The 72,089-nt window shown below is 41.3% G+C and overlaps 1 protein-coding gene and 1 pseudogene across 1 annotated transcript; one reads left to right on the forward strand and one right to left on the reverse strand.

The window, feature by feature from the left end:
• Nucleotides 1-19,702: 19,702 nt before the first annotated feature.
• Nucleotides 19,703-21,624, forward strand: LOC133653089 (protein snail homolog Sna-like). Its single transcript, XM_062052094.1, has 3 exons — nt 19,703-20,072; nt 20,171-20,707; nt 20,782-21,624. Exons 1-3 carry the CDS (start codon nt 19,988-19,990, stop codon nt 20,961-20,963), a joined length of 804 nt encoding a protein of 267 aa, XP_061908078.1. The 5' UTR covers nt 19,703-19,987; the 3' UTR covers nt 20,964-21,624.
• Nucleotides 21,625-26,440: 4,816 nt separating this feature from the next.
• Nucleotides 26,441-29,233, reverse strand: LOC133654377 (uncharacterized protein K02A2.6-like; annotated as a pseudogene).
• Nucleotides 29,234-72,089: the final 42,856 nt, after the last annotated feature.

Consider the following 72,089-nt stretch of genomic DNA (forward strand, 5'->3'; position numbering starts at 1 on the left):
CTGCGATCCCCTCCAAGGTTTCTCATTATATCCCATTGGGTTGGGTTTTTTCTTGCCCTGATGTGGGATCTGAGCCGAGGATGTCGTTGTGGCTTGTGCAGCCCTTTGAGACACTTGTGATTAAAGGCCTACTGAAATGAATTTTTTTTATTCAAACGGGGATAGCAGATCCATTCTATGTGTCATACTTGATCATTTCGCGATATTGCCATATTTTTGCTGAAAGGATTTAGTAGAGAACAACGACGATAAAGATTGCAACTTTTGGTATCTGATAAAAAAAAAGCCTTGCCCCTACCGGAAGTAGCGTGACGTAGTCAGTTTATAGCCTCTTCATATTTTCCTATTGTTTTCAATGCAGCTAGAGCGATTCGGACCGAGAAAGCGACGATTACCCCATTTATTTGAGCGAAGATGAAAGATTTGTGGATGAGGAACGTTAGAGTTAAGAACTAGAATGCAGTGCAAGACATATCTTTTTTCGCTCTGACCGTAACTTAGGTACAAGCTGGCTCATTGGATTCCACACTCTCTCCTTTTTCTATTGTGGATCACGGATTTGTATTTTAAACCACCTCGGATACTATATCCTCTTGAAAATGAGAGTCGAGAACGTGAAATGGACATTCACAGTGACTTTTATCTCCAGGACAATACATTGACGAAACACTTTAGCTTTGATTGATTGATTGATTGAGACTTTTATTAGTAGGTTGCACAGTGAAGTACATATTCCGTACAATTGACCACTAAATGGTAACACCCGAATAAGTTTTTCAACATGTTTAAATCGGGGTCCACTTAAATTGATTCATGATACAGATATATACTATCATATATACTATCATCATAATACAGTCATCACATAAGATAATCACATTGAATTATTTACATTATTTACAATCAGGGGTGTGGAGGGAGGGGGGGAATATGGACATCAAGTAGTGGACATAGAGACAGAGAGAGACAGAGAGAGAGAGAGGGAGAGAGAGAGAGAGAGAGAGGGAGAGAGAGAGAGATCAGAAGGCATAAGAAAAAGAAAAAGTATCTGCATTTGATTGTTTACATTTGATTATTAGCAATCCGGGGAGGGTGTTAGTTTAGGGTTGTAGCTGTCTGGAGGTGAACTTTTATTGCGGCTTTGAAGGAGGATAGAGATGCCCTTTCTTTTATACCTGTTGGGAGCGCATTCCACATTGATGTGACATAGAAAGAGAATGAGTTAAGACCTTTGTTAGTTCGGAATCTGGGTTTAACGTGGTTAGTAGAGCACCCCCTGGTGTTGTGGTTATGGCGGTCATTTACGTTAAGGAAGTAGTTTGACATGTACTTCGGTATCAGGGAGGTGTAGCGGATTTTATAGACTAGGCTCAGTGCAGGTTGTTTAACTCTGTCCTCCACCTTGAGCCAGCCCACTTTAGAAAAGTGGGTAGGAGTGAGGTGGGATCTGGGGTGGAGGTCTAGAAGTAACCTGACTAGCTTGTTCTGAGATGTTTGGAGTTTAGATTTGAGGGTTTTGGAGGTGCTAGGGTACCAGGAGGTGCATGCGTAATCGAAAAAGGGTTGAACGAGAGTTCCCGCCTGAATCCTCAAGGTGCTTTTGTTGACCAGAGAGGAAATTCTGTAGAGAAATCTCATTCGTTGGTTAACCTTTTTGATTACCTTGGTTGCCATTTTATCACAGGAAAGGTTAGCCTCTAGAATGGAACCTAGGTAGGTGACCTCATCTTTCCTGGTGATAACAATGTCACCTACTTTTATGGTGAAGTCATTGACTTTCTTAAGTTTGATGTGGGACCCAAAAAGGATGGATTCTGTTTTACCCAAGTGGATGGATAGCTTGTTGTCAGCGAGCCAGGTGCAAGTTCTACAGAGCTCAGCACTGAGGATTTTCTCCACCTGTGACTTGTCCTTGCCGGATACCAGCAAGGCAGAGTCATCCGCAAACAAAAACAATTCACAGTCGCATGCCGGAGCTAACGTGAAAGCATCATGCTTAACTGCATATAGAAACAAAATAAATAAATCCCTGACTGGAAGGATAGACAGAAGATCAACAATACTATTAAACCAGGGACATGTAAATACATGGTTAATGCTTTCCAGCCTGGCGAAGCTTAAAAATGCTGTTGCTAACGACGCCATTGAAGCTAACTTAGCTACGGAGCTAACGTGATAGCATCGTGCTTAACTGCATATAGAAACAAAATAAATAAATCCCTGACTGGAAGGATAGACAGAAGATCAACAATACTATTAAACCAGGGACATGTAAATACACGGTTAATGCTTTCCAGCTTGGCGAAGCTTAAAAATGCTGTTGCTAACGACGCTGTGGAGAGTCGGGGCCGGCGAGCGAGCAGCGAGGCAGGGAGCGCCGGAGCCTGGCCCAAGATGGCGGCGGGGAGGCGTGGCCGGCGAGCGAGCGGCAAAGCAGGGCACGCCGGAGCCCGGCCCAAGATGGCGACGAGGAGGTGGGGACGGCGAACGAGCGGCGAGGCGGGGCGCGCCGGGAGCGACGCCGCAATCGTGCCCAGGTGCGCGATCCGCACACCTGGGCACAATCATCCAATCTCCTCTCGCTGAAGAAAAGGGGCGCAGCAGAGAGAGACAGGGAGGAGACTGGAAGGAGCAAAAGGAAAGCTGACGCGGAGCGAGAGAGGAGAAGAGCCGGAGACCAACAACGACGAGCGAGCGAAGAAGAGACGCTGAAAAGCGACTGAGACTGAGAGGTTTTATTTGCAAAAATAAACAAACGTCAACTCTGCTCGAAATGTCTCCATTTGATGGTCCAGGGAACCCACAAGACGGCTTGAGTCTGTCACATTTGGCGCCCAACGTGGCTGGACCATCGGAAGCGGGGGAGGACGATTTCCTGTGGGTCCATGTGGGGGCGTTCACGGAACTGGCGGCAGGCAGCTGCCAGCGTCTCGAAGAGTCCCGCAAACAATTGCAGCTCCTGCAGGTGCTAGCGGTCCAGGCGGGGTGTGGCGGCGAGTGGCCCCCAAGGAAGTGGTGGAAGAAGAAGAAGCACAGGAGGGAAACCACTCATGTGCTCAACAAGAAGAACAAGAAGAAGAACAAGACAAAGGAAAGGACGAAGAAGAAGAAGGAAAGAGACAAAGGAAAGGACGAAGAAGAAGATGTTGAAGAAAAAGAAGATGTTGAAGAAAAAGAAGATGTTGAAGAAAAAGAAGAAGTTGAAGAAAAAGATGTTGAAGAAGAAGTTTGTGTTGCAGAAGAAGAAGTTTGTGTTGCAGAAGAAGAAGTTTGTGTTGCAGAAGAAGTTTATGTTGCAGAAGAAGAACTTTATGTTCAAGAAGAAGGTTATGTTCAAGAAAAAGACCAAGAAGACAGAAAAAGACCAAGAAGTTTATGTTCAAGGAAAAGACCAAGAAGACAAAAAAGGAGAAGACCGGGGCCACAGGAGGACCTGGCCGTCCTCACTTCCCTCTCCCTCAGGAAAAGGGGGGGAGGGGGGTACGCGCAGCCGGTCGGAATCCCGGCTTGCGTTTGGCGATGGAGGACTGTGGAGAGGCGGGGCCGGCGAGTGAGCAGCGAGGCAGGGAGCGCCGGAGCCTGGCCCAAGATGGCGGCGGGGAGGCGTGGTCGGCGAGCGAGCGGCAAAGCAGGGCACGCCAGAGCCCGGCCCAAGATGGCGACGAGGAGGCGGGGAAGGCGAGTGAGCGGCGAGGCGGGGCGCGCCGGGAGTGACGCCGCAATCATGCCCAGGTGCGCGATCCACACACCTGGGCACGATCATCCAATCTCCTCTCGCTGAAGAAAAGGGGCGCAGCAGAGAGAGACAGGGAGGAGACTGGAAGGAGCAAAAAGAAAGCTGACGCGGAGCGAGAGAGGAGAAGAGCCGGAGACAAACAACGACGAGCGACCGAAGAAGAGACGCTGAAAAGCGACTGAGACTGAGAGGTTTTATTTGCAAAAATAAACAAACGTCAACTCTGCTCGAAGTGTCTCCATTTGATGGTCCAGGGAACCCACAAGACGGCTTGAGTCTGTCACAGACGCCATTGAAGCTAACTTAGTATAACGGGACCTCACAGAGCTATGATAAAAACATTAGCGCTCCACCTACGCCAGCCAGCCCTCATCTGCTCATCAACACCCGTGCTCACCTGCGTTCCAGCGATCAATGGAAGGACGAAGGACTTCACCACGATCATCCGTGCGGTCGGTGGCTAGCGTCGGCTAGCGCGTCTGCTATCCGAGTCAAAGTCTTCCTGGTTGTGTTGATGTAGTCCGCCGCTAATACACCGATCCCACCTACAACTTTCTTCTTTGCAGTCTTCATTGTTCATTAAACAAATTGCAAAAGATTCACCAACACAGAAGTCCATAATACTGTGGAATTATGAGATGAAAACAGAGCTATTTTGTATTGTATTCAATGGGGTACCGATACTTCTGTTTCACTGGTTACGTCACGCGCATCAGTCATCATCCAAAGACGTTTTCAACCGGAAGTTTAGCGGGAAATTTAAAATTGCACTTTATAAGTTAACCCGGCCGTATTGGCATGTGTTGCAATGTTAAGATTTCATCATTGATATATAAACTATCAGACTGCGTGGTCGGTAGTAGTGGGTTTCAGTAGGCCTTTAAGGGCTATATAAATCAATTAATCAATCAATCAAAGTTTATTTATATAGCCCTAAATCACGAGTGTCTCAAAGGGCTGCACAAGCAGATGTGGAAACCCCCCCCTCCGCCTTCTTCTCCCCCTCCCGGGCATCGGATGCAATGGACTTCGAGTGGATTTAGTTAATAGTGTGAGACTCCAGTCCATAGTGGGGCCAGCAGGTGATCATCTTGGGTGGAGACAGGTCAGCAGCGCAGAGACGTCCCCAACTGATGCACAGATGAGTGGTCCACCCCAGGTCTCGACAGATCAACTGGTCTAAAAGCAGTGTCTCTTTAAAGGCTAGAGTATACAAATGAGTTTTAAGATGGGACTTAAATGCTTCTACTGAGGTAGCATCTCTAACTGTTACCGGGAGGGCATTCCAGAGTACTGGAGCCCGAATAGAAAACGCTCTATAGCCCGCAGACTTTTTTTGGGCTCTGGGAATCACTAATAAGCCAGAGTTCTTTGAACGCAGATTTCTTGCCGGGACATATGGTACAATACAATCAGCAAGATTGGATGGAGCTAGATGTTTAGTATTTTATACGTAAGTAGTAAAACCTTAGAGTCGCATCTTAAGTGCATATATATATATATATATATATATATATATATATATATATATATATATATATATATATATATATATATATATATATATATACACAGTATATTTATATATATATATATATACACAGTATATTTATATATAAATATATATAAACATGTAGATGTATTTGAATGTCATCTACAGCAAAAATATATGTTAGCATGTTCTACGAATATTTTCATCTGAGGCACACTGATGATAATGATAACTATTGATATACATTTAGTAATATTAAAAACCTTTTGTGTTCAGGGAAGACCACATAGCAGCAGAACACTGACCAGAAAGCAGATGTTACCTTATGTCATTTATGAGCTGTTAGTGATGGAGGCAGTGAAAATAAATATGTTCATTGATTAACATGCATTACACTTAGCTGAAGATGTTTGCTTGTCTGTTTTCAGTCATGAATAGCGGCTCAAATTAATATTGGCACTATTTTTTGTGCAAATTGAGTGTGATGTAATTTTTCATCTTAGAATGCATCTGTTATTTTTATTCTTGCTGCTGCATGTTGCAGTTTAACATGGTCTTTTAAATGGAAGTCATACAAAAAAGTTAAGCACTTTTGCTCTTGAACTTCTCTTTTCAAGCAAAAGTTGTTATTTAACCCTTAGAGCAGGGGTCACCAACCTTTTTGAAACCAAGGGCTACTTCTTGGGTACTGATTAATGCGAAGGGCTACCAGTTAGATACACACTTAAATAAATTGCCAGAAGTAGTCAATTTGCTCAATTTACCTTTAACTCTGTTATTATTAATAATTAATGATATTTATCTTTGTGGAAACACTGATCATCTTAATGATTTCTCACAATAAATATATATAGAAACAGATAAATATCAATATGCAACACTTTATTTTTATATTTTCTCTAAGTGCACATTTTTCAAATTGAACATTTTCAAATGATCACTTCTAAGACAGTCTTGTGAAATCACAATATCCCATTTTAACTAGCTAGCCACTAACATTTTTTAACAAATCATGAATTATTGCACCATGTTTGTACAAATAATAACTCATGTAAAATACAAAAGTAAACTCTCAAATTTTTAAATCATGTCACACTTTGAACTGGACACCAAATCTGTTATCTGTTTCTTTGTCAGTTAGTGGGAAGCCTGGCATTGCATGCTGTTAACTAGTGTGTTGTACTCTGGTGTGTAACTTGACACTGCAACTCTGAGTGAGTCTTGCAGATGTGCATCAGCGAGGCGTGTTCTGTGTTTGTTCTTGATGAAGTTCATGTCAGAAAAGGCTGATTCACAAAGTCAAGATTTTTCCTCATTGTTTGCGGAACCTTCTTAATCTTTTGGACATATTTTCACAGCAATCTGGCCTTAACCTTAATTATGATAAATGTAAAATGTTAAGGATCGGAAATCTAAAGGGAACGTCCTTTCGAATGGAATGCAAAGTGCCTGTTTTGTGGACAGATGGTCCAGTTAACATACTTGGTGTAGTTGTCCCAGAAAATCTGGAAGATCTAGGCTCAGTAAATTATGATAATCGACTAAGAAAGCTGGACAAAATTATGCAATTATGGAAAGGGAAATCCCTAACCTTGTATGGTAAAATGTCTATTGCCAACTCGTTAATTATTCCTCAATTTATTTATTAGTTTTTGTCATTACCAGCTCCATCACAAAACTTTTTTAAGATTTATGAGCGGAGGGTCTTCGACTTTGTCTGGAACGGCAAACCAGAAAAGATTAAAAGAAAGGTTTTGTACAAAGAGTATGAATATGGGGGCCTGAAACTTCTCAACCTTGAAGCTATGTGTCTGTCTTTAAAAGCATCAATTGTTCCAAAGATGTATTTAAACATTGAGTGGTACACAAATGTCCTGTTGGACAAAAAACATGTACTGTATCAAAAGAAATTGTATCCTTTTTTACAAGTGATCCCCTCCCAGAGAGTCTGCTGGGAAACATGGCGGGGTTCATAAAGGAAACAATCCACTCATAGTGGTGTTTTCAATTTTATGTGCCAGAAAAAAAGAGACGATATTTTGCAGCAGTTAATATGGATGAACTCTAATATTGTAATAGATGGAAAGCCTTTCTTTTGGAAAAATATGTTTGAAAGAGGAATCATTTTCGTCAATGATATTATCAATGAGAATGGTAAAATTATGAAGTATGATGAATTTAGAGCTATGTATGGTGATGCTTGCTCAAGCTTTTCATTTAATCAACTAACTGGAGTAATTGGGAAAAGATGGAAACAAATAATTAATTATGGAACTACCAAATTATTAGTTTGTAAACCTCTAATAAGAAATTCTAGTTGGCAAAAAGGAACTAAAATAAATAGAAAAATATATAATTTTTATTTAATAAAGAAATCTTTGAAGGCTGCCTCATACAACACAAATGGAAAATGGGAGGACTTTTTTGACTGCCCGTTGCCATGGGATGCCATATTCAAATTAATCTACAAAACCACTATCGATGTGCAAAATCGTTATTTTCAAATTAAAATTATTTATAACTTCTTACCCACAGGGAAAATGTTAAAATTATGGAATATGACAGAGTCAGATGATTGCCGATTTTGTTGTCAGGAGCCTGAATCCACCCTGCATTTGTTTTGGTATTGTCATATTGTGTCTTTGTTTTGGGTGGAAGTTGAAAAAATGTGTTCAAGGATTGGTTTGTTTATGAAGCTTAATGTGGTTTCTGTTATTTTAGGAGAGTTCATTGACAGTCATGATTTAGTCAATTTAATTAAAGTACTCGGTAAAATGTTTATTTTTAAGGCCAAAAACAGATATTCACTTAGTATTACTTTCTTTAAAACATTTATTCAGTATTTTCTAATTTTAGAAAGTTACATGGTTGAAAACGATAATGATGCCAAAAAACATTAAAAAAAAAAGATGAGAAGTCCTCAAAGGCTTATTTTGAAAGTATAATTATGTTTATAGATTATATGATATCTGTTGTTGTGTTCCCTAATTTGAGTGACCTGGACATAATCTGGACTGTACATAAATGCTTATTTTGAAAATGTAATTTTGTTTATAAATTATATGCAATCTGTTGTGTTCCCTAATTTTTTTCTGTGTACATGAATGAAGGTGTGTGTTGCTGAGTCCGACTTAGACATTATCTGGACTGGGCCTGGTTTAAAAAACCCTTTAAACAAATCTAATTTCATTGACAACCTGGTCTGTTGAAGATAAGGCCCTTTTTAAAAAAATAAAATAAAATAAGATAAATAAATAAAAAACATTTTCTAGGAAAAAAAAGAAAGTAAAACAATGTAAAAATAATTACATAAAAAATAGTAATTAATGAAAATGTTAGTGGACCAGCAAACTATACAATCATGTGTGCTTCAGGGACTGTGTCCCTTGCAGATGTGTTGTCTATGTTGTGGGAACCAGAATATTGGTAGCAGAAAGAAATAACCCCTTTTGTGTGAGTGGGTGTGGATGAGTGTGCATGGGGGAGGTTGTTTGGGTTGATGCACTGATTGAAAGTGTATCTTGTGTTTTTTCTATGTAGATTTAATTTAAAAAAAAAAATAAAAAATTTTTTTTTTAAAAAACATTTTTTTTAATTATTTTTTTTAGAACAGGCCCGCGGGCGACTCATCTGGTCCTTACGGGCGACCTGGTGCCCGCGGGCACCACGTTGGTGACCCCTGATCTGGACTGTACATAAATGCTTATTTTGAAAATGTAATTTTGTTTATAAATTATATGCAATCTGTTGTGTTCCCTAATTTTTTTCTGTGTACATGAATGAAGGTGTGTGTTGCTGAGTCCGACTTGGACATTATCTGGACTGGGCCTGGTTTAAAAAACCCTTTAAACAAATCTAATTTCATTGACAACCTGGTCTGTTGAAGATAAGGCCCTTTTTTAAAAAATAAAATAAAATAAGATAAATAAATAAAAAACATTTTCTTGGAAAAAAAAGAAAGTAAAACAATATAAAAATAATTACATAAAAAATAGTAATTAATGAAAATGTTAGTGGACCAGCAGCCTATACAATCATGTGTGCTTCAGGGACTGTGTCCCTTGCAGATGTGTTGTCTATGTTGTGGGAACCAGAATATTGGTAGCAGAAAGAAATAACCCCTTTTGTGTGAGTGGGTGTGGATGAGTGTGCATGGGGGAGGTTGTTTGGGTTGATGCACTGATTGAAAGTGTATCTTGTGTTTTTTCTATGTAGATTTAATTTAAAAAAAATAAAAAAATTAAAATTAAAAAAAATAAAAATAAAATTTAAATTATTTTTTTTAGAACAGGCCCGCGGGGGACTCATCTGGTCCTTACGGGCGACCTGGTGCCCGCGGGCACCGCATTGGTGACCCCTGCCTTAGAGTATAGATTGGCACTGCAGTAATGCACTTGTCATTTTCCATTTTAGAGACTCAAAGTATTATTAAAACAATTGTTTTCGTGAAGCACTAAAATACATTATGCCCATTGCAAAACATTGTTGTACAAAATCAAACAAAATTGTGGTAAGAGGCTCTGTAGCTTTGTTACAAATAGCCGACTGTACTTGTGTCAAGGAAATAAATCATGATAATACATGTTTAGAAAGACCAAATTCAAAATACTAGTCCAGTGGTATCTCAACTTAAGAATGCCCTGGCTTAAGAGTGTCTATGTATGTTCTCTTATGGGTGTTTTGAGTTAAGAGCTGTCTCTCACTAATTGTTATGCTTTAAGTTACAAGCAAAAATTAAAGTTACAGGCATCCCCCATTAGCTGATGTAACAAAAATATTTACCCCGTAAGATCCAACCAGAACATCTGTTTTTATATTTGCTAGTATTAGCTTATAGCTAGAGATCGACATACTGTAACTTTGTTTACCAACCATTGGGAAAGAAAGTGAGGGTGACGGACTGTGGTGAGAAGGAGAATTAGATGATAGCCATTGAATTAAAGAAAAAGTAAGGCGACACAAAAAACACAATTTAGAGTAGTTTAAGTATTGTACCATATATTTTACATATAATGTATTTTCTGACTATATTAATTTGAAAGGCAACTAGATGGTGACAATATAGAACAACTGCATACTGTCAAGACCAGATTGTTGTGGGAATACTGCAATAGTGTGTCAGTGTCAATTCAGAGGACACGTTGACTGCAGACAGGAGTGTGCATCCCTTGAGCAAGCCCTACATTCCTCAGGGATAACCTTATCATTCTCCTGCTGGATTGAGAGACTTCTGAACTGCAGACTGTCACTCACTGATGTAAAAAACATATGTGTTGGACAAACATATACTCAAATACAACATTCACAGTGACTTTTATCTTCACAACAATACATCGGTGAAGCACTTTAGCTACGGAGCTAACGTGATAGCATCGGGCTTAACTGCAGATAGAAACAAAAGAAATAAACCCCTGACTGGAAGGATAGACAGAAAATCAACAATACTATTAAACCATGGAGATGTAACTACACGGTTAATGCTTTCCAGCCTGGCGAAGCTTAACAATGCTGTTGCTAACGACGCCATTGAAGCTAACTTAGCTACGGGACCTCGACAGAGCTATGCTAAAAACACTAGGGCTCCACCTACGCCAGCCAGCCCTCATCTGCTCATCAACACCCGTGCTCACCTGCGTTCCAGGGATCGACAGCGCAACGAAGGACTTCACCCGATCATAGATGCGGTCGGCGGCCCGGAGACGGAGGAAGTCAAGGTGAGGTCGGCGGCTAGCGCGTCTGCTATCCATCTCAAATTCCTCCTGGTTGTGTTGCTGTAGTCCGCCGCTAATACACCGATCCCACCTACAGCTTTCTTCTTTGCAGTCTTCATTGTTCATTAAACAAATTGCAAAAGATTCACCAACACAGATGTCCAGAATACTGTGGAATTTTTCGATGAAAACAGAGCTGTTTGTATTGGGACACAATGGTGTGCCAATACTTCCGTTCACTCCGTGACGTCACGCGTCATCATACATAGACGTTTCCAACCAGAAGTTTCGCGGGAAATTTAAAATTGCACTTTATAAGTTAACCCGGCCGTATTGGCATGTGTTGCAATGTTAAGATTTCATCATTGATATATAAACTATCAGACTGTGTGGTCGGTAGTAGTGGGTTTCAGTAGGCCTTTAAACTGTTCAACAATTTGATCACGCATTTGCTGACAAAGTGGTGACCCTCGCCCAATCCTTGTTTGTGAATGACTGAGCATTTCATGGAATCTACTTTTATACCCAATCATGGCACCCACCTGTTCCCAATTTGCCTGTTCACCTGTGAAAAAAAAAAGTTTATCAGTTTGAACATCAAATATGTTGTCTTTGTAGCATATTCAACTGAATATGGGTTGAAAATGATTTGCAAATCATTGTATTCCGTTTATATTTACATCTAACACAATTTCCCAACTCATATGGAAACGGGGTTTGTATATACACATATACTGTATATACATACATACATACATACATACATACATACATACATACATACATACATACATACATACATACATACATACATACATACATACATACATACATACATACATATATATATATATATATATATATATATATATATATATATATATATATATATATATATATATATATATATATATATATATACTGTATATGTATACATTGCTGGGTATTATGGCCAAACAGCTACATTTTTGTTTCATCTGACATCACATGAACAAAGAAAAGACCTTCTGGAGGAAAGTTCTGTGGTCAGATGAAACAAAAATTGAGCTGTTTGGCCACAATACCCAGCAATATGTTTGGAGGAGAAAAGGTGAGGTCTTTAATCCCAGGAACACCATGACTACCGTCAAGCATGGTGGTGGTAGTATTATGCACTGGGCCTGTTTTGCTGCCAATGGAACTGGTGCTTTAAATGGGGCAATGAAAAAGAAGGATTACCTCCAAATTCTTCAGGACAACCTAAAATCATCAGCCCGGAGGTTGGGTCTTCGGCGCAGTTGGGTGTTCCAACAGGACAATGACCCCAAACACACGTCAAAAGTGGTAAAGGAATGGCTAAATCAGGCTAGAATTAAGGTTTTAGAATGGCCTTCCCTAAGTCCTGACTTTAACGTGTGGACAATGCTGAAGAAACAAGTCCATGTCAGAAAACCAAGTCCATGTCAGAAAACCAACATGCTAGAATGGCCTTCCCTAAGTCCTGACTTTAACGTGTGGACAATGCTGAAGAAACAAGTCCATGTCAGAAAACCAACATATTAAGCTGAACTGCACCAATTTTGTCAAGAGGAGTGGTCAAAAATTCAACCAGAAGCTTGTGGATGGCTACCAAAAGCGCCTTATTGCAGTGAAACTTGTCAAGGGACATGTAACCAAATATTAACATTGCTGTATGTATACTTTTGACACAGCAGATTTGGTCACATTTTCAGTAGATCCATAATAAATTCATAAAAGAACCAAACTTCATGAATGTTTTTTGTGACCAACAAGTACAGTATGTGCTCCAATCACTCTATCACAAAAAAATAACAGTTGTAGAAATTTTTGGAAACTCAAGACAGCGATGACATTATGTTCTTTACAAGTGTTTGTAAACTTTTGATCACAACTGTATATATATATATATATATATATATATATATATATATATATATATATATATATATATATATATATATATATATATATATACATACAGTATATACATAATATATATATATATAAATACATATAAATATATATATATATATAAAATTAAAAAAAATATATATGTATATTATAATATATATATATATATATAATATAATATATATATATTTAATGTAATATAAATATATATATATATATATATATATTTATATATATATATATATATTTAATGTAATATAAATATATATATATATATATATATATATAAATATATATATATATATAATTTTCAGTGCATCACTTGTCAATAGTGCGCAAATAATAGGTTATATGTCATACAGTATATTACTTTCATTTACTTTCACGTAAAAAACACAAATTTTAAGGTTCTGCGACTTTTATTTTATTTTGTAGGAGTAGAGACTTCCTCCCGGTCAACTTCCTTTGTTTTCACATGATCGAAGTTGCGCATGCAAGTGACGTAGATGCCACATTGGGGCCACATTGGGGCCTGTGCGCGTTTACACTGGAGTCTGATAAAAATCACATTTTACTTGCAGTCAGCCGGAAAAAATCTGATCTAAAAAAAATCTGGTTTGGGCCACTTGGGCCTGCAGTGTAAACAAATAGTCATAGTGGAGGCAGTGTTATGGCATTAACATGTATAGCTGCTAATCGAACAATGTTGTTTAATGATAGAAGTAACAACATTTAGACAAATGCTACACAACTGATAGAACTTAACAGTTTTGATGGATTAGGACCCTAAATATTCTGCGAAAAACAACATTGGATGTTTTGACAGCCATGTCAGCGGCCTGATCTCCACCCAAAAGTGCAGGGGAAACCCAAACTGCATTAAAATCAGATGAATGTGTCCAAATTGTTTATACTCTTTATCTTTTAGTTTATAAAACACACAAAAATCAATCCAAAGAAGTTAAATATACTTCAAAAAGTTAAATAACAAGCCAACATTTTAGCTTTATGTTTTTGCATTTGTATGACAGCTTCTAATAACACTGAATATTTCAGTATTTGTTCATGTATTTTTTGTTTGGTCCTACTATCTAATATTTTAAATTAATCAAATTATTTATTTCGGACAGAACAAAACAACAATATTTTCATCTTTAATACAATATTGTCATGTGTAAAAAAACACAACCAAACAATACAAAACAAAACAATAGTAACACTAAAATAAATAAAAAAATAAAAAAACATTTTGTGTGTCCAAAAAGAAGTAGCAAAAGCAAAGATTGTAATGTCTTCCTTCATCACTCAGATAATAAACAGATTCTTGATCAACAATACAATACATAATCACCCGATGTATAACAATATTCAGTTAATTTATTACTTTTACATATACTCACAAAAATAAACCCACTCATCATTTCATCAAATTTAATTTAGATATTTTTGTTGTACCTATCAAAACATTTTTTTTACATTTCTTTTTAAATTAAGTGATGTTCTTGCTTTGTTTGATTTCCTCATCCAACTGATTCCACTAAGTCACCCCACAAACTGACATGCACATATACTTTTAAGAGTCAGGTTAATACAAGACTGCTACAAATTAAATTTGTCCCTCGAATTATATTTTTTATTGCTGAACATTTTTTTAAATATTTGGTGGCAGTAGATTATTTCGATTTTTTTGAATAAACCGTGAGCCAATAACAATTGAGCTGTCGGCCATAAACAGTCACTGGGTGGGGTTGTGTAAACCCCTGCAATAGAGCACATACTGAAAAATTACTTACACACTTACTGAAAACAAAAATGAAGGCAGCAAAACACAACATGAAAGTGATTGGCAAAGTGTCATTGACAGTTATTGACTGTAAAGGATATCATCCAAGTATTATTCTATTTAAAATTTTAACAAATTTCACTTTGTCTAAGTACTATTTAGGGATGGGCAATATGACCTGCAATCTATATTGCGATATATATTGCAGCCTCCTGTGATAACTATGTATATCACATTATATTCTTTGGCAAATATACTGTATATGGGAAAATAACCATTTCAAAGTAGGTTACCAAGTATCTAATTTAGCTGCTGATGTATGCAGTAACATATTACTTTATATCCAGTTGTATTATTTTATCAATTCAAAACTAATAATAGTTTTATCTACATGTTAATTTACTGTTAATATCAGGTTATGATATAAAGTATTTTGTGATAATAAAAAATATTGATATAATTATCATAATATCCACCACATATTGATACTATTCTTAATACTGTTACTGTCGATATTTGTATCATTTTGCCCACCTGTGTTTGCATTCAAAAGCTCTAGCTCAGCGTTTAGCATGGCTTCTTATATCTTCCTATGGTTTGTGGTACAGCATGTTCAGCAATTCCTTGTCCTCTATTCCTCCAATTATAATGGTTTTTGTAAGAAACATGTTTTTTCCGCCATGGAGGCAAGGATTAGTTAGCCGCTAGCTCAATATTTAAGAAGTGTCGGTTTGCTTGTCACTGTCAAATTTGTGTGACACACCTAGAATAGAATGTGTCATGAACATGCATTACCACAATATGATGATAGTATTAAAAGCTCTATCATTGGCCAATTGTATATTATTTATATCGTCTATATTGCACAACCCTACCATAGCATTAATAAACTCCTGAAAACGGAGGAACTCTGTAACTCAATATTTCCTGAATGATAAATACCTTGCTTGTTGTATGATTGCGCAGTAGATACAATTCTTAGTCGACATATGTCAGGTGGCATCCAACTGAACTGAAGCTGGAGAAGACACCACAAACAGGAACATTTCAGACTCAAAAGTGAAAAGTCTGCAGATTAAAAACAGTTCAATTTAAGCAGCCACTTCCGTATTGTTTGTTTTCTTTCACATTCAATGAAGCAATCACTTGGCATTATGTGTGAGTACACGGCACAAAGTCCTTTCACAAGCTTAGAAACAAGATGTGAAATGTAAATGACGCGGAGTGACCGTTACCTATCTCTGAATGGTAACAATGCACTTGATTATTCATCAACCATCTTTGTTTTTACATGTAAAACATCATCTATTTGAACTGACCTGCGACTTTGCAAGCGGGACACAAACATTTGTCCCTCGGCTTAGAGGAATGACATTAAATGCATATTTGTAATGGCATGTAAATGTAAGGGTTTGATGGCACAGTCATCTACTCCTTTAACACACATTTATTTTACTTGAATAAGCACCACCCGTGACCCCGAAAGGGACAAGCGGTAATAAAATGGGTTGGATCTGAAGCTTGGCAGTTTTCCGTATTTACCATCAAGGTGTTTGCAAAGTGCAAACATGAAACACTTCAATTAACATTTGAGGGAAAACTAGTGATGTCCGATAATGGCTTTTTTGCTGATATCCGATATTGTCCAACTCTTAATTACCAATACCAATTTTAACCGATACCGATATATACAGTCGTGGAATTAACACATTATTATGCTTAATTTGGACAACCAGGTATTTAAATTTTTTTATAAAATAAGATAAATACATTAAAAACATTTTCTTGAATAAAAAAAGAAAGTAAAACAATATAAAAACAGTTACATAGAAACTAGTCCATCCATCCATCCATCTTCTTCCGCTTATCCGAGGTCGTTTCGCGGGGGCAGCAGCTTAACACTAGAAGTCCCAGCATTTTTCTGTCTACCTAGAAGACCCAGAGAGGGGTCATTTGGCCCGACGCTTTTCCCGAATACACTAATCACTCATTTTGTTATGGTAATGAGGCTGTTAGGGGCAGTTTGTCTAGGTAGACAGAAAAATTATACATGTGGGAAATGCCGAAAGGAGCAATGGCAGTGCCAGGATTGTGAGTGACTGCTCAAATGTATGTCAGTCACGTTTACATGGACATGGTTTTTCATTCTTTGTAAATATGCTTTTTTCTTTGTAAATTTTTTTTTTTAAACTATTTTTGGCACACAAAAATAACAATTGCTTCTGCAACAACCCTCCACACCAAAACTGGGAAAACAGTTGCTTTTTCATTCTTTGTAAATATGTTTTGTTTTGTATTTTTTTTAACAATAAATGTCAGAGTGTTGATCCCTTCATTCTGTTGATCCTTGCAAAAACACACACAACCTACCTCAGAACTAAAGCTTGAGCTGTAAGGTCCCCTCCCCCACACAGGCTCAAGTGGCCCCCTGCCGTGTGCCACTAACAGCCACATTTTCATAACAAAAGGAGTGTCCACAGGGGGGACTAGGGGTCAAATGACCCTCTTGTGTGTTTTCTAGGTAAAAGTGTCAATTGACCCTTCTCTGGGACTTCGCGTGTTAAGCAGGGAAGCCCAGACTTCCCTCTCCCCAGCCACTTCGTCCAGCTCCTCCCGGGGGATCCCGAGGCGTTCCCAGGCCAGCCGGGAGACATAGTCTTCCCAACGGGTCCTGGGTCTTCCCCGTGGCCTCCTACCGGTCGGACGTGCCCTAAACACCTCCCTAGGGAGGCATCCTGACTAGATGCCCGAACCACCTCATCTGGCTCCTCTCGATGTGGAGGAGCAGCGGCTTTACTTTGAGCTCCCCCCGGATGGCAGAGCTTCTCACCCTATCTCTAAGGGAGAGCCCCGCCACCCGGCAGAGGAAACTCATTTCGTCCGCTTGTACCCGTGATCTTGTCCTTTCGGTCATAACCCAAAGCTCATGACCATAGGTGAGGATGGGAACGTAGATCGACCGGTAAATTGAGAGCTTTGCCTTCCGGCTCAGCTCCTTCTTCACCACAACGGATCGATACAGCGTCCGCATTACTGAAGACTAGTTGACTAGAAACTAGACTTGAAACTAGTAACTCCTTAAAGACTAGAAACTAGTAACTAATGAAAATGAGTCAAATTAACTGTTAAAGGTTAGTACTATTAGTGGACCAGCAGCACGCACAGTCATGTATCCCTTGCAGACTGTATTGATATATATTGATATATAATGTAGGAACCAGAATATTAATAACAGAAAGAAACAACCCTTTTGTGTGATTGAGTGTGAATGAGTGTAAATGGGGGAGGGAGGTTTTTTGGGTTGGCGCACTAATTGTAAGTGTATCTTGTGTTTTTTATGTTGACTTAATAAAAAAATAAAATAAAATTAAAAAAAACATACCGATAATCAAAAAACAGATACCGATAATTTCCGATATTACATTTTAAAGCATTTATCGGACATCTCTAGGGAAAACACATCCCATTCATGGTTTATAAGTCAGAGTGAAATGACCTACCATTTTAGCACATCGTGCAAGAACGCTGTCAGGTTTAATCCTCGGGGCTAAGGCTTCAAACATCTGTTCTGAGTTGAAAACTTAAAGTCTTCATGTCTTCCGAGGTTCAGGAGGTCACTTTGACATGATTGCAACACAAATTGTCTGCCCTGCAGCCATACTGCTCTCCTCAAAGTGTGTCATCAGCTGTTTTCCCTGCACATGCTAGTCAGGTGGATGTTCTATTGTGTCCTTTTTTCTATTTTTGATCACACATTTTACGTTTTTTTCACGAAAACACACACTATTGGCTGGTTTCCATTACTTTAAAGACCATTTGTCTGAAGTTCCTAACAACTGGGATTACTTTCACGTGTGCCTTTCTTATTTGCTTTTTGTTTTTATTACCGTGCTGCCCTCTGACCCCCAGTCTATGTGGCGTCGGCGTCAACAAGCGTCTAACGACGTGTGAACTTTTGGGCATGCCGTGACAATGGCGCCCATAGACAGGTGCATGCACCCCCTCCTCACTCGGCCAAGCTGCCACTGCTGCATGGCTCTCTTTCCCTTTGCAATGGTAAACAGGCCCACTGACGATGGGGCACCTGATTTGAATGGCGATACCTCTACGCACAATTACGCACGGCAAAATACGCATGAATGTGCCCTGTGGGAAGTGTATTAAACGCCTTCATATTGGGAAAAACAACGCATCATCTTCCTCACCACTGGGAAATGCGCCAGGATGTTAGAAGTTTGACTGCTGGTTGTTGTATTGTCTTCCACGCCTTCTTCGCTAAAATCTTCTCATTAAAAGAGCCCCAAGCAACAAGCACACACATTATTAATCAAACACGCGTTTAGAAACAACGTCGACGCCGACAGAGGGCGCGCTAACTGCTATGTATTATACTATGTGTTGTCTAGCCATCCTCTTATCTAGCAAAAATACTGGTTTATTTTGTCAAGTCACTTACTACGGTGGCCGACGCGTTGCAACGTCCAAAACACATGAAATGCGGAAGTACGGCTAAAACCCCAACATTAATTACGGAATGTCAAACGGGACGCAATTAAATAACTGAGTACATATTTAAATAATTACTTAAATGTGTCATTATAACATATTATCATTGGAATTGAATAGACACGTGTTATCAAATGTGTCAATAACATATATGATGTGAAATTACATTTAATTATTTAATGAATTACTCATTTCAAAATGTAATAATCATTGTTTCACGATTTAATGTTTAATATAGTGATGACACTTTCAAATAACATTTTTTAAAAATATATAATTAATTGTATCCCATTTGGCCCTCCGTAGTTAGCGTACTATTAGGATGTTGCGCCAGGTTGAAAGAAATACAAATACATGAACGGCATGCCCAGAAGAAAATTGATGGAGTGAAAAACGTCCTTTTTATTTATTTAATAAACTGTTTTAAACCAATATTAGAGAGCTGCTAATTTATTGAGCTGTGCTTCACCGGTGTTTTTGCGTGTTTTGTTCGTTTGCCCCTTTCGGCCACCGTAACTAATACTTTTTAGATGCAATTGCTCAATTGAATCCCCGAGGGAGACTTAAAAAGGGGTGACATGCATTAAAAAGATTTGCGACTCACGCACCGACATTGCACGGGCACCTGTGGCGAATGTCGCCGGTGGCGCCACCTACGACACGCTGGGTGTGTCTCTGGGCGGGGAAGTAGTGCCCACCCACCCCGCTGCGTCTCCTTCCTACAGACTATATGAGGAGGTGTCCGTGCAAGCACACTTTTGAGCCTCATCTGTGCATGCTGCGTTGCCTTTCCGTCTCAACAAGAAGAAACAACTCGCACCTGTGGGAATTACCTTTTAGACCTCAAGATGCCTAGGTCGTTCCTTGTCAAGAAGTATTTTTCCAGCAAGAAGCCGCCATGCTACAGGGATAGCCACCTGGAGAGCCAAACTGGTATGTTGATGTGTGAACTTTTGCAGTGCAAAAAGTGTCAGAAGATTATGCTTTTACATTGAAAATCCCTCCTAATTTGCTTCCTTGTGTTTTGGCAGCTTTGGTCCCAGAAAGTTTCCCACGGGCTGATCTTCCGACCCAGAACTCTGCCCTGACCTGCTACCCCTCAGACCTTTTCAGCAGCATGGACACACTGCCTGCACCACTCTCTCCAATCGCCTCAGCGTCCCTCCCGCCGTCACCACTTGGACCTCTGGACCTCAGCAGTTCTCCCTTCAGCAGCAGCGGTGAGGAAGAGGAAGACGGGGGCCGTTCTTCGGACCCCCCCAGCCCGGATGTCATCCAGCCCGACTACCACTGCGGGTACTGCAGTAAGAGCTACGCCAGCCTCTCCGCACTGTCCCACCACCAGACATCCCACCACCATCAGCTCCCGGTCAGCTCTCCGTCACCGCCCACTGATGTGTCGGCGTCACGGCCGGCCTTCCATTGCAAACATTGTCCCAAGGAGTACACCAGCCTGGGCGCCCTGAAGATGCACATCCGCTCCCACACGTTGCCATGTGTGTGTCCCACTTGCGGAAAGGCCTTCTCCAGACCGTGGTTGCTAAGGGGACACATTCGCACACACACAGGTTGGTCTTTTTATTCTCTACTTGAGTTTGTGATTTCAACATGCATGAAGCTCACACTTCCCTTCTTCTTTCAGGTGAACGTCCGTTCGCTTGTCAACATTGTAACCGGGCCTTTGCAGACCGCTCCAACCTCCGTGCACACCTGCAGACACACTCCGAAGTGAAGAAGTACCAATGTGGCTCCTGCTCGCGGACCTTCAGTCGCATGTCTCTGCTGCACAAACACAACGCTTCCGGATGCAGCCCTGCCTCGTAGCTCCATTGGTGCCACACCCACCTTGGGGACTTTGCCTCGAGTGCCTTTTTTTTAAATTGCTGGACGGTCTGTTTTCCATTTAAAATTGGTGTCTGCAGCAGCCTATAGACTTATGTATGACACAACAGCAGCTGGACATGCAGTTAAATCCCAGGAAACCCCAATTGGTGCCGGCCGGTCCGGGACTCTGGCCATGTTGCAGCTGCTTGGGTGTGTTTTTTGTGTGTATGTGGGGATGCCATTCCTTATTATACATGCATGATGTGTGCGTGTTGAGACAGCTGCCTGAGAAGGTGGGTAACAGGTGACCCTCCACTCACCCATTCAGGAGCCCCACGGGGTGTCCCCGCATATGAACAGACCACTTAAGCTTGACCAAATGACCCAGTTTGCTTTCACCACTATTTCTCTAGTGTCTTAATGGTGTGTGTGTCTTTTTTAAAGTTGTTTATGAACTATTTTGATCATCACATGCCTTGTTTGTGCATTTTTTTCCCTGCCACACGTAAATAAAAGCTTTGTTGTAGAAAAAATATCCTTCCTACGGTTGTTTTCATCCACACTTTTTTTTTTACACCACTTGTCGTCATTAGAGTCATGGGAAAGCTGCATTCTATCCCAATTGACCTGAAATGTATAAGAAAAATAGGCATGCACACTCACCATTTTGACAATTAAGAGCTGGGGTGTCAAACCTGGTTTTACTTAGGGCCATGTCGTAGTATTGGCTGCCCTCAAAGGGCTGTTTGTTACACTGAATAATATAGACATTTATAAGGATTAATTCACCCCATGATGCTATTATACAATTGCCTGCATTTGAGTACATACTGTAAACATATTTTACAGCCTATTACTGTAATTAGATAAACGGTAACAGTTTTTTTAATAGTAAAATTCTGGCGACTGAACTGCCAGTGTTTTACTGTAAATTAATTTGTAATTTTTAGAGTGTACAATTTGATGTGTAACTGTCAAGACTTAAGTTTTTTTTTTTTTTTTACCGTGAAATCTATTGTGTATTTATGTATATGGAAAAACAGTACTACAGTTTTTTTATGTTAAAATTCTGGTGACTTAGTTGCCAGTTTTTTACAATAAAATATATTATAATTTTTACAGTGTACAAATTGATGGATAACTTGCTTTAAAATCCTAACTGTCGAAGAGGATATTAAACCATTTTTTTTTTTAACAAAAAAGTGTTTGGAATGTATGATAATATATTTGTGCATTATTACATACTGTTATAGTTTAATAGACATGCAGTACATGCAGTTTTTTCTGTGAAAACAGAAATAACTAATCCATTTAGTAAGAAAAGACAAAGTACTTTATTGATGCATACTATTACCAGGCCATATAAGCAAAGCAAATGTATTTATAGAGCACAATTCGTACACAAGGCAATTCAAAGTGCTTTACAGAAAATAACAGGAAAGCAATCATCTATCCTTCCATTTTCTACCGCTTGTCCCTCTCGAGGTCACAGGGGTGGCTGGAACCTATCCCAGCTGCACTTGGGCGGAAGGCGGGGTACATCCAGGACAAGCCGCCACCTCATAGCAGGGCCTACACAGATAGACAGGCAACATTCACACTCACATTCACACTATAGGGCCAATTTAATGTTGCCAATCAACCTATCCCCAGGAGCATGTCTTTGGAGGTGGGAGGAAGCCGGAGTACCTGGAGGGAATCATGAGGAGAACATGCAAACTCCACACAGAAAGACCCCGGGGATCAAACCCAGGACCTTTTTATTGTGAGGCACACACACTAAGCCATGGGTCACCGTGCTGCCCAAGAGATCAAACATAATCGTACAACTAATCATAATTCAAATTAAGATTATAAAATGAGATCGCAATTAAAATAATCATAACTCGGATTAGATTTAAAAGGCATACATTAAATACTTTCAGTTGTCATATCCACAATTTTATGAAAGTGTTTTCAACCTAAACATTGCTAACCTTGAGGCCTGTCTACCATCTTCTGGGAGACTTTTCCAGATTTTAGGAGCATATAACTGAAATGCAGCCTCACCATGTTTGGTCCTGACTCTAGGCACCAGCAGGAGATCACTCCCTGAGGTTCTCAGAGCCCGAGATGGTTCATATGGTTCTAACATGTCAGAGATGTACTTTGGCACAAGACCATGAAAAGACTTGTACACAAGCCGAGATGTTTTAAAGTCTATTCTCTGAGCAACAGGAAGCCAGTGCATTGACCTAATCACTGGACTAATATGGTCATATTTCCTGGTTCTAGTCAGTACTCCAGCAGTAGCATTTTGGATGTACAGCAGTTGCTTTACAGGTCATTTAGTCATCCAGTGAGAAAGCCATCACAGTAGTCTAACCTGCTGGAGATAAAAGTTATTAGTCTTTCTAAGTCTGCTTTAGACATTATTCCTCTGATTTTGGCAATTATTTTCAAGTGTTAAAAAGCTTTTGATACTATTGACTTAATGTAGTTGTTAAAGTTAAAGTCTGAGTCCATTATTACACCTAGATTTTTTTACCTGACTATTAGGTTTCCGGGAGAGGGTCTCCATGTGACTAATAATAGTTTATTTTTGCTTTTGTGGGCCACAGACAATGATTTTAGTTGTGTCTGAGTTTAACTAAAAAAAAAAGTTTTGCACCCACACACTGATCTGTTCGATGCAGCAACAAAGTGAATCAACAGGCTGATGTTCACCTGCCGTCAGTGACACGTAGATCTGAATGTCATCTGCGTAGTTGTGGTAGGACACATTAAAACGTCGTTTTAGCTAGCCTACTGGCAGGACGTGCAAGATGAACAAAGGATGTGGCTGGCCAGATCTGGCCCCTTGGCATCGAGTTTGACACCTGTGATGTAGAGTCTCCAATTAGCCTAGCATGCACATATTTGGGATGTTGGAAGAAGCTGGAGTCTGTGTACAAAACCAATGCAAGCACAAGAGAACACACAAACTCCACATATTGCATGCAGGTTTGAACCCAGTGCGGCCAACATGCTAAACACTAGTCCACCCTGCCGCCCCTTGTGGTTGTTTCAACATGCTCCAATATTAAACCTTTCAACAGGCATTGTATTCACCTACAAGACCAAATGAGTTCATCAGGACAGATGTGACATGCTGTGAATGAGAAGATGGAGTTGTGTGCGTTAGAGGGGTTTGTGTGATGCTGAGTGATTGGGGGAACACCTGCACACACCTGCCGTGCTGTCAGCCTGCACTTTAGATGCGCACATTGACAACTCAAACTCAAGACAGGAGTAAAGGAGAAGTTGAATTTGTGAGAAAACATGCATGAAAAGTACTTTTTTGCATACAGTGTAGGAATGTTACTGATCCAGTTGCTAAAAGATGGCCTTGTTGGAGAGGTTGCCTCTTTATGGGAGCAAGGCTGGCACAGGTCCAGTCAGTCTGTGCAGACATCTGCCACACAAACTCCTGTGTTACCTCAGAGGAACCTTCGTAGGAAGTGTGTGCTTACTGCTGAGAGTGAACATGCAGGGCACACATATGGCAGCAATGTGTCTACAATACCCCCCCTGCTGCCCTCCTGACCCACACACACTGACGCCAGCGTGTCTTGGTGAGGTAACAGCGTGTTTCCTGCAATAGCTCCCTGTGTTGAGAGGTGGATACACATGTGTGTGTGTATGTGTGTGAGAGAGGGGAGGGGGAGATTGGCACTTACAGAGTCGCATCTCAGATTGCGTGACTTGGCTTGCCCAACGTAAACAGCCCCAGAGAGACGACACACATGCAGACAGGCGCATGCACACACTCGCAGCTGCATGCGAGGAGCCCGTGAATAAAGTGGGCTTGTGGCTATTTTTCTTTCATCTTACTTTATCAAAGCCTTCTCTTTTACAAAAGAATACCTAGCTATTTTTTTCGGCTGTTTTGAAATACAACTCTCACATCTTGATGCATTGCGCTGTGTAGGCGGCAGTCTATCACTTTGTGGCTTAGGGGCAATGAGATCACTGGACTTGCCACCTCTTCCCTGTGTGGATGTGCAATATGTGTGCGTGCGTGTATGCACGTTTGTAATATCATATTGGTTGCCTCAAAGTGCTTTCGTGTTGGCAGTGTCATACATGCAACCCCTGACTAATGTGACATTCCTAAGCCATTAGTGACAGACACACAATACTGCTGTGTCACAGGGAGGCTGCGACTCCTTTTGCTGCTCTTAAGTCAAAGCAATAATGTGCTTTTCCTCAAATATGAAATCATATCATACTAAAAAAATGGGATTGCAATTCTTTTGTGTTATTTCCAAGGGAAAAATGCAATATCACCATAAGTTATTCATTTTCGATCACTTATACACTTTGGATTGGTAACCTGTCAATCCCATCCATCCATCCATTTCCTACCGCTTGTCCCTTTTGGGGTTGCGGGGGGTGCTGGAGCCTATCTCAGCTGCATTCGGGCGGAAGGCGGGGTACACCCTGGACAAGTCGCCATAATTAGATTGGGGAAAATGACGCTAATTGGCCAAAATGTGCGAGGAAGTTGCGGGCTGCGCATATTTTGCAAGGATTGATTTAAACTCCGACTTTCTCCTACCTCCAAAAACATGCACCTGGGGATAGGTTGATTGGCAACACTAAATTGGCCCTAGTGTGTGAATGTGAGTGTAAATGTTGTCTGTCTATCAATCCCAGCGTTCATATAAACCATCCACACTCGCCTTTTTATTTATACATAATTTAGATCTTCAACTGAAGAATCACACGTAGAGCCACTGTGCTGAAAGTGTGACCATCATAGCTGTAAAAGTGTAATAGCCTCATCCATATTTTTATCATGTGCAGCCGTATAGGTTCCTACATTGGAGCCTATACTGGCTGAATGGGTGGGTGAGAAGGGATCACTTGTCAGTCAAATAATTTACATAAAATTATCCTAAAACATTTGTATTGTATACTGACTGTTAGTATGTAACACTAACAGTCATCCTCCTATTTCACCTTATCTATGTAATCACGAGAGCCGAGTCGGGAGCTGGTGTAGACGTTAGACAGCTTTATTGCCACACCCCGAACGGAAGTTCAACCCAACATATATGAACCCACCTGGCACTCCCCCTGGTGGTCACTGGGTGTAACCATGCAGACAAAACATACAGCTCAATACACAACATCCCTCCCCACTTATTCAGATTCGCACCCACCTAAAACCACCCCTATTAACCCCAGCCTATAAAAACAGACTAGGCCATAAGCACTTAGAACGTGTGTTATGTGCAAAATGATGCTTTGTGCGAATCGGCGGTGTAACCATAAAATACATTGAAATACCCACTTAGGGGGCTATTGTAAATAGGGAACTCAAACTTAAACACATACATGCTTACTGAGGCCGGGGGGTAGACTACCCCCGAACCTCGGAGTCAGTCAACGGGGATTATTCTGCCCCAAAACGTGACATGACTCTCTAACAACCCACGCCCCCAGTTCAGAGATTAAGGCGGTCTGGAGCTCTGGTAACCCGGAGTGGATACCTCCGGCCTGGCGCGCCAACATCCGCTCTCCGTCTGGGTGACCCTCCTGGCTCGGGGGCGACTGTCCCGGTTCCCAGAGCATCCCCTCTTGCCGGAGAAGGGGGGGGGAGCAACCGGCTGGGCCCCAATTGTCAGTTCACTCGGCACAGCTAGTTGCTCTGGACCAGTGGGAACCAAAAGCGCACGGTCACCGGCTCTCATCTGCTCTGTGTGACGTCTCCAGAGTGCGCCTGCCCCCACATCCACGGAGTAGGATACTGGTCCCTCTTGTGATGCCACCAGTCCAGGCATCCACTTCTCCTCCCCCCGTCGATAATCACGCACCAGCACGGCCTCCCCCACTGCAAACCGTCTGTCCTTAGCCACCAGATCTCTGCGTTCTCGTTGGCCCTCCTGCGCCAGCTCCACCGTAGCCGACACGTTCGGCTTCACAAGGTCCAAGCGAGAGCGGAGCCGACGGCGCAGGAAGAGCATAGCCGGAGACTCACTCGTCGTCATGTGAGGCGCATTCCTGTAGCTGAGTAAAAATGCCTCCACTCGATGTTGCAGCGTAAATGTTCCCCTAGACGCTTTCAATGAACGCTTCAGCGTCTGCACAAAACGCTCTGCTTGACCGTTCGTGGCGGGGTGAAACGGCGCTGACCTTTTGTGCTTCACTCCGTTTGCCCGGAGAAATGCCCCGAACTCTGCCGCTGTGAATTGTGGCCCATTGTCACTAACCAGTGTCTCTGGTACTCCGTTGCGGGCAAACATACTCCTCAGGGCCTGTACAGTCTTCTCCGTCGTCGTCGTTTTCATCACCTGTACTTCCGGCCACTTAGAGTACGCATCTACCACCACCAAGAACATGTGTCCTTCGAACGGCCCCGCAAAGTCCACATGGATCCGTTGCCATGGAGATCCCGGCCACGGCCAGGTGTGTAGTGGGGAGAGCGCCGGGTTCTTTTGGTTCCGTTGACACGTAGAGCATGTCCTGGCCTGCTGTTCAATCTGGGCGTCTAACCCCGGCCACCAGACATGGCTCCGTGCAATGGCCTTCATCTTGACCATGCCTGGGTGCCCGGCATGTAGTTCCTTCAGAAGCTGCGGTCTCAACGCTGGAGGCACCACCACTCTACTGCCCCATAGCAAACACCCCTGGATCACCGTCAGTTCGTCTCGTCGCATGTAGAAGGGTGCCAACGCGTCATTCTGCCCAACTGTTCCAACAAACTGGCCTGAAACTACCATATCTACTACCCTAGAGAGCACTGGGTCATATTTAGTTCCCTTCCTAATATCTTCACTGTCCACTGGGAGTGTCTCAAGGTGATGTACTGTCACCCTATCTACTGCGTCTGGCTTTTCCCCATGCGCTACCTGCAGTGGCAACCGTGAGAGACCATCTGCATTCCCATGATCTGCTGCTTTCCTGTATTGGATTGTGTAGTTGTGTGCCGCTAACACTAACGCCCACCGCTGCAGTCGTGCGGCCGCCATAGGTGGCGTCGCCTTACTGGGACTCAATATACTTGTCAGCGGTCTGTGATCTGTGAGTAGTGTAAAATGGCACCCGTACAAATAGGCGTGGAATTTACGTACCCCAAAAATAATTCCCAGCGCCTCCCTTTCAATCTGAGCATAATTTTGCTCTGCCTTGCTCAGTGTCCTAGAGGCAAAGGCTATGGGTCTCTCCTCACCACCGGGCATCACGTGCGAAAGTACCGCGCCCACCCCATACGGCGACGCGTCACACGCTATCCGCAGGGGCAACCTGGGGTCATAATGCGTTAGCACCTGTTCTGATTGCAAATGGTCTTTTGCTGCCTTAAAGGCTTTCTCGCACTCTGGTGACCACTTCCATGCCACTCCGGTGTGCAACAGCTCATGTAACGGGCTGAGCATGGTTGCCATGTTTTTAACAAAACGCCCATAATAGTTTATCAGGCCCAAAAAAGAACGGAGCTGACTCACATTAATGGGGGCTGGGGCCTCCGCTATGGCCTTAAGCTTCTCTGGGGACTTATGTAGCCCTTTTTTATCAATGACATGCCCCAAATATTCTAATGAACTCTTGAAGAATTCACATTTCTCCTTCTGTACTCGCAAACCGAATTTTCCCAATCGGCCCAACACTGCATCTAAGTTTTTTAGGTGATCTGCATCGTTCTCCCCAGTCACCAAAATGTCGTCCAGGAAACAATGGACGTTGGGGAGGCCCTGCAACACTTGGTCCATGACTCGCTGAAAGATTGACGGCGCAGAGGTGATCCCGAAGGGAAGACGGTTATAGCAAAACATTCCCTTCTGCGTGGTAATGGTCAGATATTTACGGGAGCTTTCCTGAACCGGCACCTGTAAATATGCGTTCGCCAGATCTAATTTGCTGAAACGCTGCCCCCCTGCTAGCGATGCGAAAAGATCTTCTATCCTCGGAATGGGGTAGTGTTCAGCACAAAGCGCGGGATTCAAGGTCACTTTAAAATCTCCGCATATACGTACTTTCCCATTTTTTTTTAAAAATGGGTACAATTGGAGTAGCCCATTCACTAAACTGTACTGGAGACAGTACGCCCCCCTGTTCCAAACGCTCTAATTCCTCCTCCACCTTCGGCCGAAGTGCATACGGCACCGCCCGTGCTTGGAAGAACTTCGGTTGATGCACCGGCTTGAGGGTTAACGCCACCTCAAAGCCCTTTAGTGTACCTAGACCTTCTTGGAACACCCTGGCATGGCTGTCTAGTACTGTCGCCATTGTGCGGTCTTCCTGTATGGGATGTGTAGCTCGAACAGTTTTAATCATTGTCCAATCTAACTTTACTTTTCGCAACCATTCTCGTCCAAAAAGAGAGAGAGCGTCACCCTTAACCACATACAGGGGGAGACGTGCCCGTTGTTTGTTGAGACGCACGTCTACTTTTATTACCCCCAAGGGTGTCATAACCTGCCCTGTATACGATCTCAACAGTAGGTTGGTGGTACGGAGGCGTAACTGGCTAAATTTAGCATTGTATACTTTTTCTGAAATGATCGACACTGCCGCACCTGTGTCTAACTCCATTTCTATAGTTTGTCCCTCCACCTTGGGTCTAACCCAGATAATCGCTGACGCAGCGCTATCATGTTTAACGCTTTTTTCTACCTCCACTACATGTAAGCCTCCCACCCCATCTGAATCTGTTGTCTCTGGGTCGCTGGGCTTAGTCTCCGCCTCTACCTGATCGGCCCTCTTTTTGAATTTTCCTTTCATTTTCTGTCCCTTTTTAACCCCAAAAAAATGTGTTGTCTTCGGTCCCCCTTTATCCTCCCTGCACATACGAGCTATGTGCCCCCTTTTTCCACAATTGTGGCAGGACTGGTCCTTGTAAAAACATTCCTCCATTTTGTGATTTACTCTACCACAACGAGTGCATTTACGGCCCGGTGGCAAGGAGAGAGAGACAGCGTTCACCTTCTGTGAGCTACTGAGCTGTTGAGATTCACGTGCCACTGTTTCTATTGAAACTGCTAGTTCAACTGCTCTTTGGTATGTTAAATCCTTCTCTGTTAACAGCCTCTTTTTAATCGACTCACTGTTCAACCCACACACTAACCTGTCTCTTAGTGCATCCTGCAGGTAAGCTCCAAATTCACAGTGCTCTGATAATTTTTTTAGATCTGTTACATACTGTGTAATAGTTTCCCCCTCCCCCTGATCTCTCTTATGAAATCTATATCTCTCCGCTATCACTATGGGCTTTGGGGAGAAATGTGCTTGCAACAATGTCACTACCTCATCATACGTTTTCGTGCCCGGCTTCTCTGGGGCGATGAGGCTGCGCAGTAGACCGTACGTCGCCGGTCCCATCACGCTGAAAAACACCGGCAGCTTCCTCCCCTCATTCAGTCCATTTGCTGCCACGAAGTGCTCAAACCTCTCCACGTATGTCGACCACTGCTCCGTCGACTCATCAAAGGCGTCCATCTGTCCCAGGATGCCCGCCATGCTCGCAGGTCGTCCCGACGTGAGTCGTACCCCCGCTGCTATGCGGAGCTAATGCTAACAAAGCTAAGCTAACGCTAGCCGTCGATGAACTCCGCGGATTCGCCGCCACCCGCCTCTTAATCCGTCGGCAGGCGCATCCGTGCTCGTCGCCAATTGTTGTATACTGACTGTTAGTATGTAACACTAACAGTCATCCTCCTATTTCACCTTATCTATGTAATCACGAGAGCCGAGTCGGGAGCTGGTGTAGACGTTAGACAGCTTTATTGCCACACCCCGAACGGAAGTTCAACCCAACATATATGAACCCACCTGGCACTCCCCCTGGTGGTCACTGGGTGTAACCATGCAGACAAAACATACAGCTCAATACACAACAATTTGAGTATTGTGCCAAAGTGAATTTGTTTCAGGAGTACCATTCAGATTCAAGTCCAAACATTTTTTTGTCTGTTTCTTTTGTAAAAGTAACTCATTTGAGAAACAAAACAGCTTTGAATGTCCACTGTCAAAGCTCAGGAACAGTTAATGGGCTGTTTGCAACGTTTATGCTGATGCGTCGAGAGTGCTAATTTTCCAATGTGCTCTAAAGAGGACCTATGATGATTTTCCTCTTTTCTGACTTATAAATGTTACAATGTTGGATACTGGTGTTAAACAATGCCAAAGCATCAAATCATAAGGTGCATGCATTTGGGCATCAGCTTGCATGCAGTTTTGCAAGCCTCTGAACGCTGTGTTGTGGAGTATTTTATTAATAGGGGCAACAGAGTGACATCACAGTCTGGTGGACGTATTTATTGAGGCCATGTCTACACTAAGGCGTTTAACCCCTTAAACGAATAATTATTTAGCCTAAGCCCCATTTCAGCCACACTAAACCAGCGTTTAAGGTCCCCCTCCTCGGACACATTTTTACACGGGTAAGTCAACCCTGTATTTCTTGAATCTCCGGCACTTAGCTTCGTATGGACTCATCGATCGTTTACAAACTGAGTTCGGAAAGTAAGTGACGCCAGAAAGACCGCGCCCACACAGGAAGTGACGCTAGAAAGTCCGCGCCCCCACACATCAGAAAGAATGTGCCAAAGCCAGCCTCATAACAAGGATGGAGGCGGATCATGCAGACATGCCCGTGTTTCTCCTTCTTGTACATGTACAGGCGCTTTTGGAAATCACAAATCAATACCTTAAGAGAAGGCAACGGGCGATTGCAGCTATTTCGGATACTACACATCTCGACGGCAAGAGAACTTTCAAACTTTCGAACAGTCAGCTGTGATTCTACTTACCGGAAAACTTGGTTCCTTCCTCCCATGGATGTGATCGTGATAGGCAGTGTGTGACTACAAATATTGCTTTTTGGATGTGACTGTGAAATGGCCAGGCAGTGTGCATGATCTTCGCTAACTCCGCCATTAGCGCGCAGCTGAAAGATGGAATCATCCCCTCGTGCCCCCAAACTATTTCTATTGTCTACTTTCTCATGTCGATTAAAGATTTGATTAATTTATGATGGCTCAGGTGTGATTCACTACAGTAGGGCCCCACAGCACACTGGATTCTAGTTAATTGAAATACCACAACACTGGATATTGTTCAAAGGAGGTACATTTTAATTTAAAAACTTGCACACAAAACACAGCAAACAAATGTAAAATGCACAGCAAACGATTTACAATATAGCTCTTTTAAAAAACTTCACATTGAAGTAAAGTTATCTACTGGAGAGCTTGGAGCAGATGGACGCTCTTTTTCCTTTTTTTCCCGCGCATGCGTATTATGTCGCGTTGCGCCGGCGGACGGAGGGGGTGGGGGTCTTAAACGGTGGCATTGTTGTGTGTGGACACGGATCAGGTTAGGTGTGATTTACCCTGGATAACCTTATCCGGCTTAGTGTAAACGGGGCCTTAGACATTTAGTATCTGCTGTCGGCCAGCCTTATCCTCTGCTTCAGGATGTTAGAATGTTAAGGCTGCTGCCTGGAGCCATGGTGTTAGTCCTTCTCTCCTCATGCCCTCCTGCCTGCTCTGATGTCTATGAAATAAATACTTCCTAGTTTATTTGTCCACAACTTTTTACACGGGACGGTTTTGTCATGATGGCACACAATGAAATTGGATTAGCAGGAAAAGATTGTGCAATTGCGACATTGCTACTTGGTTTGAGGGACCAGTGAAAAAGGTAGGAAAAGTATTATTTTCATCCAATCTCGGCATGTGCACAATAACACCGACATGCGACATGAAGGTACATAAATGCTGGTAAAAGCATCATTTTGATGGAGCTCTGTATCAATCTAAGATTGGGGAGGCGTACTGAATGCTTTGACCAGTAAATCTATATGTTTATGAATTTTTTTTTTTGAATGTGTCTGATGAAAAAATGTGATGATCTTTATCTTCAAGATACATATTCATCAGTGCACATTTTCAAAAGATTAATTATGATACTTTTTGGAGATGGTGGGGCGTGATTTCATTCGCTTCAAAAGAGAACAACTCCACAAACGAACCGTTTGCAGAAAGACTCATACAACGGGTTGTAAATGTGACTGTGGAGCAAGATTTACGCAGAATTTACACCAAAGCATATCCAATATGTATTATCTTGCTGCATTCATCTTTCCCTCTATCCTGACTAGTCTTCGAGTTCCTGCCGCTGAAAACCATCCCCACAGCATGATGCTGCCACTACCATGCTTCACTATAGGGATTGTATTGTCCTGGTGATGAGCGGTGCCTGGTTTCCTCCAAACATGACGCCTGGCATTCACGCCAAAGAGTTCAATCTTTATCTCATCAGACCAGAGAATTTTGTTTCTCATGGTCTGAGTCTTTCAGATGCATTTTGGCAAACATTGGTTGTCCTTCTGGAAAGTTCTCCTTTCTCCACAGAGGAATGCTGTAGCTCTAACAGAGTGATCGGGTTCTTGGACACCTCCCTCATGAGACTATGATGAATACAGCAATGCACAGAGACATCCTGGATGAAAACAAATGCTTTCATCCAATCCGATGGAGCCTGGGAGGTGCCAGTCTGCTATGTTTTAATGTTGGCGTTGTTGGTTTAGACCCCAGGATACAGAGCAAGGAAGGCAAAGTACAGGCAAGAAGTCCATTTAATTGGAAAACACAAGTAGTGCAAAATATACAGTGCAGCATAGAAGTGCACATAAGAAAAACACAAGGTACAAAGCAAGAAGCAAACTGATCCAGCACCAGCAAGGACCAACAGGTAAAACTAAATAGGCGAAAGTAACTAATGAAACACATGTCTACTGTCAGGAAACAGAGTAGAAAGTGAAGGTACAGCAAAACAAGGAATTCAACATGAAGTGAACCAAATTAAGAGCACTTGGATAAAACACAGGAAAATAGCAAACAAAGTTAAAACTGTCATGTGGGATCATGACGTAGGTGATTTTCTTGTTATATGTGTTATTTAAAAAAATTTAACCATGAGCCAGCAACCAGTTTAATTTGTTAATTAGAGTGTAGCACAAGCAGTTTGTTTACGTTGTAATATTCACCTTTTTTCTGAATTTGCTGAGATACTGAATTGTATTTTTTAAATTAGCTGTAGGCTATAATCTTCAAAATCATAGATGCTATTTTCACTTTGTGTAGTGAATCTACATAACGTATGAATTTTACTTTTTGATTTGAACTACTGAAATAAATAAACTTTTGCACAATATTCAGATGAATTGAGATGCAGACAGACAAGACAAAAATCCAGTCACACCAAATCAGCCTTCAATGAACTTCCACAGGCAAACTCACACAAACATGCAACTTAAACCCAGAAGGATTCAAGAAGGAATTTGATAACGCTTTTTTCCCGACTTTGTTTAGTCGTGGTGTTGCGTCATATAAATATGTGCCTTGTCCCAGCTGTAGTACTTAAACAAGCTTCTCATGTGCACCACATCAACTCCAATGAAACAAACTTGCTGAGTATTCATACTTGGTCGCAATGTTTTGGACACAGGAAGTGGCCTGTCAGTGCTGTTTAAATGCAACACTTCCCCCCCAAAAACTGCTGATGTGAAGCATATGGGTGCGGATACACCGCTGTATACTGGGTTAGGTACTTTTTTCAGGTTTATCCTGTTGAGAATTCAGCATATTTATCACATAGGCATATGCTATTTGCTCTTCTCTTGGGAATAACTGACGAGACGACAATAGCTGGAAAAAGTGAGGCAATTGATCTAGGTTAGACTCAGCGGGAAGATGAGGATGGTCTGATAAAGAATGAGCAGTTATGTTGAGTTGTGTTGAGTTGAGTTTGAGTTTATCTCGAACACGCATGCATACAACATGATACATCACAATTTCCAGTTTCTCCATTCAAAATGTTTGAAAAAGAGTAGGAAGAAGCAGAGTTTATTTAATCCTGCCCCTTTTCCTTTACATAGCAGTTGCTAAAACTTTTGTTCACTTTCTGTTCTCAATTTATTCACGATATACTCCATAAGTAATAACAATAAAACTAAATAAATAAATAATAATTGGTAAAGTAAGTTATATTTCATATGGTGAGATGAGTAAGATTATCTTGAAAATGAATGGATGGATGAGATAAATTCAGAATGTTTATCATGGTTCTTCTTCTTTGTACTTTGTAAACACTTTAAGTTTGAATAGTTTCTTGAAGTGGATCATATTAGTACATTGTTTGATTTCTTTGCTAAATCCATTCCATAATTTCATTCCACATACTGATACACTGAAGGTCTTAAGTGTTGTACGTGTGTACGAAGGTTTTAAATAATTTTTTTCTCTAAGATTATATTTCTCCTCTTTTGTTGAGAAGAATTGTTGTATATTCTTGGGTAGCAGATTATAGTTTGCTTTGTGTATAATTTTAGCTGTTTGCAAATTCACTATGTCGTGGAATTTCAGTATTTTTGATTCAATAAATAAAGGTTTTGTATGTTCTCTATATCTAACATTATGTATTATTCTAACTGATCTTTTTTGTAACACCGTTAATGAATGAAGTGTACTTTTATAGTTATTTCCCCATATTTCTGCACAATAACTCAGATATGGTAACACTAGCGAGCAGTAGAAGTTTGTGAAGTAAGGAGTAGAATTGGCTGAGAAAAGCCGCACGGTGCAGTGTGCACGTGATCAATGACATGTGCTGCGAGGACTCACTGTGCTTGTGACAGTGCGGCGCAATTCTAGACTTGATAAATTGTCAAAATTGATGACGATGCTGACATGTGTTCAACTGTGTGAACTGGAATCTCGGACCAGTTCTGCCCAAGCACAGGATACAGCCTCCTGGAGGGGGTACATGCCATTTCCTGTCCACCTCTGCACTCCTGCTGTCCCCTTCAATGGGCTGTGTGTGTGTTTCCCTCTCAATAAAGACCTTTTCTGTCCCACAGGGTCAGAGGGTAGAGGATGAGCCATAAAGGGACACGATGGTAAACAGATGATATGTGTGAAAAGGGGGAGTCCTGTGTCACTGCAACCAACAACCAAAGCCACACTACACTGCAACAATACATGGACAAAAGTATTGAGACACAGCTCGAAATAATGGTATGGTATTATTATTTGTTTCAGACACTAGCTTAACGTTTACAGTTGCACAATTGAAAAAGTTGTTTAAAAGTCAAAAAAATAAATAAATACAAAATTGGAGTTGAAAACCTGGCAGAATATAGCTTGTGCAGTGATGAAGGAAAGGCAAATGCTAATAAACGGTGATAAAAAATTAATTCATAAAATAAATGAACAATTATAATTATTCTCATTTGCTTTGACGGAATTCCTGGAACAATTAACCATTTTCTCAAATGTTTAAACATAATTCTAAAAACTTACACCCAACAGTACAATGTAAAAAGTTCATTGTAAATTCACAGCAAATTTCTGGTAAATAATTGCATTACTTGCAGTAACATTATTAGTAATTTACTGTAACTGCAGAGCTTTAAATTTTTTGTTTAGTTAAAATAGTTACAACTAAATGCTTCAACATAATAATTGTAATTTTATGATTCAGAAAATTAAATTACAATTATGCTGTAACTTCACAATTGTATTTACATTTTGTATATAGTTAATTACCATCTCGTTTTAACAGCATACTGCCATTTACTGTGCAAGAGTGTGCAACGTAGTCTATGGATCCCCTTAAGAGACAAATCAGTTTGAATTTACAGCAATTTGTTGTAATATTACAGTACATTTTGATTACAGTGTATTACTGTAAAACTATACTGTAAAATGCTGTGAAATCCTGGTAATTTATTATAGTGTACAAACATCTAACCTCTGAGTCCCAATCAGTTTTTACCCTCAGACTATACACACTGCCAAAGCACAGTTTGTTACACACTAGAGAGGTTAATTTAACACATTTCCACCAAAAAGTCCAGGATAGGATCAGGTGTCCATATATATATATATATATATATATATATATATATACACACAAAACCAGTGAAGTTGGCACGTTGTGTAAATTGTAAATAAAAACAGAATACAATGACTTGCAAATCCTTTTCAACCTATATTCGATTGAATAGACTGCAAAGACAAGATATTTAAAGTCCTACTGAAACCCACTACTACCGACCACGCAGTCAATGATGAAATCTTAACATTGCAACACATGCCATTACGGCCGGGTTAACTTATAAATTGCAATTTTAAATTTCCCGCCACACTTCCGGTTGAAAACGTCTAGATATGATGACGTATGCGCGTGACGGAATCAGTTGATGCGAAAGTATTGGTATCCCATTGAATACAATACAACAATTCCACAGTATTCTGGACATCTGTGTTGGTGAATCTTTTGCAATTTGTTTAATGAACAATGGAGACTGCAAAGAAGAAAGTTGTAGGTGGGATCGGTGTATTAGTGGCGGACTACAGCAACACAACCAGGAAGGCAGAGATGGATAGCAGACGCGTTAGCCGCCGAACTCACCTTAACTTCCTCCGTCTCGCCGACCGCATCTGCGAACGGGTAAAGTCCTTCGTCACACCGTCGATCGCTGGAACGCAGGTGAGCACGGGTGTTGATGAGCAGATGAGGGCTGGCTGGCGCAGGTGGATAGCTAATGTTTTTAGCATAGCTCTGTGAGGTCCGGTTGCTAAGTTAGCTTCAATGGCGTCGTTAGCAACAGCATTGTTAACCTTCGCCAGGCTGGAAAGCATTAACCGTGTATTTACATGTCCCTGGTTTATTAGTATTGTTGATCTTCTGTCTATCCTTCCAGTCAGGGATTTATTTACTTTGTTTCTATATGCAGTTAAGCACGATGCTATCATGTTAGCTCCGTAGCTAAGTTAGCTTCAATGGCGTCGTTAGCAACAGCATTTTTAAGCTTCGCCAGGCTGGAAAGCATTAACCGTGTATTCACATGTCCCTGGTTTAATAGTATTGTTGATCTTCTGTCTATCCTTCCAGTCCGGGATTTATTTATTTTGTTTCTATATGCAGTTAAGCACGATGCTATCACGTTAGCTCCGTAGCTAAAGTGTTTCGTCGATGTATTGTCGTGGAGATAAAAGTCACTGTGAATGTCCATTTCGCCTTCTCGACTTTCATTTTCAAGAGGATATAGTATCCGAGGTGGTTTAAAATACAAATCCGTGATCCACAATAGAAAAAGGAGAGGGTGTGGAATCCAATGAGCCAGCTTGTACCTAAGTTACGGTCAGAGCTAAAAAAGATATGTCTTGCAGTGCATTCTAGTCATTCACTCTAACGTTCCTCATCCACAAATCTTTCATCCTCGCTCAAATTAATGGGGTAATCGCCGCTTTCTCTGTCCGAATCGCTCTAGCTGCATTGAAAACAATAGGAAAATGTGAGGAGCCTTTCAATTGACTATGTCACGCTACTTCCGGTAGGGGCGCGGCTTTTTTTTTATCAAATACCAAAAGTTGCGATCTTTATCGTCGTTGTTCTCTACTAAATCCTTTCAGCAAAAATATGGCAATATTGCGAAATGATCAAGTACGACGCATAGAATGGATCTGCTATCCCCGTTTAAATAAAAAAAATTCATTTCTGTAGGCCTTTAATGTTCGAACTGAGAAACTTTGTTTTTTTTTGCAAATATTAGCTAATTTGGAATTTGATGCCTGCAACATGATTAAAAAAAGCTGGCACAAGTGGCAAAAAAGCCTGACAAAGTTGAGGAATACTCATCAAACACTGATTTGGAACATCCCACAGGTGAACAGGCTAATTGGGAACAGGTGGGTGCCATGATTGGGTATAAAAACATGTAGCTTCCATAAAATGCTCAGTCATTCACAAACAAGGATGGGGCGAGGGTCACCACTTTGTGAACAAATGCATAAGCAAATTGTCCAACAGTTTAAGAACAACATTTCTCAACAAGTTGTTGCAAGGAATTAAGGGATTTCACTATGTATGGTCCGTAATATCATCAAAAGGTTCAGAGAATCTAGAGAAATCACTACATGTAAGCGGCAAGCCTGTGACTTTCGATCCCTCAGGCGGTACTGCATCAAAAAGTCAGTGTGTAAAGGATATCACCACATGGGCTAAGGGACACTGTCAGTAGCTACAGTTTGTTGCTACATCTGTAAGTGTAAGTTAAAACTCTACTATGCAAAGCAAAAGCCATTTATCAACATCCCCCAGAAATGCCGCCGGCTTCGCTGGGCCCGAGCTCATTCAAGATGGACTGATGCAAAGTGGAAAAGTGTTCTGTGGTCTGACGAGTCCACATTTCAAATTGTTTCGTGTCCTCCGGACCAAAGAGGAAGAGAACCACCTGGACTGTTATAGGCGCAAAGTCCAAAAGCCAGCATCTGTGATGGTATGGGGGGGGTATTAGTGCCCAAGACATGGGTAACTTACACATCTGTGAAGGCACCATTAATGCTGAAAGGTACATACAGGTTTTGGAGCAACATATGTTGCCATCCAAGCAACGTCTTTTTCATGGACGCCCCTGCTTATTTCAGCAAGACAATGCCAAGCCACATTCTGCATGTGTCACAACAGCGTGGCTTCGTAATAAAAGAGTGCGGGTACTAGACTGGCCTGTCTGTAGTCCAGACCTGTCTCCCATTGAAAATGTGTGGCGCATTATGAAGCGTAAAATACGACAACGGAGAACCCGGGCTGTTGAACAACTTAAGCTGTACATCAAGCAAGAATGGGAAATAATTCCACTTGAAAAGCTTCAAAAATTGGTCTCCTCAGTCCCCAAACGTTTACTGAGTGTTGTTAAAAGGAAAGGCCATGTAACACAATGGTAAAAATGCCCATGTCAACTTTTTTGCAATGTGTTGCTGCCATTAAATTCTACGTTAATGATTATTTGCAAAAAAAAATATGTTTCTCAGTTCAAACATTAAATATCATGTCTTTGCAGTCTATTCAATTGAATATAGGTTGAAAAGGATTTGCAAATCATTGTATTCCGTTTTTATTTACGATTTACACAATGTGCCAACTTCACTGGTTTTGGGTTTTGTATGTATAACACATATCATCAGCATTAATAATCAAATCAAGTCAAACCTTATTTGTATAGCACTTTTCATACACAGGCAAGTGGCAAACACAAAGTGCTGTACAAATAAAAGAGTAAAGAAAACACACACACACCTAGAACACTAATGACAATAGCAAAAAAAAAAAAGGCATGGCACTGAGGATTTATGGAAAAATGCCACCTTTGAGACCTCCGTAATAATAATAAAAGTAATACATTTAACTCATAAAAACCTTTTATAAAAAAACAAGGATACTTAACAGTGTATAGATGAAATAATTATAGATAAGGATTTTGTAATTATTTTTTGCCTATGAAAGTGACATTTTTGCAGGCTGGGCAATGGGTCCCATTTTTATAGTCTTTGGTATGACTCGGCCGGCGTTTGAACTCTCGACCTTCCAGTCTCAGGGCAGACACTGTAACCACAAGGCCACTGAGCAGGTAAAATAATAATAATAATGTACGGCATTTACCTTATATGGTATCTCCTTTGAGCTGGTTCTCTGTCAAACACACCATAAGCAGCTTTTCAATATTTTCATGGATAAGTGTCCGTCCTTATTATAACACGCTCAAACTGCTACACCAAGATAGCGATGCGCTCGGTAATGTTTGATGATTTATTTTTTTAATTCAATTAGTATTATCCACTTCTTCTCCTCAGCACTGTCCTTCACTCTCACTTTCTTCCTTCCAATGGTTGGAAAACAAAGTTATGTCAATCTCTAGCTATAAGCTAATGCTCGCGAGTAAGACCAGATGTTTTGGGCGGGTCTTACAGGGTTCACTGTGACATTTGCTACGCCAGCTAATGGCGGGGATGCTTGTAACTCAGCTTAACTGTCAACTTAAAGCATAACAATTAGCTGATAGACAGCTCTTATCACATATTAAAATCATACACTTAAGTTGAATTATCACTCAATCTCCATCACGCTAAATAAAGTGGCTCAGGTGGTAGAGTGGGTATTTCCCAACTTGATGGTAGCTGGTTTGACCCTCAGTATTCTTGTGCAAGATACTGAAGCACCAGTTGCTCCTGATATTGCGTCATCAGTAGAATGAGCTAACAATATCAAGTACCTTGAAGGTAAAAATATGTTATACAAGTGAAAGCCTATATTGATCATTTGCAATTCACCATTACCGATACCTTAAATGTGTTTCTTTCGCAGGCGTTATACTTCAAATGAACATCCGTCACCACCCACTTTCAACCTATGTGTCCTTGTCAACTATTAACGCTATTTATAAAATCGATGCTGTGTCAAAACATTTTCAATACACGCACACGCACGCATTTAAGACTTGCATGTCAGGACACGAGAGAGTTCAAACTGTGTGTGTTGTGTTAAAAAGGGATAAGTGAAAAAAAGTGGATTCCACTCTGCAAAAAAAGAGGACAGAGAGTTGTGTCCAGTTTGGACATTAAAGGAATTTATCAACTATATTAGCATGCTAATGTCAAATATAAATAGTATAATGCAGTTGTGCCTATATAAATAGGAGTGCAAGTGAATGTATACTGTATATACACTTCTGTGTTTATACATGTATGTATACATATATATTATGATGATGTGTATTGTGCATGTATGTAGTATTACTAGATATAAATGATAGGAATAATATCAATTTATAAGTGTTCACCTCAGAGCTCTCATCAGTTCCATTTCTTTGTGTCAGAGTCATTCCCTGAAATGAAACTAGCCTCATGGTAACCTTTGGGTCACAGTCACAGCAATAACAGTGCAATGCATTTTAAAGGTGCAATATACACATCACATCTTTCATATAATCGACAGTATTACTGTTTTTCAACATTTTTGAAATCTTCATAACATGGTTACTACTGCCTAGTTTCTCTTGTTATATTTTTATTGTTACTTTTTATTTTTATTTTCTATTTTATTAACATTTATACCTCCATTATTTACTTTTTAAATTCTATCTCAATTCTGTACACTTCTGCTGAAATTTTAATTTTCTTGAGGGAACTCTCCTGAATAATTCAATGAAGTACTATCTATCTATCTATCTATCTATCTATCTATCTATCTATCTATCTATCTATCTATCTATCTATCTATCTATCTATCTATCTATCTATCTATCTATCTATCTATCTATCTATCTATCTATCTATCTATCCATCTATCTATCTATCTATCTATCTATCTATCTATCTATCTATCTATCTATCTATCTATCTATCTATCTATCTATCTATCTATCTATCTATCTATCTATCTATCTATCTATCTATCTATCTATCTATCTATCTATCTATCTATCTATCTATCTATCTATCTATCTATCTATCAACTCACAGCTCACAGGAAGTTTGAGTCTATGCCATCAGTGGATCAGAAGATCAAGAAATGCTGGAATTAACAAGATCGTGTGAGGACGATCTACAAGGCAGATACATCACCACCACAAGACAGGGCCAGATGACGAGAAACAAGCGGATGTTGGGAGATGCCAGAGGACCCCTGTGGATAAAAGCTGGCTCTGGACTACATGTGCTGGGCAGAAAAGGAGCAAAGCACATACTTTCTTAGGGACAGACTCTGAGGGAGGTCCTCTTGGGAGACCCTTTTGAAAAGACACTCTGGAGCAGACCAAACTGCTCGGCTGAGATGCTCACTGATCCGGGGATGTTCGCTCTTTCTATTGTTCGGTCAAACACGCTGTAAAATAAATCTAAGACGGTGAATCTGAAAATTGACAACGACTTGGCGAGCTTTATTAGAGATTAAACAGTTCTCCTCCCTTCAACATGAGGATGAGTCTGTTGTGTTTTGCAGAACACAGCTGAAAATGTTTGTCATTTTCAATCATCCACTGCTGCTTTTCCCCTCATGTTGTGTCATTTTGCCATTCTTTCTCTCCCTCCTATTTACCGCAGGTATTCAGGTATTTGACCCTGAGGTGCTACTGGTGGTGCTGAGAGGTGCAAGGTGCACTTTTGTCCTCCTGTCAGGGCCTGTATGGTCCCGGGGGGGCTGACCAAAAGACCGGGACAGTTCTATTGTCTTGACACATTCCAGTCATCCAAGAATATGGTTGGGAGTGAAGGAGGGGTTGTTGAATAGAGGGGGGCCGGGATGGGTGGAGATCAAGCTTTCAATCTGGAGTTATGTGTGTGTGTGTGCACAGAAAGCATAGATTTGTCCTCCCTCCTGGCCTCCTGTCTCGTCCCGTTCCATCCTGTTCCTTGAGGAGCTGTGGGGTGGAAAAATGCACCTGCTTGAAATCCACACCCGAGGGCCAGACGCCTGTCTCCCTTATCTCTGACGTTTTACACAAACACAGCATGTGCCACACACACTGGTGTCTGCTTACACTCTTTAATATACACTTCTCAAATATACTTGACTGAAAACATTTCAAATGTAAATAGAAATTGTTGTACTGTTGCAAAAAAAACCATGCATTTTTGCCACTCTATGTGTATTGGGACAGTTCTTACTGTCCCACAAATATTTTATTTTTAAACATATTTACACAATTTATTGCCAAAAAGCTCAGGGGAAATAATGCATGGGGGAAAAGGACACATTTAATGTTTCTTGTCCTGCTCCATCATATTAGCCTCATGTTGCAGGACATATGCATGCTTGTCTGTGCACGGGTGTAACTGGACCCTCCTCCTACAAGTAGGGACAGGTGTGCCACCACCTGACCACACCCCCAGGCCACACGGCACCTTCTGTCCCCAACACCTGTCTCCTTCGTCTGCGCATAGACCTGCAAAGTCGCCTCCACTCCCCCTGCCCACTTACCGCTGCGCCAGAAAAGGCAGGTTGCTGAGCTGTGACGGAGCGAGGGGGGATCGGTATCGGCACAGCTGTCCCCTCTGAAACTAAAACTCCTATGAATGTCAAAATCCCTGCTTGACCCTCTAAGCGTTGTCATCTCGGTCCCCTTCATGTCCCTGTGAAAACAGATGGGAGCAGATCGTAACAGTTTATTTTTTTCCTATACTCACTGTGTCACAGTTGAGAGTACTTCCAGTTACAATGGAGTTATTCTAAAACAATCTGCTATATGACATTTTTGTTTTTATTTAGTATAATTTTTCCTCAAAGGATACAATGGTAAGTTTTTGTATTTTATTAATTTACAAATCCATCATTAAAGGCCTACTGAAACCCACTACTACCGACCACGCAGTCTGATAGTTTATATATCAATGATGAAATCTTAACATTGCAACACATGCCAATACGGCTGGGTTAACTTATAAAGTGCAATTTTAAATTTCCCGCGAAACTTCCGGTTGAAAACGTCTATGTATGATGACGTATGCGCGTGACGTCAATGGTTGAAACGGAAGTATTCGGACCCCATTGGATCCAATACAAAAAGCTCTGTTTTCATCGCAAAATTCCACAGTATTCTGGACATCTGTGTTGGTGAATCTTTTGCAATTTGTTTAATGAACATTGAAGACAGCAAAGAAGAAAGCTGTAGGTGTGATCGGTGTATTAGCGGCGGACTACAGCAACACAACCAGGAGGACTTTGAGATGGATAGCAGACGCGCTATCCGCCGACCTCACCTTGACTTTCTCCGTCTCCGGGCCGCCGACCGCATCTGTGATCGGGTGAAGTCCTTCGTTGCTCCGTCGATCGCTGGAACGCAGGTGAGCACGGGTGTTGATGAGCAGATGAGGGCTGGCTGGCGTAGGTGGATAGCTAATGTTTTTATCATAGCTCTGTCGAGGTCCCGTAGCTAAGTTAGCTTCAATATCGTCGTTAGCAACAGCATTGTTAAGCTTCGCCAGGCTGGAAAGCATTAACCGTGTACTTGCAGGTCCATGGTTTAATAGTATTGTTGATTTTCTGTCTATCCTTCCAGTCAGGGGTTTATTTATTTTGTTTCTATCTGCAGTTAAGCCCGATGCTATCACGTTAGCTCCGTAGCTAAAGAGCTTTGCCGATGTATTGTTGTGGAGATAAAAGTCACTGTGAATGTCCATTTCGCGTTCTCGACTCTCATTTTAAAGAGGATATAGTATCCAAGGTGGTTTAAAATACAAATCCGTGATCCACAATAGAAAAAGGAGAAAGTGTGGAATCCAATGAACCGTTGTACCTAAGTTACGGTCAGAGCGAAAAAAGATACGTCCTGCACTGCACTCTAGTCCTTCACTCTCACATTCCTCATCCACGAATCTTTCATCCTCGCTCAAATTAATGGGGTAATCGTCGCTTTCTCGGTCTGAATCGCTCTAGCTGCTGGTGTAAACAATGGGGAAATGGGAGGAGCCTTTCAACCTGTGACGTCACGCTACTTCCGGTACAGGCAAAGCTTTTTTTATCAGCGACCAAAAGTTGCGAACCTTATCGTCGATGTTCTCTACTAAATCCTTTCAGCAAAAATACGGCAATATCGCGAAATGATCAAGTATTACACATAGAATGGATCTGCTATCCCCGTTTAAATAAAAAAAAATCATTTCAGTAGGTCTTTAACATAATGCTTTATTAATTTTTAGCTGTCAGTCGAGTGTAAACAAAGTAAAAACGTGTATATAAGAGGCCAGCCAGTGTGGCTAAACCATGTATATGTTGGTAAACCTTACTTCCTGACAACCTTTTGCGCAGTGCTGGGGACCAGGTTGATAGCTTGGGCTTTTAGCTCGGTAGCTAGCCCAAGAGTAACTCCCTTCTTTAAAAAAGGAAGCAAATTGGAACCTGGCAACTACCGACCTGTTTCTATTCTCAGTTCCATTTTGAAAGTAATGGAAAAAATAGTTTATGAACAGGTCGATAGTTACCTTGCCACTAATAAACTCATGTACAAATTCCAATCCGGCTTCAGAACTAACCACTCCACTGACACATGCCTTCTCTATCTGACCGACCACATCAAACATGAGGTGGACGCGGGCAAATACTGCGGCATGGTCATGCTGGACCTTCAGAAGGCCTTTGACACCGTTAACCACGCTATACTGTTGGATAAGCTCAGAGCAATCGGATTTAAGAAAACCTCATCGAGCTGGATGCAATCTTACTTGGAGGGGAGGGAACAGGTGGAAAGCTTGGTCCCCCAAGGCAGTATATTGGGGCCTTTACTGTTCCTAATATACGTAAACGACTTGTCATCAGCATGCGACTGTGAATTGTTCTTGTTTGCGGATGACTCGGCCTTGCTGGTATAAGACAGGGACAAGTCGCAGGTGGAGAAAATCCTCACTGCTGAACTCTGTAGAACTTGCACCTGGTCGCTGACAACAAGCTATCCATACACTTGGGTAAAACAGAATCCATCCTGTTTGGGTCCCACATCAACCTTAAGAAAGTCAATGACTTCACCATAAAAGTGGGTGACATTGTTATCACCAGGAAAGATGAGGTCACCTACCTAGGTTCCATTCTAGAGGCTAATCTTTCCTGTGATAAAATGGCAACCAAGGTAATCAAAAAGGTCAACCAACAAAGAGAGTTCTCTATAGAATCTCCTCTCTGGTCAACAAAAGCACCATGAGGATTCTGGCGGGAACTCTCGTTCTACCCTTTTTCGATTACGCATGTACCTCCTGGTACCCTAGCACCTCCAAAACCCTCAAATCTAAACTCCAAACATCCCAGAACAAGCTAGTCAGATTACTTCTAGACCTCCACCCCAGATCCCCCCTCACTCCTACCCACTTCTCCAAAGTGGGCTGGCTCAGGGTAGATTACAGAATAAAACAACTTGCACTGAGCCTAGTCTATAAAATCCGCTACACCTCCCTGATACCGAAGTACATGTCAAACTACTTCCTTAACGTAAATGACCGCCAAAACCACAACACCAGAGGGAGCTCCACTAACCACGTTAAACCCAGATTCCGAACTAACAAAGGTCTTAACTCATTCTCTTTCTATGCCACATCAATGTCGAATGCGCTCCCAACAGGTGTAAAAGAAAGGGCATCTCTATCCTCCTTCAAAACCGCAATAAAAGTACACCTCCAGGCAGCTACAACCCTAAACTAACACCCTCCCCGGATTGTTAATAATCAAATGTAAACAATCAAATGCAGATACTTTTTCTTATGCCTTCTGATCTCACTCTCTCTCTCTCTCTCTCTCTCTCTCTCTCTCTCTCTCTCTCTCTCTCTCTCTCTCTCTCTCTCTCTCTCTCTCTCTCTCTCTCTCTCTATGTCCACTACTTGCTGTACATATCCTACCAAGTCAGACCTACACTGTTCCAATATCCATTTCTCCGTTCTCAATTGTTGATGACTGATGATAACAACCAAACCTAACCCCCACGCCCCCCCCCCCTCCACACTGTAAATAATGTAAATAATTCAATGTGATTATCTTGTGTGATCACTGTATTATGATGATAGTATATATCTGATAGTATATATCTGTATCATGAATCAATTTAAGTGGACCCCGACTTAAACAAGTTGAAAACTTATTCGGGTGTTACCATTTAGTGGTCAATTGTACGGAATATGTACTTCACTGTGCAACCTACTAATAAAAGTCTTAAAAAAAGTCCGCTAATCTCGCTCATGCCGGACAACCCAGGTTCGAGTGTCGGGCGGAACAGAAAAGTAGGGACTAGAACCCACCTGTTTCAGTCCCTACTGAAACAGGTGGGTTCTAGTGGTGCCGTGACCTGAATGAGAGTGAGGTTTAGGAGGGTGAGTGTAACGGGCCATGTGTACATTAATAAACATCACTCCCCGACGACCTCAAGAGCAGGGCCGTAACCAGGATTTGACAAATGTGTGCTAACGATAGCATGATAACAGTCAGCATGTTTCATATACCAGGTTATATGACTCAAAGGTGTAAGGCTGGGGAAATTGAAAAAAAAGTGTAAAACTAGATGAAAAAGTTAGCATGCTTAAGTTAGCTTGCTAGCATGCTAGCGTTTGCATGCCAACAGTTAACAAGTGTCACATACCAAGTTATTAAGACTCTGGGGTAAACGGTTGCAAAACCAGCTCAAAAATTTTGCAAGCTAATGTTAGCATGTTAGCAAGCAAACGTTACCATGCTAACAGTTACCTTGTGTCACATACCAAGTTATATGACTCAAAAGGTGTAAGGCTGGGGAATTAGAGTAAAACATTTAAAATTAGCAAAAAAGTTAGCACTTTAATTTTAGCATGCTAATGTTAGTATGCTAACAGACTAACATGTGTCCCATACCAGGTTAAATGACTGTAGGGTAAACAGTTTCAAAATTAGCTGAAAAATCTTACACTTTAATGGTAGCATGCTCGCATGCTAACGTTAACATTCTAATAGTTAGCTTGTATCACATACCAAGTTATATTTTCCCTATTAAATTAACCCATTTTTGTTTTTTAATCGTGAATAGCGTCGCCATGGTAAAACTAAATGTTCCCAACTTAAATTACGCCCATCGGCGCGAACAAGACCTTTCCGACGGTATAACATATGTGGGGGTTCGTTGGCCCGTTCGTCTCGTATTAGACAAAAGGTGTGTACCGATTCAATTGGCCCATTTTTCTTTTTGTTTGTGAATAGCGTTGCCAAGGTAATACAAACTGTTCCCAATTTAGATTTCCGCCATCGCCGCAAACGAGACCTTTCCGACGGTAAAGCATATGTGGGGGTTCATTGGCAGGTTCGTCTCGTAGTAGACGTAAGAGAAATGTGCGGAACAAGAATAATACAAACCCCGTTTCCATATGAGTTGGGAAATTGTGTTAGACGTAAATACAAACGGAATACAATGATTTGCAAATCATTTTCAACCCATATTCAGTTGAATGCACTACAAAGACAAGATATTTGATGTTCAAACTCATAAACTTTTTTTTTTTTTTTTGCAAATAATAATTAACTTAGAATTTCATGGCTGCAACACGTGCCAAAGTAATTGGGAAAGGTCATGTTCACCACTGTGTTACGTGGCCTTTCCTTTTAACAACACTCAGTAAACGTTTGGGAACTGAGGAGACACATTTTTTAAGCTTCTCAGGTGGAATTCTTTTCCATTCTTGCTTGATGTACAGCTTAAGTTGTTCAACAGTCCGGGGGTCTCCGTTGTGGTATTTTAGGCTTCATAATGCGCCACACATTTTCAATGGGAGACAGGTCTGGACTACAGGCAGGCCAGTCTAGTACCCGCACTCTTTTACTATGAAGCCACGTTGATGTAACACGTGGCTTGGCATTGTCTTGCTGAAATAAACAGGGGCGTCCATGGTAACGTTGCTTGGATGGCCACATATGTTGCTCCGAAACCTGTATGTACCTTTCAGCATTAATGGCGCCTTCGCAGATGTGTAAGATACCCATGTCTTGGGCACTAATACACCCCCATACCATCACAGATGCTCGCTTTTCAACTTTGTGCCTATAACAATCAGGATGGTTCTTTTCCTCTTTGGTCCGGAGGACACGACGTCCACAGTTTCCAAAAACAATTTGGGAAATGTGGACTCGTCAGACCACAGAACACTTTTCCACTTTGTATCAGTCCATCTTAGATGAGCTCAGGCCCAGCAAAGCCGACAGCGTTTCTGGGTGTTGTTGATCAACGGTTTTTGCCTTGCATAGGAGAGTTTTAACTTGCACTTACAGATGTAGCGACCAACTGTAGTTACTGACAGTGGGTTTCTGAAGTGTTCCTGAGCCCATGTGGTGATATCCTTTACACACTGATGTCTCCTGTTGATGCAGTACAGCCTGAGGGATCGAAGGTCACAGGATTAGCTGCTTACGTGCAGTGATTTCTCCAGATTCTCTGAACCCTTTGATGATATGGAGAAATCCCTAAATTCCTTGAAATAGCTGGTTGAGAAATGTTTTTCTTAAACTGTTCAACAATTTGCTCACGTATTTGTTGACAAAGTGGTGACCCTCGCCCCATCCTTGTTTGTGAATGACTGAGCATTTCATGGAATCTACTTTTATACCCAATCATGGCACCCACCTGTTCCCAATTTGCCTGTTCACCTGTGGGATGTTCCAAATAAGTGTTTGATGAGCATTCCTCAACTTCATCAGTATTTATTGCCACCTTTCCCAACTTCTTTGTCACGTGTTGCTGGCATCAAATTCTAAAGTTAATGATTATTTGCAAAAAAAAAAAAGTTTATCAGTTTGAACATCAAATATGTTGTCTTTGTAGCATATTCAACTGAATATGGGTTGAAAATGATTTTCAAATCATTGTATTCTGTTTATATTTACATCTAACACAATTTCCCAACTCATATGGAAACAATGTTTGTATTTAACATTTACCTTAGTGACCTGCAATGCACAACATCTCTGCAATACGACTTTGTCAACGACCTCGCTCTTTTTCACTCTAACAGAGACTGGTCGAAAGTAGAAGATGGCAAAAACCACCACTACAGTTTTCCACCTCAACAACAAAGAAGCTATACGCCATCTTACAGTCAGCCTTAACGGGACTACAACCTCACTCCAACATATCCTTGGGATAAAACTAAATAGGCTACTGACCTTCAGGCAACACCTTGAATGTCTACATTCCAAAGTGTCATCTATGAACAACCTCCTTCGATTTCTGGCATGCTCATCCTGGGGAACCAATACATCCACCCTTCGCACTGGCACCCTGGCCCTAGTCTGCAGTGTCGCAGTGCATGCCACTCCAGTATGATGTGTACACAGTGGATACATCACCAACTACACCTTGAGAATCATTACAGGCTGTCTACGACCCACCCCAATTGAGTTTCTCCCAGTGTTATCCAGCATTGCACCTGTGACTCTTAGCAGAGAAGACCACTCGCGGAGACTGGTGATCAAGGTCTTGCTAGACGTAAACTGTCCCCCGCACAATCTTGTTCAGAACCCTCAACTTGACCGCAAACGCTTGCCTTCTCGCCACCCTTTCTCCCGCCACGCAGCAATTCTTCGCAGCTCCAACGTCAACATCCTTGATGGATATAGAACTGGCTGGCAGGAGACACCACGACCCACTGAATTCACAGTATGCCCTTACACATGGTTGCCAGCAGGTGCAAACCTGCCTCAAAGAGAATGGGCAACTCTAAACCCACTACGAAATGGAGACGGCCATTTCAACTTGCACACGTACCGCAGGGGCTGCGCCAATCAGTAGTCTGCATATGTAGCCCACTGAGCAGACTGCACACCATATACTGTACTCCAGTGCCCCACCCTACGCCCGCCTGAGGACACAATCCTTGACCTGTTCAACCCCAACCCTGACACAGTGAGCTGGCTGCAATGAACCTAGGCCTGGGACGATATTAGACAAGTCAATTAACCAACGATAAATGAAAATGTTCCAGTTTCCATAAATCGCCATTTGCATCCTTCAAGAGCATGCTTCAAGAGCATTCACGCATTTCGTCGCTTTTAGCAATCATGCGCGTTTGTACCATAGTGGAATGAAAAGAACTGTCTTTGTTCTTTGTGCAGCGACACAGGGCCGCTGGCCCGCTAGCATCACACAGTCCAGCTAGTTAGCATGTAGCAGCTAACAAAATGATCACAAAACCAAAGGCACCGATGTGGGAATATTTCAGTTTAAACCTTTGAGACAAGATTAGCCTATCAAGACCGAGAAGCCAGTTTGCCGAATGTGAGCGACTACCACAAACCTGCACGCTCACTTGAAACACAACCATTCGACAGTCCGAACTCACTTTGCGTTTGGTGAAGAAGCCAGGTCAGTGTAAACAAAACACTGCAAAATGGTGTGGGGTTGCAGAAAGTGTGGTTAAATACATCGCCAAAGACATGTTGTTATAAAACTAGCATTTTTAAAAGTGCTGTCACGTTTTCATGTTATGTCGGTGTTCCTCAATCGGAATCTGCCAAAACTAATTTTGTTTTGTATATGACCTGTTAATCCATCTGTTTAAACTGTCATGTTCATATTGTTACTTTGCACTTTTGTTGAAGAAGTTCCTAACTTGATTGTCAGTTAAGTAATGTACAACTCGACCTCTGCCTACATGTTCAATATTGAAGTGCAACTTTGTTTGTCAATACTTTATTTAGATATTCTATTTATTGTTATGGTTGTGTATATTTGAGAGCCCCCCAATTCCTTCCTTAAGATATTTCATTGCTTTTGGTTGTAATTTTTAGTCAAGTGCCAAATTTTGCTAGCAGATAAAGTATATTTTATAGTTATTTTTTGTTAGTTTCATTCAATTTGGAGATTTAAACATTTTCATTCAAATTATAATATTAAAATACACAAGAAGTACAAGTTTATTGCATTTGAAAGGACATATATCTGTGCTGGTACATATCAAATTTGTCAGCAGGTGGACATCTTTTAAAACAGTTAACACACAGGTAAATGTAATGGTAATGATTGGCAAAATGGCACGTTGTTTGTAAAAGGCTCTAACCATGCCAAACATTTCGGGCCTGATCTACTAAAATCCAAATAACAAGTGTTAATAGCGTGTGCAATCTATAAAATGGGTGTAGTATTAGTGGGCGTGTTGCAAGTGATCTACTAAGACACAATAGATGATGACAAGTGCAAAAGTGGTGCAGACTGCTCTAATTAAAGGGGTAATAACATGATTTTTTTCTATTTTTAAAACACTTCTTTTTGGTCTACATAACAATAAATGATGTTTCTTTGGTCAAAATGTTGCATAGATTTTGCTGTAAGGACCTCTCTTTAGGCCACTTTCTGGCTGCCTGTAAAAACGGTTTGTTTTGAGAGGCGGAGTTGTTTGATGCAAATGAAGTCCTCGCCCCCTCATGCTCACTACACTTTTGTCTCCGTCCTGTTGCTATGTTTGGTAGTTGTTTTTGTTTTTTGTTTTGCTAAGGCAGTATGGAATATGGACACCGATGATCCCCACCAGCCATCTAGCGTTTACTTGACTTTCCTTATATAGTAAGACCAGCGGCTCACCGTGGTTTGTTGTCGGCTCAAGGAGGGAGGAGACGATGCGGACACAGGGCCGTTGCTAGAAATTCTGAGCCCCCTTAAAGAATATTGGTGTGGGCCCCTCTACCCAATTCGTTGCCTCCTTCAATTTAATAATAATAATAATAATACATTTTATTTATAAGGCGCCTTTCTGGGCACTCAAGGACACTGTACAAAATCAAATTTTGTTGTTTTTCAGTGTTCCCTTTTTACCCCTTTTTTCGAATAACAAGTTAACAAGTCAGAGTATTATTATGTCAAAAGTATTATTAGTCTTATTGTCATTTAATTGATTCACAACATGTTATTACATGCAAATACATTTTCAATTAACCACCCAACAAATAGGTATAGTGAATATGTTATTGTATTTAACAATCAAGCACTAATATGCAAGATAACCCACAGCTAAATGTTTAGCATTTACCTTAAATGTCCAAGTAAAACAAAGAGCACATGGAATACGTTAACAAAAATCAAAAACAACAACAAGCCTCATCTGATCTCGATTAAAGTTTAAATTGGCTTGTTTGTTCACTTTAAGTCTCATCAGAAAGCCCAAAACAAATAATGTATGTCCATAAAAAGATACTCAGAAGCTTACTTGCAGAAGCATCTGATGAGATATGTTTTTGTTAGCAAATTTGCAAAATTTCAAGTCCAATTGTCGGCTCAGCTGCCTTTCAGTTGTGAGTCGAGCAAGACTATTTAGCCTTTCTTGGCTTGTTGTGGATCTGAAATAGTTTGTAACAAGTTTCTGTTTGCTAAACGTAATTTCTCCACCTGCCAAAGTCACAGATTATGTTATGATATGAAAGTCAGAGTAAAACTGTCTTAAATTCTAAATAGTTGTTTTTACTTTGTTGGTGTCTTTTATTTTATCCATCCATTTTCTACCACTTGTCTTTATATTGCTATGAAAACAAACAAACACATCTTTGAATATGTAATTTTTTTGTATTTAGGCTATTCAAATGTCCCACTCATAACACATTTTACAAGATCACATTGATGACATCAAGATCACTGACCTTTGTCAACTGCTCATTTTTACTAACCGCATTTCGGGATTAATATCCATAAATTAACATTCTTAATAAATGACAGAAGAAAACGCACAAACCTTATTGTGTCAAGACTTGGACTTTGGCGTGGTTTGTTCTCCCGTGGTGCAAATGATTTGGACCGGATATGGCGTGAAGTTGAATACATGTTTAATTTTAACACTCAAAAAAGGAATAAACAAAAGGCGCGCACAATGGCGGAAGTACAAAACTTGGCTATAAAAACACAAACTCGCACAAAGGCAGAACTATGGACAAAAAACAAAACTTGCAAACTATGGCATGAATAAAGAAAACTTACTTGGACGAGAAAAGGGCATGAAAAAGAGCAGCATGGATCATAAGGGTGTGTAGAGAGTGTGATGTCGCCAGGCTGACTTCCTGGCAATAATGGGCTTAAATAATTGTGACATGATTAGTGAAAACAGGTGCGTGACTCAAAACGTGAAACAGGTGCGTGACATGACAGGTGAAAACTAATGGGTTGCTATCAGAGATGCGCGGTTAGCGGGTACACCCGCGGAGTCCGCGGGTAAACCACGGGTCGGGCGGTTTTATGACGAAAAAAATAGATTTTAAATAGATTCGGGCGGGTGGCGGTTGAACCAATTCAGAAAAAAAAATACATAGTTAAATGGTGTTACCCATGTGAATGATCGAGGGCGAGTTCTTTGTTTCTTTAGGTGGGTTTATTGTAGGCAGTTTTCATGAACTGGACACCCAGTGCGGCAACATCACACAACAACAACAGTCACGTTTTTGTCCTACCGTAAAGCAGGTCGTCTGCCGTAAACAGCAATGCTGTGACAGTCTCAAACAGGGCAACACTGCCTGCCGGGGTCGTGGTTGGGGGTGTGGTTAAGAGGGGAATATATTTAAGCTAGAATTCACCAACTCAAGTATTTCTTATATATATATATATATATATATATATATATATATATATATATATATATATATATATATATATATATATATATATATATATATATATGTATATATATATATATATATATATATATATATATATATATATATATATATATATATATATATATATATATATATATATATATATATATATATATATATATATATATATATATATTATTATTACATATAAATAAAAGGAAATACTTGAATTTCAGTGTTCTGAAGGCTTTCCAGTAGATGGCAGTATTGTCCTGTTTAAGAGTGTCACAACATTGCAGTTTACGGCAGACGAACTGCTTTACGGTAGACGAAAACGTGACTGCTGTTGTTGTGTGTTGTTACCGCGCTGGGAGGACGGTAATGAAACTGCCTAACAATAAACCCACATAAGAAACCAAGAACTCGCCCTCGATCATTCTACAGTTATAACGTGATTGGGCAGGCACGTTGTTAATATTGTGGGAAAGCGGACGTGAAAACAGACTGTCGCCGCTGTCCCCACTCAGGTGCGCATTGAGCTGGAGGGGGCGTGGCCTCCAGCTCCGGCTGAATACCGGGAGTCTCCCGGTAATACCGGGAGTCTCCCGGTAAAACCGGGAGGGTTGGCAAGTATGCTCTAATGCGTGGCCAAGAGATATTATTGCGTGGCACGCATTGAATGTCTCTGCTGCATTTGCTGCATTGGATCAGTCTCATTTCTTTAACAGGAATGCCTTGTATCGTCTATATTAGATGTATAACAACGCCGACAACGGGTGGCGGGCGGTTGTGGTTTTGATAAAATGTTAGTTCGCGTGGGTTGCGGGTGGATGACGACTTTTCTGATGTGGTTGCGGATGAATTAATTGCCTATCCGCGCATCTCTGGTTGCTATGGTGACAAAACAAACAAAAGTGCACAAAGAGTCCAAAAACAAAACCGAACATGACTAAAACAAAACATGATCGCACAGACATGACATATTGGGGATTCATATTGTTGGAATTGTCCGACTTTTTTGTGACCATAAACGCATCACTTGCAGTGGCTAAATACCATGAGTGCGAGCGGCATATGACGGATGACAAAGAGTTGGTTTTGGCCTGGTTTGTACGGCAGAAAATTACCAGTTTTGCTAGATACAAGTTTTTTACTAATGTTTTTGGTGTAGTTATGGCCGAATATGTATACAGTTTTGCTCAATAAAGTGATTGATGGAATTCCTGACCTCCTTAAAGCGTCTCGACAGAGGTTACAATGATTGAACGGTGTTAACTAACATTGTTTTATCTGTTAGGGCCGCTTGTGGTCACCTGTCACTCACAGTTGCATTGTAAAATCCTACAGAACATATTGTTATGAGTTTATTTTGTTTGGAGTTCATTTTGGATTTGAATTTGTGCGCTCCATTCTCTTCGCTGTGCGCAGAGGACGCGCGAGCAGAGCGCAAACACACACCGTGGTCACTTTTAGAAAGAAAGTTTTAATGTTCTGGGCTCCTGCTTTGTTGCTCCTACTCCTGCCCTCCCTACCTACTATTTTCTGATGTCAGGACTTTTTGGGGGTCATCCTAATCCTGCTAGAGCTTTTCTCGCACTCACTTAATTGCGATGAGGAAGAACCATTGCCGAAAGAATGAACCGTGTGTATACCAAACCTTTTTTTTAGGAGGGGGCAAAGGGGGTTATTGAATTTATTAATTAAACAATTGTATGACTTGTGGCTTTGTTTTAATTCGGGTTCAATCAAATGAATATATATTAGTTCAATGTATGCATAATCATTTTGTCATGGAGGCTACTGGGGGCTGTGCGTGGCCCCCTTAGAATTGTCATCCCCTTTCTCCCTTATATGACAGCCCTGCCTGGACATATGCATGTACTGACAATGAATAGCTTTTCTATTCTATATCATGTTAATACTTGCCCTGCTGCTGCTTTGACCACTTGTAAACAACAGAGGTTCAATCCGGCTATTTAGTAAACTACGCTTACGAGCTACATTGTCCATTGCCAAACACAGCTGCACAATAATTCGAGCTAAAATTGTTGACGTATCATTCACACATTTCTAACCGACTGTTATTCCTTACCGTTTCATTGTCTCCCCCATTGCCATAAATAGTAATCACCAGCTGTGCCATTAAAAGTATTCCATCGTTTTGTGAAAGGTTGTGGGTGAAACAGGACTCTTGTTGACACACTCTCGTAGCAACTAATTATTCACAGTTGAAGGCACATTTCCACAAATCCTAAAAGTTAAAAGTAAGGCACTTTTGACTTCAGATGAGGCTGAAAGTTTGAGTAGTGACTTGTGCTGGTTAAAGCAAACCAACAACAGAGCATTTTCCTTACTTGGGTTTCATTATGGAGATGATGTTGTGGTAAAGCCAGATTTGAATCAAATAAAATAGGCTGACTTGCGCAAGGATGTTCGGGTCAATTTCTTCCATATCCGCTCATGATGCAGTCGAGCAAAACGTCACACTAGAACAAAATTCCAAATGGACCGTTTGAAAGAATTATGAATGAAAGCAAGATTGTTTTATAAATATCTCATTTTCGGGACTTATGCAGATCCATAATACACATAAGCAGGTACCATCAGGTAAGACAAGTTGGTTTTGCATGATAGGGCCCCTTTAAATGCGGATTTTGTATGTATGCCAGCTGTCACCATGGAAATACTATTTTCGCCATGTTTTTGACATGCAGCATACAACTATAATATGTACAATCTTTTCTAGACAAATATTGAATATTGATATATTGAAGCACAATCTAGACAAGAGAACATATTTTTAGCATGCTTAAGGTGTGTCTTGGAGGCACTGTGGTGTTGTGATGGTGTGTCTATAATGATGCAGTTGCAAGAAAATGCATATTGCTAGACGTTTTTTTCATAGAGGAGACATAATTTGGTGAATGCTGACAAGCATTTACACACATAGTTTAACAATATATTTTTCCGATGTGAAAAAACAAATGCCATTGAAAAAAAAACACCAGCAGACACCAAAACAGTCAATTTAATTTGTTTTGATTAGCCCCTGAAGTCATCCATCAGCTATACAATTATAAAACAATATTGCTGAACAAACATTATGTGTAATATTCTCATTTCCGACGGTTCAAATATGTTGACACGAACACAGACGTAATATTCTCTCTCTCAATTATTTGTCTTTGCAGCGTGATCACCTCCTTTCTCACAATTATTTGTGCGTAGCTATGGCCATACTTGCCAACCTTGAGACCTCCAATATCGGGAGGTGTGTGTGTGTGTGGGGGGGAGGGGGGAGGGGGGGTTGGCGTGTGGCTAAGGGCGTGGTTAAGAGGAGAGTATATTTACAGCTAGAATTCACCAAATCAAGTATTTCATATATATATATATATATATATATATATATATATATATATATATATATATATATATATATATATATATATATATATATATATATATATATATATATATATATGTATGAAATACTGGACTTTCAGTGAATTCTAGCTATATATATATTTCATTTTAATTTTATTATACATATAAATAAAAGACATACTTGAATTTCAGTGTTCTTCAGGCTATCCGGTGTGGCAGTATTGTCCTGTTTAAGAGTGTCACAACATTGCTGTTTAGGGCAGACAAACTGCTTTACAGTAGACTAAACGTGACTGCAGTTGTTGTGTGTTGTTACCGCGCTGGGAGGACGTTAATGAAACTGCCTAACAATAAACCCACATAAGAAACCAAGAACTCTCTCTGCTTGTTGTGCACTCTACTCTCTAAAAGCCGTAGATGTTATGACGTCATTGGGCAGGCAAGCTGCTGGGAAAGCGGACGTGAGAACGACGGTCCCCTCTCAGGTCCGCATTGAGCTGGAGGGGGCGTGGCCTCCAGCTCCGGCTGAATACCGGGAGTTTGTCGGGAGAAGGGAGGTTGTCGGGAGAGGCGCTGAATACCGGGATTCTCCCGCTAAAAACGGGAGGGTTGGCAAGTATGTATATATCAGTGGCGTGCGGTGAGGTTCATGTCTGGTGAGGCACTGACTTCATCACAGTCAGATTTACAAACATATGAACCCTAAATAGTATCTTATTCACCATGTGATTGGCAGCAGTTAACGGGTTGTGTTTAAAAGCTCATACCAGCATTCTTCCCTGCTTGGCACTCAGCATCAAGGGTTGGAATTGGGGGTTAAATCACCAAAAATTATTCCCAGGCACAGCGCCGCTGCTGCCCACTGCTCCCCACTGCTCCCCTCACCTCCCAGGGGGTGATCAAGGGATGGGTCAAATGCAGAGGACGCATTTCACCACACCTAGTGTGTGTGTGACAATCATTGGTACTTTAACTTAACTTTACACTTACAAACTGTAGCATGCACACAAAAAGCACATTTAATAAAAAAAAAAAACGTTATTATGGTCTTACCTTTACTTATAAGTGCGGGAGCAGTGGTGTTCATGTTGGAAGGGTTGTGAATGAATGAAATATGAAATCCGCGCTGCCGTCTGCAGGTGTACCTAATGTTGTGTCCCTGTTCACGGCTCCTCCGGCGCGCCGCGCGAGCATTGTTGTTTTTGCACTTTTTGGCTTCTTGTTAAGTGACTTTTTTTGGGTTGATTCGGTCTTGCACATGGAGGGTTTGGGTGTGGGCTTTGGTTGGTGTGGCCGCGGCGCTCCCGTCGGGCGGTGCATTCTGCGGCGGAGGTGCTTGGCACCAGGAGGCGGGGTTATGAGACGAGCCTCCAGTTTTATGATCGCTCAGCACAAGAAATACGTTACACACATACAGTTGTTGACAAAATACACTGTACATTATATACCTCAGCTAACTAAACTATGGAAATGTATAATATAATTCATATAGCAATACAGTCTCACTGCACAGCAGGCCAGCAGTTAGCCGAGTCATTGCGCACAATCCATGTTGAGGCACAAATCAGTGACATGCCTCAACTGGCTGCTGATCACCGCACCGTCTCTTCTCAGTATTTGAACGGCAAATGTGAAAATAAAAATAAAAATTATCTAAAACTGGTGAAGTTAAATGGAAAATAACTTTAGTATAATCACTGGATACATATAACAATTTAATTAATTTTTTTTCTTTTTACTTTTTTTTTTCTTTCCATGATGGCAGGTGAGGCCGTGCCTCCCCTGCCTCTAGTGACGGCACGCCACTGATATATATATATATATAAGAAGTACTTGACTTTCAGTGAATTCTAGCTATATATATATATATTTATTTTATTTTATATATATATATATATATATATATATATATATATATATTATATATATATATATATATATATATATATATATATATATATATATATATATATATATATATATATATATATATATATATATATATATATATATATATATAAATATATATATATAAATAAAAGAAATACTTGAATTTCAGTGTTCATTTATTTACACACATATACACACACATAACACTCATCTACTCATTGTTGAGTTAAGGGTTGAATTGTCCATCCTTGTTCTATTCTCTGTCACTATTTTTCTAACCATGCTGAACACCCTCTCTGATGATGCATTGCTGTGTGGCACGCACAAAAGTGCTTTCATCAAATGCACTAGAGTCTGGAATCTTCCATCTCTCAGTAGCATGGCCCAAAACCGGCCAATCTTTGCTTCCTGAGGAAGATCTTCACTGCCAAGCACTTGGTACTCCACTACTTCTTCCCGGAGGCTATCCAGGTCCAATCGGAGCTGCGGCTTGGAACTTACAAGCGTATTTCTTCATCTTACTCGTCGTCGGCGTCGCCATGGCTGTATCTTCCTCGTTCTTCTGCTTCGTCTCCTTATTGTGTGCACAGTTGTGCACTGCACTCTCTAAAAGCCGTAGATGTTATTGTTGTGATGTTATGTGCCAGGGAATATAAGCACTACACTACCCAGCATGCAACAGGAATGATGAGCATGCGCGGTAGCCCTGAAAAGGTTGTTGTATGTGGCCATGCCGGCAGCTAGAATGTTGTTATGAGCACGCTTTATGAGTAAACGTTTAGAACTCAGCCAACATGCCTCGTCTGCATTATTGAACAAATAGACAGACAACACAATTTTCACATATGCATGTACAGCAGATGGCAGTATTGTCCTGTTTAAGAGTGTCACAACATTGCTGTTTACGGTAGACGAACTGCTTTACGGTAGACGAAAACGTGACTGTTGTTGTTGTGTGTTGTTACCGCGCTGGGAGGACGTTAAGGAAACTGCCTAACAATAAACCCACATAAGAAACCAAGAACTCGTCCTCGATCATTCTACAGTTATAACGTGATTGGGCAGGCATGCTGTTTATATTGTGGGAAAGCGGACGTGAAAACAGGTCAGGTCCGCATGGAGCTGGAGGGGGCGTGGCATCCAGCTCGGCCTGGATTTCAGGAGATTTTCGGGAGAAAATTTGTCCCGGGAGGTTTTCGGGAGAGTCGCTGAATTTCGTTAGTCTCCCGGAAAATCCGGGAGGGTTGGCAAGTATGCTCTCTCTCAGTTAGCTAGCTGCTAAGCTAACAAAGCTTAGCTAGTCGCGGTCAAAAGCAACTAAGCTCTGAAGGCTTTTGCTCCCTCAAGCTGCTGCTACTGCTCCGAAGACAACAAGAACTCGACTCAGTGAAAAAAACTACTTGAATATGGCTCCCTGCTCTTCGTGCACCGTTCTCATGGATAGGTTGGCCCTACTAGAGGACCGTGTCCTCCAGTTAGAGCGGAGTCATTTCGTAACTTTAAACGCCGCGGACACATTTGCTAGCGTTAGCTGTAGCGAGCTGGGTAGCCCAGCTTATAGCAGCCCTAAGCGGCCTACAAGCCACGGTGAACCGGTTGAGACGCATAATAGATCCAGCCCTTTAGCTAGTCTGACACCCTAGTCTACCGGACACCACACCTTAGTCATAGGGGACTCCATCACCTGGAACATACAGTTTAGTAAACCAGCCATAATTAAGTGTATTCCCGGGGCCAGAGCACATGACATTGAAGCTAGCCTGAGGGAGCTGACAGGCCCAAACGTTTACTGAACATAAGCTGGTAATGTATGGCAGAGGCTGCCGTCTGCCAGATCTTCAACTCGCACCTCCGGTGGAGCTTCAACTGCATCCAGAGGGAGGTGGGAAACATTGAGTCCGAATGGGCCGTGTTCCGAACCTCCATTGCTGCGGCTGCTGATCAGAGCTGTGGTCGCAAGGCGGTTGGGGCCTGTCATGGCGGAAACCCCCGAACGCAATGGTGGACACCAGAGGTAATGGGGGCCGTCAAGCTGAAGAAGGAGCCCCACCGAGCATGGTTCGCTTGTAGGACTAGTGAAGCAGCTGACAGGTACCGAAAAGCGAAGCAAGCCGCGGCCTTGGCTGATGCAGAAGCAAAAACTCGGGCGTGGGAGGAGCAGGATTTTTGGTCTGCCTCAAAGAGATTCTGGCAAACCATCTGACACCTCAGACGCCCCCACACTCTGTATAGTGGGGGCGGAAACCTGCTGACCACTACTTGGGATATAATTGGCCGGTGGACGGAACACTTTGGATCTCCTTAATCCTACAGACACACCCTTCGTAGAGGAGGCAGAGTCACAAACGCAGACATGTCCATCACTGGAGCCGAGGTTGCTTAGGTAATCAAAAAACTGCCCAGTGGCAAGGCCCCAGGAGAGGACGAGATTCGCCTCAGGTACCTCAAGGCTCTGGATGTTGTGGGACTGTCGTGGCTGACACATCTCTTCAACATAGCGTGGAAGTCTGGGGCGGTACCTCTGGATTGGCAGACTGGGGTGATGGTGTCCCTTTTTAAGGAAGGTGCATTCCAAATATAGACAGGTCACACTTCTCAGCCTCCTGGGGAAAGTCTATTCTAGGTTGCTGGAGAGGAGAGTCTGGCCGTTAGTCGTGCCTCAAAATCAAAAAGAACAATATGGTTTTCATCCTGGTCGTGGAACACAGGAACAGATTTATACCCTCGCTAGGGTACTGGAGTGGGCATGGGAGTTTGCTCAACCAGTCCACATGTGTTTTGTGGATTTGGAAAAGGTATTCGATCCTGTCCCTCGCGGTGTCCTGTGGGGGGTCCTGTAGGTAAGACATGTTCCCAGTGGACGTTGGACTTCGCCAGGGCTGCCTTTTGTCAACGGTCCTGTTCATTATTTTTATGGACCGAATTTCTAGGCACAGTCAGGGCGTGGAGGGTTTCCAGTTTGGTGGCCTGAGGATCGCATCTGTCCTTTTTGCAGATGAGGTGGTCCTGTTGGCTTCATCAGGCTGGGACCTTCAGCGTTCACTGGGGCGGTTTGCAGCCGAGTGTGAAGCTGCTGGGATGAGGATCAGCACCTCCAAATCTGAGGCCAGGGTTCTCAGTCGGAAAAGGGTGGACTGCACTCTTCGGGTTGGGAGTGAAATTCTGCCACAAGTGGAGGAGTTTAAGTATCTCAGGGTCTTGTTCACGAGAGGGAGGGATGGAATACGAGACTTTAAGGCAATTACTACATAAACTTAGTACTTGTGAAAAATATAGATCGTTGTAACACAAATGTGTTCTCTTAAACCATTAATGGTTACACAAGCTAACCAATGGTGATCTTGTTGTATTTTTTGCTTGAAAAAAATTTAACTGTGAGCAAGTTGCAAACAGCACCTTTCATGACATCACTGTTTACTCTTGACAATGAAAATGTTTTCATTACTGATAAGAATTGTGGCTAGAATGATGAAACGATGTTATTAAAATAAATGCAAGTGTCATCTAAATGTGTTTGTGTATGTGTGTGTGTGTGTGTGAGAGAGAGAGAGAGAGAGAGAGAGAGAGAGAGAGAGAGAGAGAGAGAGAGAGAGAGAGAGAGAGAGAGAGAGAGAGGAAGGAGCTAGGTCACAGCAGCCTGAAGGCCATTGTAAATTCCTCCCTTGCTCAACCAAAGACATTCTTCTCCGCTGTTTTTCTTTCTAATCTCAATGCTCAGATTACCAGCTAGAGGGCCTGACCAGATGAGAAGAGTTAGGTGGCATGCATGCATACACGTGCACAAACACACACACACAACAAACTCTACAACATGTACCATCTCCCACAAATCCAGATGTGTACATGTTCATCTGCAGTACACATCAGTTACCAATGAGCGCAGTAAAAATCCAATCAAATAAAAACAAACACGCTAAAGGTAATTCCCTGAGTTTGTATATTTTTTTAAACCCAAGGACAATAGACCCCAAGGGAGAATGCTGAAAGGATTCCCACATGATAGCTCCCATGCAGTGCCACACAAACACACACACACACAAATCATAATGGAATCCTCTAAAGCCTTTCCAGATGTGGATCACTTTAATTAGATTTGATAATGAGAAGAACAAAGAAAGAAAGTAGCAGTACTCTAAAAAACTAAACCAATGATTTTCATAGAAGTCTTAATAGAAGGCGGAATAGAAGTGAATTCAATTTCAACGCCACTTCAGGTGAGGTAATATTTCATTATTATCACATGTTTTTCTAGTTGTTTGCACTTTCACATGCTGTCTACGCTATGAGGCTGTTTGCACACCTTACCCAAAAATGGGTGAAGTCCAATTTACAGGGAGTACAGGCTTCCAACCTGGATGTGTTGTATACCTTACTGATCCTTCCTGCCACCAGTTATTGATGATACATGCCTTACGTGAAAGAAGAGGAGACTAGAAAGGAAACAGGTATAGAATACATCTGAATGTTTCAAATTTGTAATACAAAAGCAATTGTTGTACCAGAATTGTGCAGAATCATACACTGAATCGTACAAAACCTCAAGTAATGTTTCCAACAAGAAATAATCTTAATCCAATCTACTAATTCAGTCATTACTCTTGTGACTGTTTTGTATTGTTTTTTGCAGTGCGTGTGGTGTTTCAGTTCCTGTCCCGTGCTCTTATTTTGTATTGTCACTTCCTCTGTCTTGCCATTGAGCACAGGATCCCACACCTGTCCCTGATTGACAATTGGGACACACCTGCTCTTGGTGGCCAATCAGGCTCCTGTATCCTTCAAACAGGGCCTGATCATTGCTCATTGTACACAGTTGTTCTCTGAAGACTAATCTTTGTATGGTGGTTTCCCACAAACTCTGCTAGTGTGCTTCAGCTCTCTTTGTTGTTTTTGCCATTTTGTGCACTAGTTGCACAAGTTTTTGTAAATAAATATTATTGTACTTACCTCCCGGCTGCCGTCTTTGCATCTTTGGGGTCACGCTCCCAACCCTGCTTCCCACCGATCGTTGCAAGTTCCTAACACCCCAAAATTTCAGCACAAAAGAAAGAAAATAATCATAGTTTTATCAGGGGGTGTCAAATTATCGTGTTAATTACGATTAATTAACTACGGTCCTGTATATAACGCGTTCATTGCCATGTGTAATTTTTCATCTCTAATGCCTACCCCTCTTTGTGTGCTTGACTGAGAGCAACAACACTACTGCCATGCAGCACAAAGATAATGAATGAATGAATGATCTTTATTGTCATTGTGCATGTACAGGTACAGGTCCAACGAAATTTAGATTGCTTCCCTGAGGTGCTTTGCATTTTTTTTAAAAAGAAGAAACCACACAATATACAAAAACAACACAATATACACAATATGCAATATACAATGTGGCTTAAGACCACTCTAGGAGGCAATGTAAAAGAAAACGAGACAGTAAAAAGTATAAAGTGACTAGAGAGGAGTAATGCTGAATCCCAGTGTGCTAAGGGGGTGGGAGTCAGCATTTCCTACCTCCTATGCTGTGCAGGCTTTTTTATTGTGGATTAATTGTGTGAATAAATATGATAAATATTGTCCAGTTGGCATGTAATCGCTGATTGCACAGTCCCGGATCGTGATTGACCGGTGGCTTCCTCATGTTGCACGTGAGGGAGTTTTTGTTTTTTGTTTTTTTTACAATTTAGCTGCGTTTAGTGCAGTTATGGCCCGGGGGTAGATATGTATAATATAATATATAATATGTACCTACAGCGAAAAGGAGGTCTCACTCTGTCACAAGACTGATGTTAGCAGCCTTATATAGTGGGGGTATGATGAATTATATCTGGTGTAAAATATTCATAATAAACTTTTAAGACCTATCAGATGTGTGTTTATGGTTTATATAAGTTTGAATGTTGTCTTGGTTTTAGTGTAGAACAGACAATGCTTTTTTTGAAGTAGAGTGCATGACTCTTTTAGACAAACTTTGGAGAAATGGAGTCATTCCCTGGTTGGGAAAGCCTACCACAACCAGTGTTGGGACTAACGCGGTTCGGCACACACGTGATCCGCGGTTTGATATATGAAACAAACAAAAAAAGGTGTCCGCACGTTCAGTCCACACACAGCGTGGTCATGGCGAGCGGAGTAACGGAGGAGCTTGAACGCCCCGCGCCATTTAATCGGTGTGTTTATAGGTGCAGACTCGGTTGTGCAAAACGAGGCTTTTAAACACATGCTGAATGTGCTTGAGCCACGTTACGACATCCCGTCGCGCAACAACTTCAGCGATAAGATTTTGCCAGATCTTTATGAGCAGGAGAAGAAAAAAGTTGTGGATGATGAACTATCCCGAGCATCATCTGTTGTGCTCATGACAGAAGGGTGGACGTCCAGGTGAACTATGTGACGATAAGCGCTCACTTCATCACAGCAGACTGGCAGATGAGAAGACACGCCCCCTCTACGAGAGTCCCCTTGCGCAGGTACTGACACAAGCAGTGGAGGAATGGAGGATACAAATATCCAAGTCACGTGATAATGCCAAAAATCAAATGATTGCAGTGAATGAGGCAGGACTGGGACCACAGGTAGTGCAAGTAGTGAATTTGGCATCACATCTCAGTCAATAGGATGGAGCGCCTCCTTGGGAGGATCAGGAAGGAGGTTACCTACTTCCACCAAAGCACAACAGATGCTCATGTGCTTAAGACAAAGCAAGAAATGCTAAAGCTGCCTACTCATAAAGCTCATACATGATGTCCCAACGAGGTGGAACTCCACTTATGATATGTTGGAGCAGCAGGCAGCTATATACTCTGCATTGACCCACAACACCCTGCAGACAAATGTCAGAGACATCATCAACCTGTCTGATGATGTGAGAGTGGCAGAGGAGGTCCTCCAGGTGCTTCAACCCCTCAAAAGTGTTACATCTCTACTGAGCACTGAAACTTCACCATCTGTGTCAATGATCCTGCCACTGAAAACAAGGATTCTACAATCCATGGCTCCAAGTGTGTAAGACAGCAGCATCACTCCAGATGTCAGGCTTTATTTCACTATCTATGTTTCAAGGAAGATGATGTGCCTTCTTATGTTGCACTTTAAGTTGTTTTTTATTAATGGTCATTGGTCCAAGTTTAAAGAAAAGAGAAATGCCTTTTTATGTTGCACTGTTTTTCATTAATTATGTTAAAAGGAAAATAAAAATGCATGTCAAGTTGATCAACAGATTGTATTATTCTCCAGTGCAATAACAGTACTGAAATGAAGGCTAAAAGGCCACTAATGGGAGCTTTAAAAAAAAAAAAGAAGAAAAAAATAAGTAACTAAATAGTTACTTTTCACAGTAACGCATTACTTTTTGGTGTAAGTAACTGAGTTAGTAAATGAGTTACTTTTGAAATTAAGTAACTAGTAATTGTAACTAGTTACTGGTTTTCAGTAACTAACCCAACACTGACCACAACCAACATTTCCTCTGGTCTGTTTCACAAAGTTGAATATGTTATTGTGACAAATATAAACATGCATTTGGTAAATGTGTTCCCTTAGACCAGGGGTGTCAAACACATTTTTATCATGGTCCCCATCACAGTTATGGCTGCCTTCAACGGGCCACTTCTAACTGCAAAACCGTAAGGTATTATCCATCCATCCATTTTCAGGATGGGTGGATGGACCCCGCGAGGTGTTGGAGCCTATCCGAGCTGCATTTGGGCGGACCCTGGACAAGTCGCCACCTCATCACAGGGCCAACACAGATAGACAACATTCACACTCACATTCACACACGAGGGTCAATTTAGTGTTGCCAATCAACCTATCCCCAGGTGCATGTCTTTGGAGAACCCACACAGTTACAAGGAGAACATGCAAACTCCACACAGAAAGACAGGAATTAAACCCAGCACCTTCTTATTGTGAGGCACACACACTAAACCCTGTGTCACTGTGCTACCATAATGTATAATCGCCAAATAATACGACACAAGTGCTTCTTTTATTTTATTATTAACATATTGTTTGCCAACAAACTGATAGAAAAATGTATTTGCAATCACAAGTCAAGTTGGCAAACAGATATCAAAGTTCAGCTATTGCATAATTAATTTCAAAAAGGTTTTCAATGAAAAAAATTGCTTGGGATAGATTTTTGTATCAACTGATATTGATTTAAGAAGAAGCGCAGTTGCATGCGGAAAAAAAACATATACTGTATAGAAAAAATGCCAAAAGGCCTTATTATAGGGGTGCCAAATGGGACAAATCAAATAAATAAATACACTACATCTTAAAATAATTAAATATATATGTCATTGATTAATTGCAATTGGAATTAAATCCATGCATTCATCCATCCATTTTCTACCGCTTGTCCCTTACAGGGTCGCTGGAGCCTATCCCAGCTGCTCTCAGGCAGAAGGCAGGGTACACCCTGGACAAGTCGCCACCTTATCGCAGGGCCAACACAGATAGACAGACAACATTCACACTCACATTCAAACACTAGGGCCAATTTAGTGTTGCCAATCAACCTATCCCCAGGTGCATGTCTTTGGAAGTGGGAGGAAGCCGGAGTACCCGGAGGGAACCCACGCAGTCACGGGGAGAACATGCAAACTCCACACAGAAAGACCGTGAGCCTGTGGATCGACCCTAGGACCCAACACCTGTGTCACCGTGCTGCCTAGTATTAAATACATACATGTGTTATTAAATATGTCATTCATTTAATATAAAATTGCTTTTAATTATTTCAGAATTTTTGTAATTAATGATTTCAATATTTAATGGTTTTTTGGCCGGTAATTAATTAACGATACATTAAAGTAATTATTTTAAAATGTATTTCTTCTTTTTGTCCCATTTGGCCCTTCATGCAGGTTTTAGAGGGCCACATAAAATGATGTAGCCCGTGGCCTTGAGTTTGACACTTGTGCCTTAGACCAAATATTGGTATCATTAGGCCAACTCTGTGATTGATGGTTATTCATCATTTATTTTATCTTATCTGAAGCAGAAGAAAAGCAACACGTTCACATTTAATACTTAGTACTCAGAAAATTGTTCTTACTGTGTTACGATGTATTCACTTCAGCACTTGAGTCTTCAGGAGCTGGACTTTCATTTTAGTAAATAAAACAGACTTTGCCGTTCAAGTCTGTTAAAAATAGTAAATTACTATAAAGAGACACTTTTTTGTTCATCTGTCTTTATAATAATATATTCAATTTAAACAAAAACACCTCAAGTTTGAGGCTTTTCTTAGCATTTAATCAAAGTGATTACAAAAGGGTTTAGTTAAAGTAATTACAGATTATGATTAATTAAAAGTTCATTTTTTTCATAGCTTGATGGCACTGAGTTTTACAAGAAAAAAAGTAAAATAAACATTATTGATAAAAAAAATCAGATAAATGAACATTTAGCAGCACTTTTGACATTATTGAAGACTCTTGCTGGCAAAGACGGTGATTCGGATTCAATAGTGTTTCTCATCTTCTTTATTAAGTTACTGGTACTTGCAACTTTCTTTGGCCCCAGAGTGGATTATTTTTCAGCCAAACTCATAAAAAAAGCACAATTAGGTACGCGGATAAATGGACTCGTTTTAGGGGTGCAACATTTTTGCTGAAAGATAACTGAGACGGTCTACCAACACGCCAAAATCTTTAGTCAAAAAATTAAACATACAAAAAGAGGGGCACATGAAAACCGAGATACAATTGTGCGAACTTCCTGGTTCCTCAATATTTCTGTTTGGACAACACATTGTGTCATTATTGTTATTAGCGTGCCAGTCAAGTGATTCACACATTGTGCACTGAGTAGTAGTGCATGTTTGCAGAGAACTCATTTAAGGAAGAGGAGGAGAAAAAGAAAACAATTCAACGCCACACTACTGATTAACACTCTCTTGCTCGTCAATTCAAAAGTAGAACAAAAGGTAGTAAAAAAATAGTATCACCCAGATCCCAAACAGCTGGGTAATCCCAGCAGGGTTGATCCCTGCCCAGTTAACTGGGAGTGGCCACCTGTTGCCCCTTGATCTGTCACTCCAGAGCCCAGTGTCAATGTTGTCACTTTCCTCAAGGAATTTCCCATTGGGAATTTATAGAAACAGAAATGTTACATTCCAGGGTCCAACTAACATCACCATAAAACTGTACACTACAAAAATAAACTTTTTTTTTTAACAATAATACTTATTTTTGACAAACAAAATACTGTATATAGGTGGGATTGATTGATTGATTGAGACTTTTATTAGTAGGTTGCACAGTGAAGTACATATTCCGTACAATTGACCACTAAATGGTAACACCCGAATAAGTTTTTCAACTTGTTTAAGTCGGGGTCCACTTAAATTGATTCATGATACAGGTATATACTATCATATATACTATCATCATAATACAGTCATCACATAAGATAATCACATTGAATTATTTACTTACATTATTTACAATCAGGGGTGTGGAGGGGGGGGGGATATGGACATCAAGAAGTGGACATAGAGAGAGAGAGAGAGAGAGAGAGAGAGAGAGAGAGAGAGAGAGAGAGAGAGAGAGAGAGAGAGAGAGAGAGAGAGAGAGAGAGAAAGAGAGAGAGAGAGATCAGAAGGCATGAAAAAAAGAAAAAGTATCTGCATTTGATTGTTTACATTTGATTATTAGCAATCCGGGGAGGGTGTTAGTTTAGGGTTGTAGCTGCCTGGAGGTGAACTTTTATTGCGGTTTTGAAGGAGGATAGAGATGCCCTTTCTTTTATACCTGTTGGGAGCGCATTCCACATTGATGTGGCATAGAAAGAGAATGAGTTAAGACCTTTGTTAGTTCGGAATCTGGGTTTAACGTGGTTAGTGGAGCACCCCCTGGTGTTGTGGTTATGGCGGTCATTTACGTTAAGGAAGTAGTTTGACATGTACTTCGGTATCAGGGAGGTGTAGCGGATTTTATAGACTAGGCTCAGTGCAAGTTATTTAACTCTGTCCTCCACCTTGAGCCAGCCCACTTTAGAGAAGTGGGTAGGAGTGAGGTGGGATCTGGGGTCGAGGTCTAGAAGTAACCTGACTAGCTTGTTCTGAGATGTTTGGGGTTTAGATTTGAGGGTTTTGGAGGTGCTAGGGTACCAGGAGGTGCATGCGTAATCGAAAAAGGGTTGAACGAGAGTTCCCGCCAGAATCCTCAAGGTGCTTTTGTTGACCAGAGAGGAAATTCTGTAGAGAAATCTCGTTCGTTGGTTAACCTTTTTGATTACCTTGGTTGCCATTTTATCACAGGAAAGGTTAGCCTCTAGAATGGAACCTAGGTAGGTGACCTCATCTTTCCTGGTGATAACAATGTCACCTACTTTTATGGTGAAGTCATTGACTTTCTTAAGTTTGATGTGGGACCCAAACAGGATGGATTCTGTTTTACCCAAGTGTATGGATAGCTTGTTGTCAGCGAGCCAGGTGCAAGTTCTACAGAGCTCAGCACTGAGGATTTTCTCCACCTGTGACTTGTCCTTGCCGGATACCAGCAAGGCAGAGTCACCCGCAAACAAAAACAATTCACAGTCGCATGCCGATGACATGTCGTTTATGTATATTAGGAACAGTAAAGGTCCCAATATACTGCCTTGGGGGACTCCACAGCTCACCGAGAGGGGGTGGGGGGTGGGGGGTGGGGGGGGGGGGGGGGGACACACGGTGCTGTTCACCTCTCCCACCTGCTTCCTCCCCTCCAAGTAAGATTGCATCCAGCTCCATGAGGTTTTGTTAAATCCGATTGCTCTGAGCTTATCCAACAGTATAGCGTGGTTAACGGTGTCAAAGGCCTTCTGAAGGTCCAGCATGACCATGCCGCAGTATATGCCCGCGTCCACCTCATGTTTGATGTGGTCGGTCAGATAGAGAAGGCATGTGTCAGTGGAGTGGTTAGTTCTGAAGCCGGATTGGAATTTGTACATGAGTTTATTAGTGGCAAGGTAACTATCGACCTGTTCATAAACTATTTT

Source organism: Entelurus aequoreus, linkage group LG07 (assembly GCF_033978785.1).
Source record: "Entelurus aequoreus isolate RoL-2023_Sb linkage group LG07, RoL_Eaeq_v1.1, whole genome shotgun sequence".
Taxonomy (NCBI): domain Eukaryota; kingdom Metazoa; phylum Chordata; class Actinopteri; order Syngnathiformes; family Syngnathidae; genus Entelurus; species Entelurus aequoreus.

Coding starts and splice junctions, on each gene's coding strand:
- LOC133653089 (XM_062052094.1), top strand. CDS start 19,988: ATGCCTAGGTCGTTCCTTGTCAAGAAGTATTTTTCCAGCAAGAAGCCG. Junction 20,073..20,170: donor CCACCTGGAGAGCCAAACTG/GTATGTTGATGT, acceptor GTGTTTTGGCAG/CTTTGGTCCCAGAAAGTTTC. Junction 20,708..20,781: donor ACACATTCGCACACACACAG/GTTGGTCTTTTT, acceptor TTCTTCTTTCAG/GTGAACGTCCGTTCGCTTGT.